The sequence below is a fragment of the Xiphias gladius genome, chromosome 2 (assembly GCF_016859285.1).
Source record: "Xiphias gladius isolate SHS-SW01 ecotype Sanya breed wild chromosome 2, ASM1685928v1, whole genome shotgun sequence".
Lineage (NCBI taxonomy): Eukaryota > Metazoa > Chordata > Actinopteri > Istiophoriformes > Xiphiidae > Xiphias > Xiphias gladius.
The window spans coordinates 10,803,396-10,864,343 of record NC_053401.1 but is presented as its reverse complement, the minus strand read 5'-3'; the positions used below and the strand labels follow the sequence as shown (position 1 = coordinate 10,864,343).

Below are 60,948 nucleotides of genomic sequence, written 5' to 3'. Positions count from 1 at the left end.
CTCCACATCTGGCACAATCTTCACTGAAAGAATCTCGAGTGCTCACGTGGAAGACACTTAAGGGGGAAGTGCTGCATGTGCCACCACCACTGCTGCTGCTAAAGTATAACAAGGATGCATTTGTTGTGTCCTGTGGCGAGCCAGAAATAAAAGGCACCATACAGGTTAATTGTCTTGATTTTTTTTTTTTTTTAAATAGCACATACAGAAGACTTTACAAATCCAAATGAGTATTATGTCTTAACTAAAAATCTATTTAATTCATGTATTAAAAACCATTTCATGCATTTTTGTTTGTGGTTTCCACCGACCACATCGGTGTTCAGTTGGCTTTTAGAGATTTGGCTGTGTTCCAGCTAATGATGAACTTAATTCTGAGGGGACTGCTTTGAATGTAAGAGATGTATGGGGTTTGGTGTGTGAGTTTTAAGATCGTTGTTTGGAATTTTCGGAAAATGAGATATGCTTTGAAAACGTGAGCAACTGACTGTAAACAACGTACATGGAGCGTTGTTCAATACTTGCGTTAACCTTTTGTCGAATGGAGTCCTGGTGTTGAGTTTGTTTTGTTTTTTTTTAATCGCCACTGTTGCTTCCTAAAATACATTCACAATCCCACAACACATACACTATGACTTACAGGTTACAAAACGTGTTTGTCTGTGTAACCGGGGGATAAATCCGCGCATGTGTAGATAAAGTACTTAGCAGCATACAGGTCCATGATGGCGTCAAAAATAATGATCCACGAGACCTGAGATCCTGTGAGAGTGGCCTCCTGAGACTCTGTGTCGGCCTGAGGGCAGCTTGGGACTGCGGAGGCGTTTTTTTGTGACAGCTGCAGTAAAATCATCGTTGTGACGGCTAGAATGCTTCGTGTCTGGCATCACTCTTTACAGGATTTACGTTTACAATGGAATTTGAAACACTGCCCCACGGTGTCACAAAAAAAAAATGACACTGTTACAGAGTTACACTGAGGTTTTGTTGGGCATTTCATTGCATTCGAGAGAAAGTGCCGTAAACTCTTTAAGCAAAGAATTTTTACCGTAGCCCTCTGGCACACAGGCTGATACTTTCCAAGCTTCACCCGAGAAGGTTTTCAAGTTTACTTCCGAGGGGAATGCTTTTAAGATGCTAATGTAGCACTCTGACATAAATCCAGAGATGCCTGTCATTACTTTAAAAACAAATCACATGCAAAAAATACAGGTTCCCTCGAATTCTCTTCTTTTTTTAAATACTTTTAATACTGTCCTGTAGCGAAAAGCATTTATTGCACTGGAAAAATTAGTCTTGACAACTTTGCACATGTCAAGTCGATGTGGAATTTATCTGCAGGCATCAAACCTGGTTTTCAGTTTGCAATCATCAGGAACATATAAAGCAAGCTGGGCTTTTTGCCTCAAAAAATGAGAGCTCTTGTCGAAGCGACCGGCTGCAGTGAGCAAGCATCACAACTCGCAGCAGATACATAATTAAGTATTTCTGGACCACAGAATCATGTTCTTCACCGTCTCTGCCTGGACAAGCATCAGGAGTCAGACATTTTGTCGGGGAACCATCAGCCGACACCACTCTCCCAACATTGCTACCCTCACCCACACCGCACAGCACTCGCCCTTCACTGCCGCTGACCCCAGCCTCTGACAGTGTCACTTCCACGCCGACACATGAGGCCGTCGACAGGGAAATCGCACGCCACTCGTCTGACCCCCCCGACCTCATCTGAAGGAAACCTCCCTCCGGACTGAATATCACAGAGCCAACCACACTGACTCAGAAAGTCAGCCAACAGTGAGCTCACAGGGCAAGTCTGCTGCTGTTGACTTCTATATGACTATATGGGATTGTTCTGGGTGCTTAGTCATTCAGGTCATATGTTGGAATGACTTGACCTTGTGTGAAAGGGGAGCCCACAGCTGAATGGAGCTCAATGGAGGCATGAATGGAGGAACATATGGCCTAATGTAGCGATGGAAATATGAGACGTGTGGATGACATGGAAAACAAATGACTATGTTGTATGTTATGGTGAAGACTACAAAGAAATACATAACATAGAATAATGAGTCCAATTAAACACACAAAAGAGAGAAAATTATTTAAAACTGCATTAACTGAGTTTGTTTTCTTTCTTTTTTTTTTTGGCCTCTTGAGGGCAACAGTACAGTCGCATTATCACTTTTTAAGTTGCCATAGCAACAAGTTAGTTAACATTTGCTTATTTACACTTCCAGCAGATACAGAGCAACATTAGCATTTAGTTGGAGTCTTATTTCTGGGCACCTGATGAATCTAAATCCAATATTCACACTCTTTTCTTTTTTTTAATCATTTGGTTTCTACAACTCCAGAGGGAAATATCTGGATCTTTGGCTGCCGAATGCTCCGCAAATTAGTTACATCTCTATAAAATTCAATATTAAAACCAATACAACCGATTTAATTTCATTTAAGAGAAGCTTGACACAGTTTAGTTTGTATCTGGTTATACTTTTAATGAATGGTCCCAAATACATAAAATGCAAAAATAGCTAATTTAATTGTGCAACTACAAAGCTAGCAGTGGGGAAACCATCTTGGAAAAAATGTATTAACCCTCCTAAATCAGAATAACAGGTAGTTTTTTTCTACTTTTTCCTACTTTGCCATTATTGGTTGAATGAAGCATACCTACCTTAAGATGCTCGGTTTTTGGAGCTTTTTTGCTGAAAACAGCCGCCGGCTGTGGCCGAAAAATCATGCAATCATGAGCGGTTAGAGTGAATCCAAAACATAGAGCTAAAAGACACCAAAACACTGAGGGGAACTGTGTAGTTGGGTGATAATTATCTGTGTGTTCCTCACTATGATCGTCAAATTTAACATATGTAGTCATTTGATCCATTGATACTAAAACAAATTTGAGTGCAGCAGCTTTAGATTTACTGGTTGAATACAATGAATAAGTGATAGAAAACTGTTTATAAATAAATAGATATCTATAGATATATTGATAGATATATTTTGGCAAGAAGTAAAACAACCAACAGACACACAAGGTAAGTCGTTTAAAAATATAACAGTGAAATAATAGCGGCATCCGGGCAGGAAGTCACAAAGAGGGGCAAATCATGACAAACAGTTGCCAACCTCATGTTAATGACAGAGCAATTATCAATAACTGCAAACTGAGACAATTCAACATCTGTCCCCAGCTCCCACTGGGATGAATCAGGATGGGATGTACGAGCTAAATGTAACAGCTCAGGACGTATCATCGACCAACGCATTAACGGGTCAGCTGACACTGGACAAACTGAGTCTTTGCTCTCGACGGTCTTGTTGGGGCCCTCAATGACGATGCTTACGTCAGCTTTACTATACGAGCTTGGCCTTTTTATTGGACAACTTGAGTCATCTATTATCACAAATCCAGTATTTAGTGCACAGTTTCTGAAATTAAACTAGGCCCAAGTGTGACTTATCCAGTTCTGCTTTCAATATCTAAGAGCACTGGGCCAGCTTCTGAGGGCCATTTTGATCCAACTGCTCCCTCTACTGCTCAAGAGCCATACACTACATCTTCCATTCATCTAATACAGAGTCTAGAGCCTTCACTCCAATGATGTGGTCAGTCCGTGGCAAAGGATCATGTGTATGTCAGTTGCTGCACCGCGCCAATTAAAGGTACCTACCCCAACAAAACAATGGAGCATGCTCTGTCTGTTCTGTTAATAACATACACATCATTACTGGCTTTAGGCCTTTCCCCAGATAGACGACAAAGCGCAGTCCAGCCATCAAGTTCCTCAGCTTCTGTCTCAAATATGCACCAGTCGTCGTTGCCATTGAGCAAGGCTGTGGAATCTAATTACACCAATGAAACGCAAAAATGTGAACGTTATGTACCAGAACAAAGCACAGAAGAATAGGTATGCTGCAACTAATGATTATTTTCATTATAAATTAATCTTTTTGTCTATAAAATGTCAGGCGACAGGGAAAAAAGCCTGTCAAAATTTCCCACAGCCCAAGGTGATCTGTTTCGATGGCTTGTTTTATCCAACCAGCAGTCCAAAAGCATGTTCAGTTCACTACCATATGACAAAGAAAACCTGCAAGTTCTCACATTTGAGAAGCTGGAAGAAGCAAATGTTTAGCATTTTTTTCTCGAAAAATGACTAAAACGATAAATTGATTATCACAACAGTTGCAGATAATTTTGCAGCTCTACACAAGGTACTATCAAAACAGGAAACCGGACATCAAATCATTGCTCCATAGCACTGAATCCGACTCCGAATCTGCTTTGCAGCTCCCTTGAACCCTGTCACGTTTTCACCCTGACAGCTCAACGCAGCCTCCACTTCCATCCTCTGTCACTGCCAGAGTGGAGCTTTTGCTGAGAACACTGTCTTGCCTCTTTAACAGTTTTAGCAGCCACCACCTCTGTTGTTTCCATGGTTCACGTTGTTGTCTGCATCTCAGGGGAGATGGGCCCAATTACAATAACACATTGCCACGATCAAATACAGAGCATGTGGTTGGCAATGAGGTCTGCATTTGAATCACTCAACCCTGAACTCAGAGAATCAATGCTTCCAGTTCCCTATCACCAAAGTTGGACCTGTGAGCTACAGACGAGACTGTTTTTCTACTACACCCAGTCCCGGCAGTGGTCACGGAAGGTAAAGAACAGTCGCCTTTTGGCCCCAAAACCACCTGCTCAAAGTGCAAAGCAGAGATCTGAGAGCGATAACACCAAGGCGGCCGCAGCTGTTCCAACCTGAGCTGCCCCAGACCTCCGCTGAGACTGTGGATTAACCTCACATAAGGTGACGAGAGGCCACTTCCATTATGATATGAGCAAAGATGAAAAACTGTTGACACAGCACTTCAGCCTCGTCCTCCACATTATTTCTGAGGTATATAGTAAAAAAACAAAATTAAATTAAATTTTTAAGAAAAGGCATAAAAATTCCCTGCATGATTTTTGTAACAATTGAATCTCACAATTCCAGTCCATCAGAAGCAAACATGATTCAGATTCACAACTTTTAGTGCAGCTTTCATTTTGAATTTTTAAACAGAGCAGCAACAATACTATTTTACTTCTTGACGAAAAATGAAGCACTCTATTAACTCTGAGGGTTTTTGTCCTGGTTCAATTGAATGACAGGCAGATCAAAATTCATCACTTTATAATTCAATATAATTTGTGCAAAAGCCAACAGTAAAGTTCTCTTTTGACAGCTTTTATTGTGTTAACACAATATGTGAATGGCATTATCTACAAAATCATGGGTAAAAAATGTATAAATCCCTTGTTAGAGTTCACTGTCTATTTTATTTTGATGTCCTTGTTTTGGGCGTATCAGGTGGCACCAAAGTCTGAAAAACACTGCAGTCCACAATCTCATCCTCGGAAAGGGATGACGGGTGATGTATACACAGAGACATCATCTGGAGGCCTTGCCGTTTTCGTGAACATCCATCCTGTAAACAAGGAAAATGTCAGGTTTGATACATAAATAATGAAGTTTCAGATGTAGTCCTGTTTGACATGTAAAAACAAAGACTGGCAAATATATATTAAAAGGCACGAAATAAATTATTTTACCAGCTCTTATGTATTTGTGACTGTATTTGTTATGTGTATATGAGGGGGTATCTGTGTACATGTAGGGGGTTTAGACATAAGAAGCAACTTGGATCCATTCAATGTGAGAGGAATGTTACACCCATAAAGTGGCAGATGATTGCTATTTCCCAGGAACACACCCATTCTCATCTTTGAGGTGCTGGTACAACTCAAACTTGTTGTTGACGGAGCTCGCTCTTCCAACAAACTCTTGGTGCTTTCTGGAATTGGCTGTGGTGATGCGATTGGACCACATGGTGAGGAGCGAGACCGGACCTGCAGCGACAGGGAGACATGTCAAGAAGGGGCCTCACTGATGTCATCAGGTGATACACTAGTTCATATCTACAGAGCCTGGAGCATTCCATCTAAATAATTATACTGCCTTGGTGTGCTGGATTTTATTCAATGATTAAAGTAAATCCATCTATTTAAAAAAAGCTATTACAACTTGATTAAATACATTTGCATTTAAATCATGCATTATAAAACTCAAAATGTAATAAGATCATATTGGCCCATTAATACACTGTAAAAACACTAATTATCCCAATGACACACTCCAGGCTAAATACATATTGGCATGGACTTACATCAGTGCTTTCAGATCAAGATAAAACTGTTGCATAAAATATCTGAGTATCAAGGAATATCAGTGAAGTAGCAATTTGTGTTGTCCAAAGTTTTATTAGAAATACGTCCCATTTTTGTCTTGTCAGCTTTTCATCCGACGATCCTGTATCATCGATACTAAGACCAAAGACGGAACCTGCTATAATCAGTGATATTCATTGTGATTGCTGTTTCTTCAATAAATTTGAAATGTTTGTGAATGATTTATTGCTTTTAACTAGGGCTAGACTGATTTAATCTAGAAGATACTTTAGGGGTTGGTCTAAAGAGAGAGTATGATGAGCATCGGTACCTTTCGCTCTCTCCGGGGGCTGAACCTCCTCTGTGGACAGGCGCGGTTTCTTGTTGAGCGGCTCTGGAGAGTCAGGGGAATCCTTGATCACTTCCGACTCCTGTTCTTCTTTATCCATCAAACCCTTTAGCCTTTTAGGTTAAAAAAACAACAAGACGGTGTAACGTAGAAGAATAGAAAGCTGAGTGAACCATCCCATCCAAAAGCCACAGAAAAGACTGTTTTTTGCCACTAAATTTCAGCAACTGTTCTTTTTCCTTCAACTGTGATTATTATTTTCCGGTATGAGTACACTATAGACGTCCGAGCCCTACTTACCTCTCTGAGTCCTGCCAGCTTTTGTCGTCCGTTTCCTTGCTGCAGTTTTTCTCTGCCCTGTCCTCCCTGTCTTCCCTCTTCCTCCCTCTCTTCTTTCTGTCCTCCTCCTCGGGAGGTTTGCTGCGGCAGGCGATGATGCAGTCCAGAACCCGCTGGTGTCGGTCGGTGGCTCCGGCGTGAGTTTTCACCAATGTTTCCAGCTCGTTCCACATTATACGATACTGTTCATCTCTGGAATTAACAACAGTGCACCAGTGACCCTGCTGACTGTTTATTTTCATAAACTGTGATGGTGATACTCTATTACTGGAAGCCAAAGGATGGAGGAGGTCAAGTTTTCCTTTCTTTTTTCATTTTTTTTTAAATAAATACCTCTTGGGGCCTTTGCCTCTGGATCCGACGGTAGAGATAGGAAGTGGGTCATTCTTCCTCTCCATGTCTACCAGGTTGTAAACAGTCTTCTGACAGGTCAGAACGTCCTCTTCAGTCAGAGTCTCCTTCACTATCAGGTTAGCTAGAGGAACCACCTAGTGGAGGAAAAAAGCAAGACACAAGGACAATGACATGGACAAACATGGAAAGCAGCAAATTCTCAACAAAAAAAACCCAAAACAAACCAAAAACCAGCAGGCAGATTATCTTTTACTTTCAGATGATATCATCATGGAACAACAAGCCGAATATTTTAGAGCGTGGTGGAAACTGCTCTTGTAAGACTGAAATGCAGAATGCTGCTTACTGCCTGCATGTTAAAGATGGTGGTCTGGGAGATGATCATTGGCCAGTATCGAGTGTGACGCTCCAGCTGCGCCTTAGCCCTCTCAGCTGGCAGCTTGCCCGAGGGATCATGGGAAGACTCTGACACCGGAGTCAGCCGGTTCTCCCGCATGAATTCACCAAAGTCCTGAGGAAAACACACACACAAAATAAAATCCGTTACTATCAGAAAAATTTTGTTGCATATTTCAGCACAGTTACGGTGAGCTGAACTCACCGTGATTCGGTAGTCTGTCACTCGACCTCCGCAGCCCTCGCTGATGGAGGGCGGGTCCTCCAGGGTGGAGCGGTTGCTGTTGAGCACATGCAGGAAGATCTCGCCGCCATGGCTGCTGAGCATGTGGCTGATGACCTTTGACCCTGACTTCCTGGGCTGCTCCAGCAGCACTGATCGACCTGTGGTTTTCACAGGTAAATCTCACTTACTGACTTGAACGGGACTTTTGGAAAAGTCATCCAGTATCTCAGTCACATTACAAGAAACACTGCTCCAATAAACAACCAATGAATAGTGTAGATAAATTAGAATAAACAAATACAGATTAATGAGTTTATCCAGTTTACCGTTCAGGAGAAAATTTGTCAAGCATGACGACGGACGACTGTTTACATCTGTGGGGGAGATGCGATAAGCTCCGGTACAGTAATGCAGCTCTGAGGGGGGAAAAAAAGCAACAAGTACATTCAACTAAATCCGGCATTTTTCATCACAGATGCTGCAATCCTGCAATCGATAACTCCCTTTCCTGCACAATACATTTCTCTTGTCTACTTCATAGCTTCGTGGGAATTTTTTATTTTTTTATTTTTTTAAATAACGAATATTGTATGTCTCTACTTAAATTACAACTACTTCAACAACTACATCTAACAAGACTATTGTGGGAGTATATTCGCAGAAATTTGAACCGATTTCAAAATAAAAACTTAGTATTTTTCACAATAATTTAAAGCATACATGCATATGTCACCTAACCTGGCATTAGGCTAAGTAAAACTTTCAAGAGTACTATACATATTAAACATTTAAAAAACGAAATAATAACTGACAAATAAGAACATCAGCTGACTGTGCCCACCTATGCTGTTGGTCCGTGGAGTGCACCATTTCAGTGTAACCGTCTCTTTGAGTCCATTTTCTCGAGTGCTGGTGCCAGCCATATGCAAGTCTCCTGCACAATGGAAAGACGACATGTGAATTGTTAGATTCTGATGATGAATTATTGACTTTAAAATATACTGGACATAGATTAAATCACCCAGGATGTCATAAAGAAACCGCAGACTTGTTTCCCAACATGGTTGTTAAATAATGTAAACACTGAAATTACAATAGCACAACAAAACTTTATTCATTGAGCAATGTTTGAAGATTTTGCCTCAAATGTTTCTGAATTACTTTATTTTCTGCATTTGTGCCTGGAGCCTTTAACACTACCTCTTATATTTGGGGCCTTTGCCGCTGGATCTCAGTAAAAAATGTTAATAAACTGTCCTGCTCAAATGTTTATTACTTCACTTTTACCCACCACTTTTAAAGAACTCCAGGTGAGCGTCTCTGTGATGCAGGAGCTCGACATCATAATTGGCTGATGTGTTTGCGTGCTGCTCTTCCTGCCCATCCGCAGAGACAATAACAAATACACGTCAGCTTGAATGCGCAAAAACTCATACACACACGCATGCGCACGCATACATGCATTCACACACAAACACACGCACGCGCGCACACACACAAACGCTCATTAACACTGCTGATTTCATGTTCCGGAGGGTAAATGATAATGGACAAAGTAAAAGGAAAATGTTCACTTGCTGGATGACCCAAGTATGTTTTCTTCTTTCTACATCATTGACTAGTGTTTAATGTAAATGTACTTTCATTCACACAATACACAGAGTCTATTGGGCCTATACTTGTTTGACAATTTTAAAAAACAGTTTTATATATTTTGGCCATGGCCTTAAAAATGGGGCCTGGCAACCACTTACCTAAAAACAAACTTTAATCACAAGTTTTGAATTTGAATTTGAATTTTACACTTGGAGAAACTGCAGTTTTAGGACAGCTAAAGGTGGAATCATGTTTAAATATTTAGAGGATGGTCAGGTTTAAAAAAAAACTAGTTATCAAGACAGCACAATGGACCACACAAAGACACTAAAGGGGGAGTGGGTGGGGTCTGATGAGGGAAACAAAGACGTGGGGAAAGTTTGGACAACTTTTAAGGTGAAAACACCTGACAGACAATTACAGTATTAAATGACTCAGAAGAGGCAACGCTGGTCACAGATGTCCCGACTTAAAGGCAGTTGAATGCGATATTCATACTCTGCGCTTTTTAATCATTATTTGGCAGAAACACTATCTCGAAACAGCCAAAAAAGCTTGATTTTCCCAGAACAATTTGAATTCCTTAAAAACAAATAGTGAGTCATCGTAAGTTATTACATCAGTTAATTAAAGAAAAAGTTGATTTCAGGTGTGCAGGCTTTACGCTTTTTCCATCAAACCCCAAACTCTGCATTCCCCAATTGTCCACATGAGACCAGAGTTGCCCGTCCTTCACTGGAGCCTCGCCAGCAAATCTGTAGACCAACTGTCACATCAAAATAAACTAATGACACTGTGAGCCTGTTTGCAACAATAGAGCTGAAAATATATACTGCACACTACATGGTGTAAACTCTGCCCCTTCCTCACTTGCATGTGTGTGTGATAAGAGTACTAACCTGTTCGCAAACATTTAATGTGGGCTAGCAAAACAGAAAATACAGCATGAAACCAGCAGCAGGTTCACAGTCATATCAACATGCAGATGAGAGAAAACAAAAAGATAAGACTGTAAAGTTTCATGAGGCATTAGAGGTGGTGAGGAATGGCTTACACATAAAGATTAAGCAAGCACAAAGAAAAATGTGAAGGCTGTGAGAGAAAAGTGAAAATAACCAAAACAAAGCAATCTTTAAGTAAAAAGTGGAAGTGGTGCACTGCATTCTGGTCATGACAACATTTTTATACTAGCACAAGAAAAAAAAATATTTTAAAGGTTTATGTGAGTTTTAATTTTGACGAGGCATGTGCAAGGCCAGACTAAAGCACAGGAAGCCCCTTACCTTCATGGGGATGTTTGTTATGGTGGTGGAGGCCAAGTCAAAGTGCTGCTGGACCAGAATGTTCAGTTTGGTGGCGAGGTGTCTCCCAGCACGAACACTGTGAACCTCACTGGTGAGCAGGGGAGAGATCTGAGACCGCAAGAGAGGGATACAGTGAGAAATAACACCTGTGACATGGTGCTACTAGACGTGGTTTGGTGTCTAGAAACCAACACTAAGCGTCTTGTTTTCACAATGCTATTTTCTGTGCGATTTCCACTCTGACGGTGAATCTTAGAAAACTGAGCCCCGAGCCTCTCGTTGGCACCCACCTCTTTCTTAGGTCGGTCAGACACCAGCGTGTCTTCACCCTGTGGGTAAATGTGAACTAAAACCAGCTCACACTGCTGAATGGCCATCAGCCTGAAAGACACAACAATGAGTTAGACAAAGGAAAACAAATCTATGAGTCATTTATCACATCACATATGTATCTGATTTTAGTAGGACGGCATTATTACCACTATATTTCAGCCCATTACTCCCTGTTCCAACTACTATCAAAGAAAAATCATTGAAAGAAGTCAGTGAGACGTTTCTTTGCACGTTATCTGACACTGACCTGTCTGAGCCTGCTGCCAGCTTGTTTTGTTCTAAAATGGTCTCCTGGATGCAGTCTTCCAACATGCGCACGTGAGTATCGCTGTATGATAAAAGGCAAAAAACAGCACTGTAGTGGCAACAGTCTTCAAGGATATAATGCATTATAAGGGCTTCTTTCATAAATATCAAGTAATGGGATAAATAATGTCCTTTAGATAAGCCCATATATGTACACAAGTATAAAACAGTGACAATACAACAGTCCTTAGAATGAAACTATGTTTGTGAACATTTTAGTTGTGGTTTACTCTGTTAGAGAGGTGCTGATTCAACTCCACGGTCATTTTTAAGGCTGGTTTTGTATTGGACTGCATCATATTGTAAAGGGTTCGATCCGTTATATAAATAAATGCGCTGAACAAAATGTTAGAAGCATTAGACATACTGATTTTAGCAGAATCATCAACATCTGGCCAATGACTGCTGTTGATTTTCTGGCACGTTAATGACAGTGGTTACCTTTTAGCATTGGTCAGGCAGATAATACGACCCCTGTTGGCCACTCTCTCAGCTGTGTCCATCAGCGCGGTACGCCTCTCGTGCTGCAACTCTGTGATCTTGCATAATGACTCCACTGCAGCCACCAGCCCATGCAGGATGCTGCAACACTCTGGGTCCTCGCGTGGGTTAGGTGGACCAACAGCAGCCAGAGCTGACATGAGCTGCCAGCAAACAGGGAGAGAAACCACATAATCATATTGCAAGTCAAATTCTGAAGGGGACTTGTGCAAAAATTTGGTCACTGATGTTTGTTTGCCCTTGTGACAACCTGGAGCTGCTGAAGTTTGTGAATACATTTATCGTACGCTGGCTTAATGAGTTTTAAAATGCAGGGGATTACCTCATGAGTGCTCTGATCTTCCTGCCTCCAGCTATTCAATATGTGAAACTCTGAATCACTCACAATGTAATTAACCTGTTAAATAAAAAAGTGGCAGAGAGATTTATTGGCATTGATTTTGATGATTTGATTTTTTTTCATTTAAACCCAGTTTAAGAACAAAAAATAAATCAAAAAAAGAATCTAACCAGTTTGTCCTGTGGATAAATGTCATAGAGAATCCGGCAGTACTCCATGGAGCACTCCACAGCACAGGTCCACAGGGACTTGGACACAGGGGCCAAAGGAATAACCCCTTGAGCTCGACTCTTTGTCAGCACATCACACTCCACCTGCTGACGACTCGACTCAGCCATATAGGGACAGTGGTCTACCACGAATACCGTCTTATGGGACACTGAGAACATCTTCATTTTGTATATCTGCAGTATGTACTAATCTGTAAGGAAAAGATAAAAATACACCAATGTTAAGCTTTGGGTAAATTTATGTTGAAATTTATGTTGAATTTTAAAGTTGTCATTGTTTAACTTCATTTACTGGTAAATTTGCTTTGCTTAAGGTAAACTGACAATTGTCTTGTCCCCTTCATCATAGAATTTCCGCTGGCATGAATCTTTTTGGCATCGTAGAATAAAGTGAGTCAGATCGACTGCTTAAAACAATCTGGTTGTAAATGAATAAATGAGCGATTATTTTGATTTTTTATGTCTGATCATTTAAACAAATCATACTGTCTAACATAATAGGCAACATGATATGAGAAGTATTCTCACCAACATTTTAGACGGCAATACCACTGGTTAAAGATATAGATACCCTACCTATAATAACCCAGAAGACGGGATTTAAAAATTAAAAAAATCCACAGCTAATATAGCTAATCATACAGTACCATGTAAACAACACAGTAAACGAATTGCCTTGGTCAGTCTGCATTGATATACATAAACATTTGTAAATATTTGTAACTGACCTGTTGGTCAGTTAATGTTAACTCACCTGGAAAAAAACCTTAAATGCTTCGCGGTCAGGAAATTATCTGAGCCGGCTGAAAACCGTGTCTTCTCTCTTTAAATCAATTTTAAACTAATAAACTAAATACCTGTATACCAAACGAGGGACCTGATCGGTCTCAGGACATGTTTTTCATCACTGACTCCAAATGCTAGAGTAGCATGTCAGTCCACCGCTTTAGCCTGTTAGCTAACACTAGGCGGAATCATTTGTTTGCTGATTCACGTTTACTACCATTCGACACGAACATTTTTCCATTATGGCGTTTGTGTAATACTAAGCTTGGTGTTTTCTATTTAACCCACTGTCAAATAATCATTACCTAACGATGCTTACACACTTGGAATAACTAGCACAAATAATACACTTGTAAGTCGTTCCAGGTTTGTTATTGGCGGAAATATGTCAAGTGGTGTTCCGTCACCGTTTTCCTTCCCCTAGCTGCTGGGCCGCACTGTTAGAAGGTTCCTAGCCTGCATCACTGGGTACGGTATACCGAGGCGAGCTTAGTTTTAAGTTAGTTGTTCGACAGACATTCACTCTTCTCATTAAGTTTCACCTTGTGTTTGAATTATGAGGATGGCTGGCTCACTTCCCAACCCCAAAGCTTAAACACTGGGGGATGACTTTACGGATTAGTACCCTCTAATGCCCACTTTGAGTCATGTAGCTACATATTTTATAATAAATTGTAAACCACTGGGTCACATGACACGAAGGCTATTACAAATCACAATATTTATAAATAAATATTTTTAATAAATATTTTTTTTTCTATAGCTTTCATCTTATAAGGTAAGAAGAGTGACTGTCGAACATCCAACTTAAATCTAAGTTCACCTCGCACTCAACCATTGGTCTCGCCCTCTCTTTATCACTCCGGGCAGACGGTGGAAATGTATGGGGTTACGAAAATGTAAAATATCTTGGAAGTTCCAACTCGCTGCTGGATAACAAGTAGATAATTAATAAATAAAATAATAATAATAACTTTTTCAATTTGCCCTACCGTTTGCGTACCGAACTGTGTGTCAATGAGCTAACGGAGGAACGTATGGGTCGCCCACGTCAAAAACTAACGGTAAGCGTTGCAAGGTGAAACTTAACTGCAGGCCCTAGCTTAGAAGTCAGTGGCTTACTTTAGAAAAAAAAAACCTTCAACATTTTAAAAGATTCAAAACACTCTATACTGTAAGTAATACCGTATTTTTTCCCCACATTAGCACTTTTATTAGGAACAACTTACTAATACTAGGGCCTCCCTTTTGCCCTCCAAACAGGCAGTTCGTGGGCTGGATTCCACAAGATGTTGCAAACCCTCCTCTGGGATTCTGCTCCAGGTTGACGGGATGGCGTCGCACCATTTCTGCAAAATATGTCAGCCGCAGCGGCCCCGCTGCCAGTCGCCCGTTCAGCAGCCTCCCGAAAGGTGCCGGGTTGGATTCAGATCGGGTGACTGGGGAGGCCACCGAAGTACGCCGAGGCCGCTGTCACGTTCACGGACCCAGATTGGGAAGATTTTTCCTTCGTGTCGCGGTGCTGGAAGAAGACACTGGCCCCTACAATCATGCCACGACCAAAGTCACATGAGATAACATTAACTTAAGCTCCTGACTTGTATCTGCATGATGTCTATGCATTCTGCCGCGGTCACATTTGATTGGCTGACTGTATAACTGAATAAGTACAGCTGGTCCTATTACAGGGCTCGGGGAGTGCAGACACCACTGTCTTCCTCCGCCATCTCTTAAAAGTACGTGAACACACCACGTGCCCCGCCTCCGGCCCCACCCGTTCGAGTCCCTCAAGTCGCGACGTGAAAAAGAAAACTTCAAGCGGGTGAAGCCCCGTCGGGAAGGAACGCAGGACAGCGCGGAGTGCGGGGCCGCGCGTTGAAGACCACTTCGCTCTCGGGGATGCGACTGGGACGAGGACTATGCGCGAGAACGACATTCTCGAGATGGACTCCGTCTCCTACACGGAGGAGTTGGAGGGGGACACTGAACTTGGCATGATAGACGAAGTCGGTGAGATGTAACTATGTGGTCTTTCGCACGGGATCTGTTGTTTGTGGGCGCGTCTGCTGCGTGCGATCGTGGGCAACGGGGACTTGATCCCGGGGTCACGTCCGTGTAATACTGGTGACACGCGGTCACACCAGCCTCTGGGAATGTTCCCACCTACTCAACAATCTATCACCACTCTAGAAGTTTGTTCTCAGTTTTAACAGTGATGCGTCAGTGGGTGGAACTTTTAAAGTGGGTTAAAAGCTGCTGAACCATAACCAGATGTATGTAAATGTATTCCTATGATATTTAAATACAGTTTGTGTGCAGTTTCTGTTACTTTTTTAAAGATATAGATTTTAAAAAGAGTACTCATGGTGGTCTTATAACGTGTATTGCAGTCAGATTAAACTACCCAAGAGTACATGAAGTAATTACAACTCGCTTCCGTTTGACCAACTACAACATAAAAATGCAGCTTAAATGTTGGTACACTGGTCATGACAATCCAACATAACACTGACATGCACCGTGTCACTGCCTGAGTGCTTTTGCTCCTGGCGCATTCCTCGCCGTCGCTACTTTCACTTATGTAAGAGGTCTGCTTGAAATGAGTAGTTCATGATTTCCCCGTAAAACACAAACACACTATTATTTGCCAATTCCTGCCATCACGAAAGACGAGTCCCTTTGTGTTGCCACCCCCTCCCTTTTTTTAAGGGTATATACAGAAGAAGTAAAATATCAAGAACTTAAGCTGTGAGTATGGGAGTCGGTGTAGCGTTCAAAACAATGCGCGCTGCGTGTGTGACAGAACTCCAGCGGGAGTGTGGTGCACACACAGTCCAGAATTTACTTCATCACCAGCTGAACACATACCGCATCTAAAATGACATGGCATCTAAAATTCCTGTTTACTTCGCAGATGTTGACATTGATAGCTAGAAGCGATGTCATCCCTCTGCTCTCTTTTGTTTTGTTGCGTGTCTCAAATTCCTCACACTTCAAACTGGGGCCACAACTTAACTGCCACATAGATCAAAGCCTGGCTTGTCTTTGGGAGCACATGTGAAAAGAGCCAGTGTTGGGAATATACACCCACACCAAAGTATGTTGCAGCGTCTGCACAGCTGTCAGCCCCAAACTCTCTTATTTTAGGGGAAAGATTTCTCAATCTCTTAGCACCTTTGTGTTTGTCTTTTCCACAGTGACACACTGGCGGATGCTGCATGCTTTTTTTTTTTTTTCCACTCACAGCTCACTTACAGACAGATGGTCCTTTGGGTTACTATTCGTCGTTGTCAATAATTTGGAAAAGGCCCTGACTATATGGAAATTACCATTGCTTTTCACACTGGCACACAGTGGGTATGCTGAAATGCTCTGTGTTTAATGGGGCCTGTTTCCCATTGTAGTAAATTATTAATGTTCACACTTTGCAGCCAGTGAAAACAGCCGAAAAACACAGTGGACCGGCTCAAATAATACTCGTATGGTTTGTTTCAACTCAATAACATGCACAACTGCGCGAATGAATTATCGGTGATCCTATTTCACACGCAAAACATAATACAATAACAGGAACTGTCTGCTATTACTGACGCAAGATCTTAGAGGTGGTTCTGTTCTGGGGAAAAAAATCGCACTGGACCTCTACCAAATGTCATAAAATCCCCCCTTGGTTTGACTCAGGAAAAAATTGCCCTTAATAATCGGGGACACTTGCCGGTGGCTTGCACCAACTCCTGATGAGTTAAGTGTTTAAATGTTAGCTCTGAGTTAGAATGAAAGGTGTATCATGCACCTTAATGCTGCAAGAAAAAAAAAGGAAATAAATAGAATCCAGTTTGGCATGGTTGTTACAGAGGGTGTACTCCTGAGAGGAAGTGAGGGGCGGGTGGGTGGCTTGCTTACTCAATGTAGTTCACATAGGTTTGGTAATGGTGTTTTCTGATGAGTTTGATGACTTTTTTTCCTTTTAAACAGCGAATCCTAATATACATTAGATCCTTACCCTACATGTGCTATTACAGCGAGGATACAGTTTACTGTGAGGATTTAGGCCCATTATATGTTAATGTCAAAAGAGTTTGGAAAAAGCAAAGTCGTATTTAATGAGCAGTGACTCCACAGTTAGGTGTTACTATGGCCAGTGTTTTGAAAACATCTGTCATCAGTCAGTTTCCTCATAGTTTTCCACTTCAAAGGAAGGTCTTACAAAACGTTCCATATTGGATGATGTGTCATCTGTTTTGTGAAAAAAAGAAAGGCACTTATAATACAGTTATGAGGTTGATAACAGAGCGTACTGCAGTTTGTTGGTTTGATATTATTGTTGTCAGTGGTGTGAATACTCAGTGCTGATTTCTTAGTGAATTTTTGGGGAAACAATGCAGTGCTCAGAGTGTTGCTCGCGCCGCAGTAGGCAGTGACCTGTTTCTTTTCTTCTCTTTTTTTTTTTTCCCTACTGAGTATCATGACCCAGTGTGGGGGTAGTTGTCTGCAAGCAGTAAAAAAGTGTCCAGAACAGCTTGATGTTTGGATAATCAAGTTTGTAACAGGAGAGTCACTGGTTCAAACCTTCAAACTGTTTTGGAAATGAGCAACAGTCAGACTTGCTTCACTGAGCAGTGAGGACATTGATATTGTCCTGGTCAGTTTCCAGGTGAGAACGTAGCCGTATGAAGAACAGGGGGGATGTAAAGAACCTGTAAGGTCCCCAGTCCCTTCCCTGGCAAATAAAGGTCAAACAAGACCGAGTCTACAGCCATTCTAACTGTTGCTAATCAGCACCAAACATGAAGTAGCTGAGGCTGATAGGAATGACGTTAATTTTGCAGACATTTTGTCATAAACTAAAATATCCGACAAATTAAAATTTTGGCCTCGATGATGTCACTGTATAGAAAGTTAAATTATTGTTATAATTCATCCTGAGGGGAACGTGAGTGTCTGCACCAAATTTCATTACAATTCACTGAATGGTGGATGAGGCATTTTACTAAAAAACACATATATTAATGTCATGGAGGAAAGTCAGGGGATCCCCAGGGTCAGTAGGATTTAATCCTCAGATAAACCGGAACTCTCAGGGGTTTAAAACATGGCTCGTGCTAGTCTGAACACGGGTTCTCTGGCAGAACAAGCACAGCTTCAGCTAAACTGCAGATCAATGGTAGCTAAGCATCATGTATGCTGACGTGACCTGATGAGGTTCGTCCCTCACAAGTGATTCCGGGAAGCGCCCACATCGTGTATTTCTCGAAAAAATGGTAATTCAAGTAATTTGTTTCAGCAGTCAGCTCTCTGATTTTCCAGTTCAGCTGGCCGCATCATGAACTTCTTAGAAATTAATTTAGAAATACAACTGGAGCAATATGCAATGTGCGTTTTTATCAGTTATATTCTAGTTGCCGTTGCTGATCATAAAAATACATTTTTGTTTTCGTATCAGTCTGTGATTACAAATGTACAACATAATGTAGAATATTTTGCCCCTAAAATAGTAACTTCTTACACTCTAGTGCAGTATCAATGATCTGTCAAATATTTTTACAAAAAAATTAGAGAGGCAATAGTTCTTACGATACATCTGTGTTTTTGTTTTTTTTTTCTGGCTTTCTGACTTTTTTTGAACTCAGATCAGATAATCAGTAACCCCCTCTCTGGCTGATGTGACTCAAATGTTTTCACACAACTGTATTGTGTAGTGTCGCCTTCCTAAGGTCATTCGTGGTGAAAAATGTAGAGTTTTAGAATTAATTAGTGATTGGAGTTGTAGAAATCAGCATGTGGCAACGCAGCAGCCCTTATAAGTCTGAGTAAAAATACTTTACAATTGAACAGTACATTTCAGTATCACAGAGGATAGTAACAGTAAAATTAAGGCAAACTTTTGAACTATATATGACTTTGAAATTATTATTATACTAAATAACTATGAATAAAACCATAAAACAAAACTCACATTCAGTAAATATACATATTATTATACATATACAAATGCATAAAATGCTTAAATGTCAAAAAATGGGATTTCTTTGATTATTATCATGTGTGTTTTCAAATCTATGTGTCTCATCTGTTTTGTTTTCTGTTTTTTACAGTTTATCCTGAGGAGTTCTTACCAACCTACCAGTCTATTAAAGAAGGAACAAGAGTAGCCAAAACACAACTGGTGAGTCAGCACAATAATGCCGGTGTCAGACAGCAGTTTATCAATCACATGTAACCTAGGGATATGCGGAGTAGATTGACAAATTGTTGTAATTAAGTTTCCATACAACCCAGGGGCCTAGCCTACATGTGGGAAGAAAAGTCAGTTGTGTCTTACAAATATCAGGTACATATATACCTGTATTTGCAGCTATTATTATGGAAATTCTCAAGGGAGAATTGTTTAGCTCCTGCAGCACCATGAGACACAGTTGCTCACATGAAAACCTGCAAGTAGTTACATACGCTTGCAAAGGACTTTATGAAAACCTAGTGGAGTCACAAGTTTGTCTGTGTGGAGAGAGAGAGGGGGAGAGTGACAAAGGGCGGGTGTTATAATGTTTGTTGACTCTTCCCATTTCTCCTGCATGGCCCACATCCCAGGTTCAATAGGCTGGTCAAGGTCGCTAATTAAAACAGTATCTCTGCACCGACTTACCGCACACTGGCCTTTCTGTCCCGCTCTCCGTTCAACATGTATGACATTATGGAGGAAGAGGAGTACGAGTTTCAGGGGACAGACTTACCTGATGAGCCTTGTTTTTGCCCTCAGGCCGAGTTCAACGACAAACCCGACTCCTTATTCTTCAATGATGGTGTGAGGCGGATCGATTTCATGCTGGTCTATGAAGATGAGGAGAAGAAGGAGTATGACAAGAGGCACATGTTCCAGCGACGCAAGGTAGGTCTTTCATTTTTAAATGTCTTTAAGCTGGTTGGTTTGATACGGTATATCAAATTAAATCTGCAGGTATTTTAAGCATTGCAAATGGTGCTCGCATAAAATGGAATCCGAAGTCTACTCACAAAAAGTAAGCATCTGCGTTTTAGGATTTTGGGATATTTTTTGCTTTTATTAGATAATTTACAGTAGAGGGATGATAGGAAATGTGGGGGGAGAGTGGCGGGGGAATAAAGGTCCACAGCTGGACTCCAACTAGGGACGGTGAGATTACTGGGGCACTGGAACACATTGTATGTTTTATGACACATACAAACTGTATTGACTCTTGCCTGTTTGTAAAGGGAGTTTTTATTTGCACCAGGATGGCATGGAACAGCTTAGCATACATTGTTTTATATGGTGCCTTTGTGCTTTACTTCACGTTCTTTCAGCACTCGTATTTTAGCTCTGGTGTGTTCAGTACAGCTGCTGTTTAGATGGAAGATGCGGAAATGAGGAGGCTTCCTCCGTCACTCAAATCAGATCAGCCTGGTCATAAGTCTCCTTATCTAATCTTGAACTCCGCCTAACCTTATTGTTTTTGCCGAATTTTCTCAGCCCAGAAATCTGAAACTTTCACAAAATACAGGATAATTTGGTGCTACTGCTCTGTCATAACATCATAAATATGATAACATGCCACCTATTTTTTTTTTTTTTTTAAACATCACAGATGTAAATTTCAGGGATCTGTGCAGTGACTGAAAAGCACAAACACTGAGACATGAGCTGACATACCCAGCTCATGTCTTGATGCTACCCACGTCTTTCACAATAGGTTTACAGTGAGGGATGTGTAATATAAGGCTTTGGAAACACTGTTGATCCGCAGACCTTAGTTACCTGCAGTGTTGCAACTGTTGCCCTCAAGTGGTTTCGGAAATGGAGACTGTGCTCTGTGAAGGCTAAAATCCTGAACTGTTAATTGGCAAATGGTAAAAGTAGTGAATGGAGGTAATGGACGTAGGCGGAAGACATCTCTAGAAGATGATGTGTAAAGTGTTAAAGACTGGCCAGTAGAGCCATTGCACGTCAGAGCTCATGAGACTCCAGAGAGGGATAAGGAGTGCGGCGGTCTCTATCAGGCACACCCTTTACTTTGCCTTTCTAAAGCCAAACCGGTGTCAAACAGGAGTTGCAAAACCTTTTGAGCCTGCTGTGAATCTTGACTGCTGGAAGGGTGTGGTTCAGTTCAGATTATGTTGGCTAAATTGTTATCTTAAAACGATGCCGAATCTACTTTGAAATATTTTATTATGTTTGTATAAATTTACGTACGCTTATGGATTCCCTGTGCCTCATGAAAACAGGTGTGGCTAAAACAGGCAGCAAAGGTATTTGTGTTTGACTTTGCCATCATTCCGCGACATAATAAGATTATGTGAAAACGAATACAGTTTGCATTCACTCACTGAATTCAAACTGTGGATCAGACTGAATTCTCTTGGATGATAATGATCTCAACTTATCAAAAAAACGCAGTCTGAACAAGAAGATTTAATAATTTACTTCATTGTACCTGAGCATTTTGATGAGCTACTTCTTCTATTACTTGGATATTTTCATATTGATATATTTATATATTTTTTTTAACAAATTCAGTGCTCTGTAATGTGCTTTTTGTCTCTGGGAAAGCCGTGTAGCGGTTCAAAGTGGATCCTGGATTCAATTCACCAACAAGAACCTGCTCAGACTTGCTGGCAGTATTTCCAGTCATGGGGCTTATGTACAGTGTGAATAATGACAGTGCTATAGAAATGGAAATAGAAACTGTGAGCTGTTAACTCTAAAATTAGCTTAGTCATCTCAAAACAACAATATTGATTAAATTTGATCACATGAAGGTTATCAAGGTGATAATGTGTAAATAGGCACATTCTCCACGATAAATACCACAATAGAAATATGTCTTAGACTTTGTTGTGTCTTCCTGAAACACTTCTGCACAAACAGTGAGTAATGCATACAGTATAACTACAGTACATCCCGTAGAGAAATTGAATCATAATGGCCAGAGAAAAGGGGCAAGCAATAAAACTAGAAGCTCACTGAAACTCTTTTCTGTGTTCTTCTCTGTAGAGACGGCGAGAGTACTTTGAGGCCAGCTTGATGAAGATGGGGATTGAGCTGGAGGCCACACAATCTGTACGTAGATTGCACTCAAGGAGTCTTTGCAAGGTTTGGTTTCCCTCCCCGCCTCTCTTATTTCAACTCAACCCCCCTCTCGTGTTCTGCAGGTAGTAGATGATAAACTGATGTTCGTCAAGGTCCACATGCCATGGGATGTGCTGTGCACCTACGCCGAGGTCCTGCACATCAAGCTCCCTATCCAGCCCAACGACCTGGCCTCCCGCCCCTCCCCGTGGCGCTTTTTCTCCTGCATCACCAAGCACTTCTACCCCAACGAGGAGCTGATCAGCAGGGAGACCGAGTTCTTCACCGCCCCCTTTGAGAAAGACCGTCTGGAATACTTCTACATAAAGGACAAGGATGTCTTCTTCACTCCATCCATGAGAAGCAGGATGGCAAGTTGTCACATGTTTTTGCAGTTAGTTCAGGCTTCCAGCAAGTTTTTTTTATGGGTTTATTTTTGGCAATCACGTTGGCCTAAGGATCTCTGTAGGGTTGTAAACATTCTTTAGGCAATAGATCAAATTATTTTATAAATATAATGAGAGCAGCTCAAGAAGAGGCCTTCTTGTTGACATCACAGAAATCATGTTATCTCCGCTGTACTTACATATTGATTGTATAATAACATAGAGTATGTGAACAGAATGCATGCATAAAGAGAACTTGACCAAAAATATGATGTTATTTTTCTTTTACCAGGCATATTACATCCTTAGTCGTGCCCCCTATGAAATAAGAGGAAATATGAAGAAGTTTGGCATCACCAAACTGCTGGATGGTGGAGTGTACAAAGCTGCTTATCCCCTCCATGATGTAAGTGGCCCTGTTTTTCTACTTTTATGTAGCTAAATGCATGCCGTAGCGTTTTGGTGACATTAGTTTCACAGTAAAGTAAGATATACTATAATATGTATACAGTATGTATATGCACAGTTCCTTTGTTTGAGTTATTTCGTCTCTTGGCTGTTACAGTGCCGGTTCAATGTCAAGTCCACAGAGAAGGACTGCCCCAATGAGAGATTTCTACTCTATCAAGAATGGGCTCATCCCAAAAGCTTCTACAAGATGCAGCCACTTGACCTAATAAGGTAAACACAAGCTATATGTTCTCTTCACAAAAATTGACTGAAGAATGCTAGAATTACTCTTTCATGACAGTGTTTGAATTCAGTAGAGCTACGGCAGTTATAATTCAATTTTTTTTTTTCCACAGGAAGTATTATGGGGAGAAGATTGGCATTTACTTTGCCTGGTTGGGTTTCTACACAATAATGCTCGCTCTGGCTGCTGTTGTGGGACTGGGTTGCTTCATTTATGGATACAAGACTCAAGAAACCAGCACCTGGAGGTATGTTTCCTCGTAGATACTCCTCACAATGTCCCAAACATTTTTAAGATCTTGTTGATTAACTCATTATATATTCAACCTTATTACATATCATTATTTTAGTGATAGTGTCAAAGTTCACTCTTAAAATTGGAAATAGTAGTTTGACCAGAAAAAATCGAGTCCACTTGCCACATTTTTCCAGTACTTTCAATCGCATCTCACTGTCTTCATCAGTGAATGGAGTTTGCTCAGTTGTCATTGAGATGGCTCAATTGTCATCATGTTACCCAAGCTATCCATGTCGTGTGACTGAAGTTCTATACTTAGGTCATGGGAGCTGTCTCCATGACAACTGGGCAAATTGCAACCACTGATGAAGACCTTGAAAAGGCATTGGAAATTTCAGAAATGATAGTAAGTTTACCTTGAGTGAGGATTTTTTTCTTTTGTTTTTTATCAAATTAATCAGTGTAGTTCAACATGCAACATTATTTTGCAGTATTTTTTATTTAAGAAGGACACTTTATTTTGCTATTAAAGTACAACACAACCGTACTAAACCTATTTATCTCTGTGCTGCACAACTATTTCTTTATAAAATGCTTCATTTTATAGACTTCACTTTCTCTGTTCTGCAGCAAAGAGGTGTGCGACCCTGAGATTGGAGGAAATATAGTGATGTGTCCGCAGTGTGACAGGTTCTGCAATTACTGGAGGTTAAACACCACTTGTGAAGCATCAAAAGTGAGTGCTATTTTATTTCAACATGAGGTAAAACTCACTGATGTCACTCAGTATGCCCTAAACAAAAAAAAAAATTGATTATATTGTGTAAAAATGTAAGATTTTGTGAGCAATGGGCTTCAAAATACAGTATTTATTATATTACGGTAAAGGTAGTTTACCTTCTTGTCAAAAAACAGTAATATCCACTGTACTACATTCACAAGTGAGCACTGAAGTACAACAAAAGTAGGTATGGAAGAAAATCAAAATAATTAGCTTTTTTTGAACTTTTTGTTTCTGAGGATCGTCTTTAAATTGGAACGCCTCACCTTGTGGCGAAGACAGTTCTTATTGCACGAGTATATGATACAGTTAGAGAATTTACATATTTAAATGTACGGGGCTGCTTTTGTTCTCCAGTGTCATTTGGGATTTTAACTTATTTGCATCTCAGCCGAGCAGAACTGTGACCGTGTTTGTTTTTTTCCCCTTTTTATTTTTAGAAACTTTGCATATTTGATAACTATGGAACCCTGGTGTTTGCAGTTTTCATGTCAATTTGGGGTAAGTTTTATATAAGTTTAATAAGATATCCATTTTCATCTATTCAAAACATTTCCCGATATCCTGAAGATGTATTTATGATTGATAATGTGAAATTATTTATTTTGGGCAGTATTAAAGGCAAAACAATATTTTACTGTGAATATGGTTTTGTTTCCTTCTTTCTCGTGATCACCCTGCTTCTTTGTTCATGTCCCTGCTGTAGTAACTTTGTTCCTGGAGTTCTGGAAACGTTACCAGGCAGAGCTGGAGTACGAGTGGGACACTGTGGAGTTTCTGGAGCAGGAAGAGCCGCGTCGCCCAGAGTATGAGGCCAAGTGTATCTACGAGAGAAAAAATCCTGTCACAGGGGTAAATCACACACACAGCCTCTTTTTTTAATTTGGTTTTTATTCATTTGAAGCTAATAATATATCCCATAGCCAGAATATTGTTTTGTGATCATAGAACTAAACCAACCGAGAAAGATTTGAGGATGGTATGAAAATATGGATTCAAACAGGTTTTCTCAGTTTTGGTTAAAAAGTAAAAAGAAATATAAACTTCTTGGAGGAACTATATTCACCAAATAATTTAAAGTCATCCCATGTTGTTGTTAAAACCCAACATTTCATAGTGTCTGTTTGTGATTTAGGTAAAAGAAAAAGTGCCCTATACAACCTGTGGACGGTGTGTTCGGGTGTCAGTAGGAATCGGGACAGTCCTATTCTGGGTAATGCAAATAAATGCCCTTTTCTTTCCACTTTATTTTTTGCTAATGCTTTTTTTTTACTAGTCTGTATTCCGTAACAATTTTTTCATGAAGTTTCTGTCAATAAATATTCAATTTAGTACTAATTGTAGGGAAAATTGTAATTAGTTTGAGAGAAAAGGTCAATTTAAATCGATGTAAATATTCACTCATCAATCATTTTTAATATTTAAAACTTAACTCTCCATATATAGTGAATAGTATGTTTGCATGTAGACAATAACATGTTTCTGCATGTTCGGCTGACATGATTGTGCAGTGACTTAAAGACTCTTAGGTTCTTCTAATTATTTAATTTATTAATATGGAAGTGTACGAATTGAACATCGTCTCTGTTTTGCCTATAATTAGCACCAAAGACGTAGTTCTTTCCAGGAAAGTTCTTGGAAATAATAATGAAATTATTCAAAGACTGATCCATAACTTAAGCATTTTTTTTCAATTTCAAAAACACAAGGCGCATTATTCTGTATAATTGTTCTTTGTCCTTTTAGATTCTGTTGATCCTTGCGTCCATTGTGGCCATCACTGTCTACCGCCTGGCTGTTTTCTTTACATTCTCAACTAGACTCAGAAGTCAGGAGCTGAAGGAGTTGGAGCCATTAAAGGAGTACGTGACACCTCAGATGGCCACTTCTGTTACAGCTTCCCTCATCAGCTTTGTTGTAATTATGATCCTCAATATTCTCTATGAGCGCGTCGCCATCTGGATCACTGACTTTGGTAAGTTTGAATTGTACGTCTGCCCTTTCCTTACTTGAACGTGGTTTAATCCCAAACCCTTTCTTGTCTGGCACGCAATAACAGAACTTCCACGGACCAAGACGGACTACGAGAACAGCTTAACCCTGAAGATGTTCCTCTTTCAGTTTGTCAACTACTACTCTTCCTGTTTCTACATCGCCTTCGCCAAAGGGAAAGCAGTTAGCTATCCTGGAGAGCCCGTTTATCTTTTGGGAAAATATCGCAACGAGGAGGTACTATTTGTCCGTCTAGCTGTTACATGTCTAACTTACTAACTTGTTATTTTTGACTCTTAATACGTGTCTTGCTTCTGCAGTGTGATCCTGGTGGTTGTCTGTTTGAGTTGACGACGCAGCTCTCTATCATCATGGGCGGCAAAGCCATCTGGAACAACATCCAAGAGGTCTTGCTACCGTAAGTAGTCAGAATCTAAGACCTCTTTTTCGTCAAATATGAAACAGGTGACAAAACAAAAGTAATACAGTTATGATGGAGCATGTTTCCATGACGTTAAACATAAGTTAATTTGCTGCTTACAACAGGTGTCAAGTCCAGCGGGCTAATAGGGCTAATTATACATCAACACCCCACCGCCACACAGAGTCACTGTTATATGATCTCGTCCGTCACTCCACAGGTGGATCAAGAATTTGATTTTCCGCCACTGCAACCGTGCGGCCTATGAGAAGGTGATTCCTCGCTGGGAGCAGGACTACCAGCTCCAGGCCATTTCAAAACTAGGACTGTTCTATGAATATCTTGAAATGGGTAAGAGGGGGAATAAAACTCTTCTTCAGTCCCTTCATCTGCAACATTTATGTTTGCACATGCTGCTCTCAAGTTTAAGCTTCATGTAATTATAATGCCATTGTTTACTACGTGGGGACGTACTGTATGTATATATAAATTACAGAACGGGTACTACCACACAAACTAATTCCTACATACAGTAGTGGTTAGATGTTACAAAATGTTTACACTGAACTGACTGGGGTCACTGTTGCATTGCTAACTGGACTAATTGACAGAACTAGCTTGCTACTATATGACCCAGTGGTAATATGGATAATAGTTGAGATATTTATTTAGTCATTTATTTAAATATTAAAATACTGCTTAATTCTATTTTTACGAAATAGTTTTGACATTTTGGGAAATACACTTATTAGCTTATAGGCGCTGGAAGATGGATTTTTTTTTAACTTGAGGCAGAGCCACGCTAGCTGTTTCCCGCGTTTGCAGTCTCAATGGTAAAATAAGCGAGCCGCTGGCTCTAGTCTGCACTTAATGCAAAGACATGATAGTTGTATCAATCTTTCCATCTAACTCTCGGGAAGCAGGCAAAACACAACATCAAACCAAGAACAGGTCACGTGCTTGCCTTCAGCTACGCACACTAACTGTTCCATTAACTGAAAAAAGAAAACTATAAAAGATTTATAGTATGCAGGGCCTGCTCTCAAACTATGGCTGTCAACAATGTGTCAGCTATTACAAATAGAAAACAGTATTGTATATCTTGCAACCCGATTTCGTAAAGTGGTTCGAAACTAGCTAGTAATTTACTAAGAACGTATGAGGAAATTTATACACAAAAAGTAATGAATATACAAACACCTGGTGCAACTGAGTCCTGGGTCGTCTCAACAGTCTGTTTTCTACATGTATCTTGTCTCTCACAGTCATCCAGTTTGGCTTTGTGACATTATTTGTGGCCTCCTTCCCTCTGGCTCCGGTCCTGGCTCTGGTCAACAATCTGTTTGAGATACGCGTTGATGCTTGGAAAATCACCACTCAGTTTCGCCGCATCGTGCCAGAGAAGGCCCAGGATATAGGGGCCTGGCAGCCCATTCTTCAGGGCATCGCCATCTTGGCTGTTGCAACAAATGTAAGTAACTGTTGACACTTCAGTAATTAGTTTATTAGGTACAGTTGTAAAAAAAAAAACACTAAAGGTTCTGTCCTTTGCATAATGTTCATTTTTTGTTGAACCTGTGTCTTTGTCAGTTTGTTTGTATAATGCAGTCCAGTGAAATACAGCAACAATCCCCTATAGCCTCAAAAATGACCATCTATTAGAATCTACACCTTTCTGTCCGGTCTACCTATTTAAGCAATGACTCACTATAGTCTCATGTGATTGATGCAGAGGCACGTGCCAGAAACCATAAAAATTACATTGACCATGATTGTGAGAGTGCCATTTTCTGCTTTCACTACATTTACTCAGTGTCTTGGTGTGTCAACAGGCCATGATCATTGCTTTTACATCAGACATGATTCCACGCTTGGTCTACTACTGGTCTTTCTCTGTGTACCCATATGGAGATCACTCTAACACCATGGAGGGCTATATCAACAGCTCGCTGTCTATATTCAACACCAGCGATTTCTCCAGCCAAAGCAAGCCCATTACAGATAACAGCACACTCATCACCACCTGCAGGTACGAAGACTGGCCCATCAGTGTGTGCGCTATTCAGTTTTCCCTTGTTGGATTGTAAAGAGAACCTAAACTATAATCCGTTTGAAAAATGTCACAAGTTCTTACATATTTAATATAAATGTAAATATGTATATATTGAGGTTTAGTTATAAAAGTGTTCCCTTTCGTAATTTATATACATGAAAGGACACAAACATGATTCTATTTCATTTTCAAAGATATTATTTATAATGTTGATGTCATAAATTATTCCCTAAATACATATATAACATATTGGGAGAGACAAAACTCTTGAGTTACACAGTAATATGACAAAACTCTTGCAGACACTTAAAAAGACATAAAAAAATTTGGCACTTGCAATAGATGACTGGTGTCAGGAAAAGTTGTGTGGCAAGTCATTTTTGTGTTCTGAAAGAAACTATTAAAACTTTTCATTTTTAGGTATCGGGATTTTCGGTATCCTCCGGGGCATCCCAGACAGTATGAGCACAATGTCTACTATTGGCATGTGGTCGCAGCAAAAATGGCTTTTATAATTGTTTTAGAGGTAGGTATAAACATAACAGGAAATCTCCCTGACACAAAAAAAATATATTATTAATGATGTCTTCTCCTTTTTTTTCCCTCACAGCACATTGTTTACCTTACCAAGTTCATCCTGTCCTACATGATCCCAGACGTCCCATACGCTGTCAAAGAACGGATCAAACGAGAGAAATACTTGACCCAGGTTATCCTCCACGAGACCAACCTCAAGCTGGTGACCAAACGTTTGAAACCAGTCGATGACGAGACTCTCGAGCACACAGAAGTGCAAGTGGGAAAGGAGGAGATGGAGCTTGATTTCTAACACGACTACCCAGCACTTGCCCGCACGTATTTAAATACTGACAACCCCCGTGCGAACCAGTTACAAATTAAGACAAAAAATAAGGTATGGACTTTCGTTAAGGAAAATGCGTAGCAACCAGTAAGACAGAGTTGACGAAGTTTCTTAAGGTGTTATTGGACAAAGAAAGGAAAAACCACTGTTGTCTGCTCTTCATCCGTTCAACACGTCCTGAAGCCAATGACAGCTGACAGCGCCAGTGCAGAAACTAGGGGTGGGACAAACAATTGATACAGCAGCCTATTGCACTACCTTCTCCATACATTGGCACAAAGTGTCCCAGTTTTGGTGTTAGAGTTGGAGTCTGGCAATAATTGATCAAATTTGAATTCTTAGTCTATTTAGCTTTGTTTTACGCACAAAAAGTGACACATTAAGAGAAATGAAACCTTTAGCAGATAGGTTACAATTTTAGCTTAATGGCTAGCTGTTGATTTTTATGCAACCTGATTTGGATGTATGAGCAAAGGGAAGCAGGGAAATCGGTGCCTTACACTGTGAAGTTTCATACTAAATAACAAAAAACAATTTGGTGGATTAAGCATGAAAAAAACCTCCTCTTACTGGTTTTTTCCAGGGCCATCAATCATATCTCCTGGTCTTAATCAGCAGATAGAAATTTGCTCAGTTGTCATAAAAATGAATTTTTTTACACTCAAGCTCAGTTAGTGTTAAGATTTCATCCAGGGAACTTGTATGACTTCTGAACTATGTTTGATAAGATACAATATGGAAGCTTCGGAAAAAGCTACTAAGTATACCTTGAGTTGGAATTTTTTTTTTTTGTTGTTGTTGTTTTTTTGCCAAAACATTTAGTGTATAATCTTACACTAGGTGTCTTCTGGATTTACGACTACTTAAAATTATAGCTTAGCTATATCAGCCCGTAGGACTGAACCTGTCTCGCATTATCTCACTCCGTGCTTTAAACTACATGACGGGGGATAAAAGCTTTTACACACAGGCAATTCACTGCTTGGTAAGTGCCACTGCCGGGTGATTGTTTTAGTTAAATGTTGTCCTAAAATATCAGTATTATTATATACAAAACCTTTACGGCAGTTAAGCCTTTGAATGCAGTGTTGATAATTAAGTGTTTTTTACACTTCAATCTGTTATTAGAACTAAAGAGGTGTAGTGATCTGTCAGACAGCTCCCTATCTTACTAAAGTTGTGAGACACGTGGCCTTAGAATAGACACGGACGAACCTTTCACTGCATCTGTTGATTAAATTTGCCTCAATTTACACTCTATAAGCATTTTTCATTGCGTTACTTTAGAGACAATTCACTTTCGGTTCAGTCGATTAAGGTAAATTAAAAAAGTAAATTAAATGATCACAGCCATGTGAAGCGGTTTAGTTGATGATGTGAGTACAGTCTGTCTCTTTCTTTATGCATGTACTCTCATCTCATCTCATCTCATGTTCTGTTTTGCACTTTTTAGAGTTACAGTCTCGTGCCTTGACCACTATACAATATTTTGACTTCATGTGGTATCCTGTGTTATAGGCAATACAGTAATTTAATCTTCTCCTGTGTCATTGCTGATATCTTAGACCAATACATCTGCTATATTATTGCCTCGCCTTGTAATTCAAACAATGGTACTATAACCAACATGTATGTAAAAAGTTTCATATCCCAGAAATATCTGACTATGCATATCTATGTTGTATTTTGTTTTATATAGTGCCATTAAATTGTTTTATAAAAAAATGTCCCTAATTTTTCTAAATTTTTACTTTAAAGTCTTTAAAAACTCTAAAGATTAATTAGCACCAAACAGTGTTAGGATCCTATTGAAATCGCAATGTTTATTATTATTGGTATTATTATTATTATTGTTGTTGTTGTTGTTGTTGTTGTTGTTGTCGTTGTTGTTGTTGTTGTTATCCCTTGAAATGAATCGCATTTTTGAGAGGCTAAAGATGCTCCAAAACTCAAAAATACTTTGCACATGCATGAGACATGGTGAAAGTTTACATATTTTATGGGTTTTGTTCATGGGTGTTGAAAAATGACTCAGTAGCGCCCCCCTACAAAACTTCATGTATGAAATTCAGTAGGCACATGTAACATCCCCAGACATACAAAAAATCCTCTTGGAGCTATAACCCAACAGGAAGTCAGCCATTTTGAATTTGCTGTACAATTTGGGAGCTGTTTCTGCCATTTACAGACGTTGTACTTTAACGCACTCCTCCTAGAGAATTGAATGGCGTATCCGTGGCAGCATGGCAAATTTTGAAGTTTCACTGTGAAAGACGATGTTGAAAAAATTAGATCACATCGCCCAATCTGCCCCAATTTCCACATTTGTACGTTGAGTCCCAGCCTGAAGACATTTAAATACCAATATTCAGTTAGAGTCATAGCAACAGGAAGTAAGCCTTGTTTAACAATAATCATTTTATTTACAAATTTTTAAAAGTTTCCTGATCCTGTCTAAACTTGACATATAAGAACATAATGCAGTTTTATGCATGTTCTCTAGTGCCACTTTCCCAACAGAGGAATTAATACAAAATGTACGTCGTCCACAGTCACGCACTCCATACGTTCTCACTCATTCACGGTTTCCAATGGTCTCGCAAGTGCAAAGCTGCGTCAACCGGTTTCCCGCCAGCACCACCGACATGCATGGCTCATTCATTTATTCTATTTATTTTTTTAATTTTAGCTCTCTACCTTTCACCTCTGATGTAGTCAGCCGTAATAAAGCTCAACAGTGACGTCACAGTGCACTGACAATGCCTGGAGTACACCCCGGCATCACTGCGGCAAAGTGAGAGCTAAAACCACTGGAGACTAAAAGCACTGATCAATAATGAGATCTCATAGACCTGACTTTATTGGCTCTATTATTCAAGGCCACAACACGTGTGTACTGAAATGTTAAAAAAATATATCATTATCTCGACACAGCAATATTTGTTTTTTTAAGGTAACAGCAGAATTATCTTGTTATTTCAAGAAAATAAGGTAATTAACTCCTGATCTCAAAGTAAAGAGTTTAAAGAAAGTCATTGCAACAATGGCCTCTCAGTACATAAATAGCTGTAACAATTTACCATAATTCTCGCATCACTACACAAAAAGACAGGAAGAAAATCATGTCACGTGGTTTCAACTCCTTTTTTGATACTTACCACTTTCACAGGTCTGATGATATATTGAGAGAGGAAAAGGGCAGGGCCTTTAATGTTTGCCAGCTTTTACCACTTCCCCAGGATGACCTAGATCGCAGAATAAATGCACTGCTTTAGGGCAATATTTGAAAGTATCTTTGCATAGACTAGCAGCACACTGGCCTCTCGCATTTCTCCCGGTACATTATGTACAACATTATGGAGGAGGAGGTTTACAAGCTTCAGGCCGCAGACTTACCTGAAGAACCTTGTTTTTGCCCTCAGGCAGCGACAAACCAGACAACTTATTCTTCATTGAGTTGTGAGGCAGATTGACTTCAACCATACATTGTTTTTCCAGTGAATCCCTTGAGTCACTCAATACAGCTGCTGGCTGGGTTCCCTGAGAGAAATTACATGACCAAATTTAGCCAAACAAATGAAACCCAAAACACTTTGATTGCAAGTGTCCATATCTAAACTCAAATTTTGACAAATGTTATTATCTTGACATATTTTTCTATCCAGAAATCTGAGACTTTCAGGTTATACTTTCATAGATTCAGTAGGTATGTGATGGAAGACAATAAATCCGAAAGCATTTTTTGAGCCGTTTTGATATCAGCGAAACTATCAAATTAAAAAAGATCTGCATGGAATACATTTGTTTATGCTCTTTGCTGCAGCAATGGCAACAGTACTTTGAGGCCAGTCTGATGTTATCTACTACTGGAATGTGCTTGCTGCCAGAATAGCTTTTGTAATTGTTGTAGAGTTGGATATAAACAGGAAATCTCCCATGATTTATAAATAATTCTATTCTGAATGATAGATCTATATTACAATAATAACTTAAAGTTTAGAGTCAACTGAGCTCCTCCAAAATTGGTATTTTATATCACAAAAAAATGCAGCGGGGTCGAATTAGTTCTTGCATTAATCTGTAATCATTCCTACCAGCCTGTACTTTATTAAAAGATTGTTTACCTTACCAAGTTCACCCTGTCCTACATGTTCCCGGGTGTTCCACACAGAGCCAAAGAACAAATCAAATGTGAGAAATACTTAACCCAGGTTATCCTCCAGAGGGCCAACCTCAAGCTAGTAACCAAGCGTTTGAAACTAGTTCATGACTGACGTTAAAGACACGGCAGAGAAAGTGGCAAAGGAGGAGACAGAGGTTCATCTCTTCAGTGGCTGAGTGCAATAGGGCTCCTGTGAACTTGAAATGTACAGTATGTAAGAAGAGCTCTGTCCTCTCTGGGTCTGTCACAGAAACTGATGTTCAACCCTGATACTGTATATATGTACATAACTTTTCATAGTTTTGCAGCACCTACATTGAATTAAATACTGACTCACACTCCCTGAACCAGTGGAAAAAATAAACAAGAAATGCTGCTTGTGCCATCTCTATAATCTTATGCACAATGTGCACCATCTAGAAACTACACGTTGCTCCCTAAAGGTGTGGTCAAGACTAGGGACATCACACCCAAGAGCCTTCATAGCAATATCAGGGGAATTTATCTACGTCAACCAAGTTTCTTGTATGCCCAAATTTAAACAGTGTGTGGACTGCAAAACGAGAGAAAACAAGACATTGAGCCTGGAAATAACAAGGATGCATGTAGCTACACAGCCCTCCCTCCCCTCCGCAGATCTGACCATAAGCTGGTCTACTTTAGCTTTTTAGTAAGCATGTAGTCCAGTGGCAAAGATGGTGATGGGATGGCCCTGAGGCTCTACAACCTTTCTTTCAGAGTGACCGACTGGGATGTGTTCTGCAGTCCAGATGGGGAGGAGATAAATGGACTCACAGACTGCATAACAAAGTACTTTAACGTTTGCGTGAACAGCAATCTGCCCTCTAGGACATCACATTGTTAAACAATTAACCATAAGGTGATCAAGGACATCAAAGCTCTACTGAGCCATGGACACCGAGCCTTCACGAGGAGACAACAAGGACGACTACAAGAGGAAACTGGAGAGGAAAACTCTGACTGAACAACTCCCTGGAAGGTGTGGAGTGGTATGAGTACCATCACAGGCTAAACCGGTTCCGCAGAAGGTTCAACAAGGACGCTGTTGTCTCCTTAAAAGCTTGTTTCTTCATGTCTGTCCACCAGTGTCTCCCTCCTACAGCACTCCACAGCTCTCAACATCAGACCATCTGAGCGTCATGGCTGAGTGTGAGACGGCAGGCCCTGATGGCAACACCCTGACAGCTCAAGGGTTCCGCTCAGTTATGTCTCGTCTTCCAGTATATCTCAGCCTGTATATCTCAAAAAGAAGCACCCCAACACACCTAACGACTACAATCTCTGGCCATGACCTCTAAGTTCATGAAATCCCTAGATTGGTGCGTTCTGAAACAGCTCTGATTCCCTACTTGAGCCATCGTTCTTGAGTCACATATTGATATTGTTGTAGAGGATGCCATCATCTTTATGCTCCATTGAGCACATAACCCACCTGGACTATCCTAAAAGCACCTTTTTCATGTTTTTTACGTATAGATCATTTATTTCTTACAGCGTTTTTTTTTTTCTTTCTTCATTTACCCACAGATGCATGTTTCTGGACAGTTTATTGATCAATTATTATTTGGATCATTGTAACTGGTACCCCCCACTTTTATAATGGGTTGCTCTCTTATTATACTTTGCAACTCCCATATGTACTTTATTTAATTTTATTAATTGGTATATATTGGTGTTTTTTGTCACAGTTTTCTTTCGGGTTTTTTGGGTTCCCCGAGGTTTTACTTTTATGTCGCTACCATATTTTTGATCAGGCAGATTTTTCAACGCTCTCTGGACGCCATCTGAATGCGACACAGGGCCCAATTGAACTCACATGTACATCCACTGTGTGCATGTCTGAGGTGAGGCAGTTTGGACGTTCGGGTGCAGATTTGATTTGATTTGTCTGATAAATCACACAGTTTATTCAGTATGAGCTCCCAGATTACTTGTGTCGGGTGGGTCAGGCGAGGCGTTGCCAAGGAAACCCCGGACAAAGTAAGTATAATGTTTGGCGAGCTAACGTTAGCCGGCGGCTAATGTGTCAACATGGCAGGTACACTGTGTTGTTTTATTAATTTAAATGACCGCAGTTCTGAGGATTTTGGCTTTAATTTACACTTCTAGGTAAAGATAATGTTCCACTGCAGACTGTCGGCACAAAAACTGTCGTGTAACATAATGTGACGCATTTTGTGCAACTACTGTACAGAGTTACAAAAAGATGATGGAGCTAAACGTTAGACTTTTTAAGAACTGCACCTTTTTTGAAGACTTTTTGAACGTTAGGATAATTTTGTAAACTGTAAAAGTGTAATTTTTTTATATAAAATACCCCAAATTAGTTCAGTGCTAAAAATGGGAAATCGGCACAAATCACAAAAAAAATGTTTTATTTTTAAATGTGAATTTTAAACATATAGCAGATAACACATAACATGTTATAGTTGCCCTACAACAAATGCTAGTGCTTCAGGAATGTTTTTGAAAAATACAATTGAACCTGTGAAATAATCATGAAATTTTTGCTTTTATTTTAAGTTTACCCTTTTATTGAACTTATTTAACTTGGGGGGGAGTAAGTACACCAGAGTGATGTGGAAATTTAGAATAGATAATTTTGCATAAGTGATAGGTGCTAGCTGTGAGTCTCTCTTTGACAGTGGTCATCTTTAATTCCTCGGTATAATTACAACTTTTCTCTGCTGTGAGGTGACTTGTTTTCTATGGCGACTTCCCAGTTTCGGTCACCATAGGCTTAATTGCTGTATTTATTGACTTTGTTTTGAAGGTGTTTGCCTTTGTTTTGAGATTGTAAGCTTTTAGATCCTACTGGAAATATTAATTACTGTCTTAATTAAAGTCGGGTGCACAGGAAAGGTCAGCAAGTTCATCATAAAAAAAGGTAATGATGCCTGCAACAGGATCCTTATTAGATCGATGCCTTTCCAATTGGAATGAAAAATCTGACTTTTCTCTGTTTCCTTATCTAATACTCATAGGTATTAGATAGAGAATTAGATTTAACCAAAAATGCCAAAAAAAAACTTAAAAATACTGTACCTACCTGATACGTAAAATACTCCATATCTCTCTCCTTTTCTTGCATCTGATCAGACACATGAGCTTATCAGCTTGTTTGAGCCCCCCTTTTTTTTTCTTAAATTCCACTTTAGGTTGAGTTGAGCCAAGAGGAGCTTCAGCGCATCATTACTGAGGCAAAAGAGGAGTTGGGGTATGTTGGGATAAAAAAAAAAACACACATTACTGTAGTTTGTGCCTCTGTTTTATCTCTTGTTATTGTCAATATCTTCAAATGTCAGCAGCTTAAACGCTGTGCCAGTGCACATGAAATTAGAGCTGCGACGATGAGTAGTTGATTAATTGATGAGGCGATTGACAGAAAAGTAATGGGTAAGTATTTTGGTAATTGAATAAGCGTTTTAGTCATTTTTTAAGCAAAAATTATCTGGTTCCAGGTTTACAAATGTGAGAATTTGATGATTTTCTTTGGGGTTTTGGACTGTTGGTCGGACAAAAAAGTCATCTAAAGATGAAACCTTTGACTGTGGAAAGATTCAACAGGCATTTTTCACTATTTTCTTACATTATGTAGACCAAACAATGAATTGAGAGAATAATCTGCAAAATAATTGATAATGAAAATAATTGTTAGTTGCAGCCCTAAATGAAATATTAATGTTCTCTCTACATAGCCAAAAAGCTGAAGCTGAACCAATGCTGTTTATATTCTACTCCTCTAAATCAGGGAACTAGCAGCAGATGATGAAGAAGAGGATGATGAGGGTATGGCTCCAGTACAGAATCTGAGTAACGTTAAAGCTGATGTTGCTGATGTTCCAAAGGACGAGAATGAAGAAGGAAAGGAGGAAGATGATGATCTGGCAGAGTACGGCCTGGATAAATATGATGAAGAAGATACAGGTGAGTCGGGTATTTTTGCACAATATGTGTGTTCTTTGGTATTTACAGTCCAGACTAATTTAATACTTCTCGTTGTGTTTTACCAGTTAATTTGGGTCTATTTAAACTTTGCTGAGAGTCTTGTTCTACTGTTTGTGTCTCTTAAATTTAGTGACCGCTAATCTCGGGGACAGTCTGGCTGGGCTCACAGTGTTCAGCACTAATGAGGAGGATCCTTACATCACCCTCAAAGATACAGTGAGTGCCCTCAGTGCTTCTGTTCATCCTGATTCAGTCTAATCTCACTTCACTCAGCACCTAAAGATATCAACCACCAACATATAGTTGTGAAAATCCTGCTTAATTGATTTAAAAATTTGCATTCCAGTGCTAGTTTGTCATTACACCTGTGTAAAAGTCATGACATTGTAGCTCTGGTGCTAAATGTAATATTTTACAAAACTTAGAAAAAACGGCTTAAAGAAGACCAATTGTTATACTCATTTGTGTAAAGGGGATTTATCTTTAATTAGTGTTGAGGTTATTTTTTTTCTTCCTTCTAGGACCAGTATGAGCGAGAAGACTTCCAAATCAAGGCCAGTGATAATCTGATCCTGGCAGGCAGAGCAGAGAAGGACTGCTGCAACTTGGAGATCTATGGTAAATACCTTCATATGCCACATGATAAGATGATGGTGAATATTCTTCCGGCACAGGAAAATATCATCTGTTCTTTGGAAATATATGAAATAAAAATGTATTAACTATGACTCCTCTCCACAAACACATTGCAAATCTTATTATATTTTTAAAATATATCTTTAACAATTGATTGCTTACTTTACAGTTTATAACTCAGAGGAGAACTCTCTGTATGTTCATCATGATATTCTGCTGCCGGCTTACCCACTGTGTGTGGAGTGGCTAAACTTTGACCCGAACCCCGGTGAAGGACCAGGTAAGAAAAGTCTCGAGTCAGTGTTGAAAATGTGCCTCGTTCTGAGTCCACTGTGCTTTCCTGATCTTAATCTTTTGGATAAATTTCTTTTGCAAAAGAGGAAGTGAGATTTCCTGATTAAATAGATGTTAAAATAAAAAAAAATTAAAAAAAACCTGCTTTGTTCGTCCTTACTGCAGCCAACTACGCCGCGGTGGGCAATATGACTCCTCAAATAGACGTGTGGGACCTGGATGTGGTGGACTGTTTAGAGCCAGCCTTCTCCCTGGGGAGCAAAAAGGCCTCAAAGAAGAAAAAGAAGAGCAAGAAGGTACAGCCCTGTTCGGCGTCTCATAATAATATACAAGCGTCTGTATGGTGAGAGTTTGGTCTGGTAAAAGGCTTGCTGAAAAAAAAAAAAAATGTAAAATTTTATTAGAAAAACAAATAAATAAAATTGCCAACTAATTGAGTAAGGATTTGTTGACTTGATTGGAAGTAATTTTTATGTTTTCAAGTTTTTGAAAGAATTATTAAGTCAGGCTTATGCTAGAAAAATAACTAGTTTTTACTATGTGTCTACATGCCATCCAACAATGTCAGAAGGCAAGAGTGTTTATAGCGGTTCCGAACAGTAATGCTTGCCATTACAGAGAGGGGGGAGACGCAATACTGTTTCAAAATGGGGATAACACACACACACACACACACACATACAGACAGTTTCTCCTTGAAAACATTCACAGTGACGCACTAGGTTGTTCACATTTCTGTCACAAAAGTGACAGAAATAGTTGTGTAATAAATAAAGACAAAGAGCAAAGAGAGAGGTTCAAACCCTGTTTACTTTCTTACCTCCACACAGTTGGCCAATCACACCATGAAATGCCTATGAAAGGTGTGGGGGAGTGCGTTTCCACAGCCATTTAACCATCCGACAAGCAGCTCTGGACGGGTGCCTTCAGTAGACGTGCTTGACCTGCTCTCCTGCATTATTTCCTGCTCTGTTAGATATCATTAACACATCGCTCTCTGATCTTGGTGATACCAGGGGGCAGCAGCAGCAGAGCCTGTCGAGGGGCACGCAGATGCAGTGCTGGATTTGTCCTGGAACAAGCTGGTCAAGTGAGTACTTTGATGGGAGTATCACTGATTTAAAAAAAAAAAAAAAAAAAAAAAATCTATAATGCACCTAATGATAGTGAAATGTACTTTGTAAATTCATCATTATTTTGGATTATGTACATATTATGTTTATGTACCTTAACTGTGTATGTGTACAACTCAAATTCAAAGTAACCTGTAAAACCTTGTCTGTCTTAGGAATGTGTTGGCCAGTGGATCAGCAGATGACACTGTTATCTTGTGGGATCTAACTCAAGGCAAACCAGCCACAACTCTGCGCAGACACACTGATAAGGTCTTTAATTTAAAAAAAAAAAAAAAAAAGAATGATGCTCAATGTAATGCACTGTGGTTATTGGGTGTCACAACCCCAGAATTTGCTGGCTTCAGTTTCTAGAAAACAAAATCTTTTATCTTTCAGGTTCAGACAATAGCATTCCACCCATTTGAGGCACAGACTCTGATATCAGGATCATATGACAAGTAAGTGTCATCTAGTGTTGTCATTAGTTTTATAGAATGAGGTGGAAGGAAATAAACAGTTGATATTGTAAACAAAGCTTTACATTCAGTGGATTCAGGATTAACATCTTCCCTTTTCAGGACAGCTGTCCTATACGACTGCCGTAATCCAGACAACAGCAATCGGACCTGGAGGTTTAGTGGTCAAGTGGAGCGTCTGGTCTGGAACCACTTTTCACCCTGCAACTTCCTGGTAGGTACTCAAGTTCTCCTTCTGGTTTTTTAAAGGAGACAAGCTGGTAACAACACTTTTCGACGATGAGGATTCACAATGTTCCTTTCAGGCTAGATAAAAATAAAGTCAGCGTTTTTAACCTCATATACCTTTATGAATATTGGATGCATGGCTGACGTGCTAATTATGAATTTTTAAAATGTAATCATCACTGTTTTCAAGATATGAGATTGATTGCGATTCCGCTGGAACACAAAATTGTTTTTCAACAAGTTATGAGCTGTGCATGTTGGCAAATGGGACATAATTTATGTTGGTAGCATACTGTCAAGAAGAAGGGTGTAATTTAAAGAGTCTGTTGCTTTTGAAATAAAAACTTGCTTTTAAATAATTAATAATTGTATTATTATAGTTAATAATAACTAGACCACATATTGCAGATATTCTCTGCAGTGTTTTTATATTTCATCGTCGCAGGACGAAGAACAATGATACAATAGCACAACCACACTGAAAGGCCTCTCGTCGGACACATGCCTTTTTAAAGCAAGGTTTTAATGGTTGCAGATAGCAATTATGAATGTAGCTGGTGCGTCACTGGTCACTGGGCAACAGACCTTGTTTCTTCTTCTCTCTGTTATTTCTTCTACTAGCTCAGTGGTTAACTAGAGTGTTTGGCTGTGTTTCAGGCCAGCACAGAAGATGGTTTTGTCTACTGTCTGGACGCACGCTCAGATAAACCTGTTTTCACACTGAGGGCACAAGATGAAGAAGTGTCAGGTAGGTACAAGTTTGTATATGAGTGTGTGTTTATGACGATCAAGGCAGAAATTCTGTTTATTATCAAAACAATGTTCAGATCTGCTTTGTCTCTGCAATTATATTATAATATTATATAAGCATCACAAATGCTTTGGCACTTTGTTCTTCTGTGGTGGCAAGGAAGTGATGGTTCTGTATAACTCACCAAGGAAGCACGAGACCATAGTTGGACATCGCTGGTTCATAGAGAAATGTGGGTAAACTTTTGGGTAGGCCCTGGCATCCTGCAGCCATGAACATGAATAAGCAGGCATTGAAAAAGAGCGGATAGAAGGATGGAGAAATTGCCAGTGAAATCTTGAATACGCCTGATCCTGTAAAATGCTGATGGACTACCAAGCTCCCCGCCCTTGTGTCATACGTGTTCTGGTTATGGCTTTACGTGAAAGTGGACCTACATTGACCGTGTAATGACATATCTGATCTAATCACCTCAATATTTCGGCAGGTTTGGAGTTGAGCAGCCAGATTAAAGGATGCCTGGTCACCTCATCGTCTGACAAACACGTTAAAATTTGGGACGTTTCGGGCAACAAACCCAATCTGGTTCACTCTCGTGATATGAAAATGGTAAGATCTTATACACGTACAGCATGTAGATCACAGATTCTTTCACCCCTGTCACTCAGGGGTTGCAGTCTGTTGTAGAGGTATTTTGTCCCGTCAAAATCATGAAGTTGATGATTGTTATAGGTGTTATAACAATGTACTTCCTCACTCAACAGGGAGTGCTGTTCTGTGCTTCATGTTGCCCTGATCTGCCCTTCATCTATGCCTTTGGGGGACAGAAGGATGGTCTGAGGGTTTGGGATATAAGTGATGTTGCAGCAGGTAGAGTTGACACTAAATTAAGTGTCTTTCTTCTTTAACACTTAATTTGTTCTGTGCGTTGATCTCAGATAAAAGCTCGATATTTTGTGGCTTAATTCTTGAGTAACATGAATTATTGATTGCATGATTGCAAGCCGGGAAATCTATTTCCTGTCAGTGCGTGACCTGTATTTATGAGATCAGTTGTTAATTTAATAATACTCACATGTTATTGTGATTGTTTTCCATTAGTGGCTGAGGTGTTCGGTAGTCGACAGCGCTTAGTGGTGAACACAGGATCACAGGCATCCAGCAGTGCGGCCACATCAGAGATGGACGTCTCCTAGTGACCCTTCTAATGCAGCAACAGCCTGTAAACAAGAATAAACTGAGCTTCCCTGGAAAGACATCAAGCTGCTCCGCTTGTTGCTGCGTTCCTCCTGGCAGCCCCTTGTTTAATGGGAACAGGATTGTATTAAATGAGGCTGCACTCATGAAAGACGGCCAGAGTGAAAACCGAGGCTAAAAGCTTCAAAAGACTTTGAAGATTGTTCAGTTTCTCACTACAAATAACAACAGTGGCTTTGCACACTCAATGACGTGCTGAGAAAAGACCAGAAAATGTTTCTAATATTCCTATTAGTGAATATTTCCAGCAATTTATTTTTGATTTTTAAATGGAAGCAGTGATTCATATATTTGAATTACTGTGTTTTTAATTATTTGAAACCCCCTCAGTTTTCCTTTTTTTGTACAAATGTACAACTGTAATACGCTAAGACTGTTTTCACATGAAGCATACTAGGAACTGATTTGCCTTCTGATATTTCAAACATGGGTTCCCTGGTAATAATAAATAGTAAAAGATTAATAGAAGCTAGTGTACAGAAATCTGGGTCCAAACATTGACTTTTCAAAATGCTGTGTATTCAATAAATAAATACATTATTTAAAAATGTATAAACCTATATGTTCTTGTGATTCTCCAGTAGCTCTGATGGATTGTTGGTGTTAGATTCATAAAGATGATGACATTATACATAACCAGCAAATGAAACTTAACAGAATACTGTTTATTGTAAAAGCGATTTCTTATTCTATATGTTTTCATCCAGTTTGAAGTTTGAATTTCACAGTAAATGTATTATGTTTTCAGAACAGTATTGAAAGACGAGGGCTAGAGTGAGTAATGCAATTTCAATGCACTGATAATACCATTTTTGAATTTCATCCTCCAGGAAATCCTTTCGGTAATTTTTGCCTTTGGAATACATGTATTGCAAGAAGATCCCATTCTGCACAGCACGTATCCATAAGCTGTTCAAAAATTCTATGGAACAGTACAGTATTAGTTTACAGGGGAGCCGGAGTCGTTGGTGTTCATTATCTCTTTCCCGTCACGGTCAGCTGGTGAAGTGGAACTAGTGTGAGTTAGTCGCAGCTCAAACACGGAATTGTTCTAGTGACGCACATCCAAAAATTTGAGCATGGCGTCGGCTCATTTGTGCAAACTGCACAGTCTTTTAACGCGGTTTTCTACCGGCACCACACTGCGACGTGTGCAAAGTAAGCTCTCTGGATGCGTATTTAAAAAGTTATTTGTCGGCGGTCATGTGAGTTTGAGTGAGTTTACCGTTTATAACCGAACGCAAGGATGTGGGCAGTAAAAGCTAACAGGAGCTAACCTTGAGAATATGTTTAGTAGGTTAAAATTTATCTGGCTAACATTATTTTTGTTTTCACTGTCAAACCCGTATATTGTGTATTTTTTTCGAGATAAAAATCAGTTTATAGTGTAGAGTATTATACCTTATTGAATGATAGGAAAAGTTAAACCGGTTGGTCCACTATCTTCGTATCTCAACGGTCAACCAACTTGCTAGCAGGTGTCATAACTGCTTGGCTCTACATTTCAATGTTATTATGTCCAGTAACAAAAAAAAATTACACGAACTGTGGTCTTCAGCTGAGTTATACCTTCAAATTTGATGTTTAGTTCCTGGCCAAGAAGTTGAAACGTGTGTATTTTCTTTATTTATTCTGTGGAATGTGTGATGACTGTGTGTCCCTCTTGTAGCATGTTTGGTGCCAGTTCGGCAGAAGGCCAGTGTCGGTGGTCCTTCACCTGTTGGCCCAAACTGGTATGTTAACAATTTGAATTCAGAATAAGTAAAACGTAAATCTATATTTAGTTTAGCTATGGTACTAAGCCACATTTTAACCATGATATGACAATTTTAATGAATAAACAGTACATTTTTTAAGAAAACACTTTTAATGATGGACCTTATTATACTGGATGAGAGGTAAACAAATAGAAATAGAATAGTTTTAGAAGCATTTTTAAGCTTTGAGGCAGCTGAGTTGCAATGTGGTTATCAGGAGACGGTTCTCAATAATTTGAAGATTACCTCTGGTTGTGCTGTGTAAATGTAACTGTATGAACACTTGGGAAGTTTTCTAAATTATAGATGTTGACTGTGTACTTTGCCTGTGGGTTTAAAATATGCTAATTATTATAGTAATTGTGAACAAAATCTTTTGAGTATTTATGTAAAAATATAATAATAATAATAATTGTAATATAATAATACGTTTCTTAGATTTCTTACATACATGGTTTTGTCGGCTCTCTGCTGTAGAGCAGCTGGTTTGCAGCAGTTTTATTATCCATTCTGAAACGTGTCAGGCGCTGTCTTCAAAGGTTTGAAGTAGTGCTTTGTTATAAAGATATAACTGGGATCAGGACAATAAATTTCCAATCTTTTGGATTTAGTAACGTGGACATCGGCGTGACTTCAGATGGAAAAACCATAGTGTGCTACCATCCCACTGTCGACATTCCTTATGAGTTTACACAAGTAAGAGAGTGCTTTCTATCGAGTCTCATACATATGCATGTGCCAGTTGTCTGATGACAGAATCTGTATGGGATGACTGATTGTGACTTTTTCTGCCAAAGAAAGTGAGAAATGAGAGGCTCCAGTTCTTTTTCTGTAGATTCTCTGACCTTGGCAGCTCATTTGCCTACCTTTTTTCCTTGAAGAGATACAATTTAAAAGCTAGATAATGGTTGACAGTGGTTTTTCGTATAAACTTTGGTTCTGGAAAATCACAGCCAACCACTGAAGTGACTGGTCAAATCACAAGTAGTCCAGAAGTTCCAGTTAAGAAAAACAAATGGCTTGACAGGCTTTACAGGCAAGCACATCTGTGTTAAGTTCAAATTTACGTATGTGAATGGGTTAAATTTGATTTAAAAAAACAGAACAAAATACAATTAAAGCCAGTAATTATAAGGGTTAAATGACAAACAGATTGCCTGTGCTGATTTAATGCTATTCATAGCCCTGCCACAAGGTGGAACCATGAGACACAGCAATGATGCTACCTTCTCACACTCATACTTTTGAGCTGCCACAAAGCAATCACATGTTTCTCATAGCAGATGGCTGCTAACATTAAAAATCCACCACAACATCAACATAGAACTGCAAACAGATTTGAAGTAATGAACATGACTGCATACTGCTGTCACAGATGTACATCAGTTAGAAATATATCAGTATTAGTAACCAGAACACAAAGATTGACGGAAAGTGTTGCAGGATTGTTGGACATTACCATGAATGTAAGAGGAAACCTTGCTCATGAAAGTAAATCTTTATAGCCTATAGAACGACCTAACCCTGTGACCAACCCGGCTGAGACCCACGACCAGGTTTTAAAGGCCCACCTCAGCAAGGAGTTGCTGAAGGACAAAGAGGGGCCCACTATAGAGGAGCTGAGCAAGATGTTTTTCACCACCAAACACCGGTGGTATCCAGTAGGACAGTAAGTGCACAAATAACACGCAGCATTGACAAAGCCCTTCGACACCACTGTTGGTAGAAAGGCTGGCTTCATAATACAGGGATTCCTCAGGATTGTTTTCCCTATGATTTTATGCATTTGCTCTTGAGTTGCCCATTAGCTGAAAGTGCCTTTAAAAAAAAAAAAGCCTATGTGGCTGAATTAGTCGTTGTAAGTGACACCTGACCTACTTACTGACAAGCTACAGAAATGAGTAAGGAGCTTGGTAATTTACCTGTGCAGGCCTGTTAGGACTGGAATAGGACTGGAACATTTGCCAACTTTGATAAGGACACTAGGTAGCTTCTCATTGTGTCTCTTTTTTTTTTTTTTTTTTGTTATTTAAATGTGAGGCAGAGTGCGAGAGCAGAAAGAAAATATGTCATCCCATCAAAAATCTCTCTGTAGATTCAGATCAAAATTAATTCCTTTCTGTTTCACTGTTTGCAGGTACCACATGAGACGCAGAAAGAAGGATCCTCCTAAGGACAGATAGTTGATGGCCAAAGTTACAAAACTGCACATTTTTGTTTGTGTTATTGTCACAATGATGTATAATAAACTGTTATATATTGACTCAGTTGTCAGGAGTCTGTGAGTCAGTGCTTCTGCAATGGAACAATTGTATGGCTTTTTTGAAAACAGTTTTCTTTTAGTCTAGTGTGATGCTGTATATGTTTACTGCACTAGATTTTAGGGCCTTTTAAATTTTCTCCTGCAAGTATACTGTAAATCTAAATAATCTAATGGATTGGCACCAGTATACCATAATTCAGTATTATATGGGAACCACTCTGGTCCCATTACCGTATCAACAATCTCTCCGTAAATCGTATCATAGAGTTTATGCTAGAGTTTACTGAGCTTTAAAATGTGTCCAAATATAATATAACAATTTAATTGTTTTACTACACATTTTGCTTTTCAAACAGTTTAAAAAATTTTTCATAAAAAGTTAAATTGGTTAAAATGATTTGCTGCTATATCTCCTTAATCTTTAGTGTTTCTGCAGCAGAAATGAAACGCATCCAAGAAAGAAGAGAGCAGTGAAACTGTAATAAACATCAGCTGTGGATGTAAATTAAATGCATTAGTAATAATTTATAGTCCATTAAATGTAAATGTGTCCTACATGTTGATCTACGCCTGCGATAGATTGAAGAAAGAGTAGCCCCTGTTACTGAATTGGAGAAAACCAACAATGCACCTGCAGTTCTGCACCATAAGATATGAAGCTGTTTGTTTCTACAGTGCCTGCAGGAAAAAACTAGACGAGTGCCCTTGTGTAGAGTGTTCAAGATCAGGCACATCACAAGATGCAGACAGGTTTAAAACAATGACCTTACAGCCTCCGATATAGCTCTTGACTATGTTTCAAGGACTATGTTTCCAATTTAACTACAGAAACAGAAAAGAGAAGACAAGACTTTCATTTTCATATAGACAATTTTGTAATTATCAAAATGTGCTTTCATTTTCTACTTATCATAACTAAAGTGTTAATGTAGATGAAAGGTACACTAAAATCTAATAAAAGGGAATAGAAAACAAAACTACAGTAAAGGAGAAAAATGAATGAATGCAATTAAATAAAGGCAGATTAAATTGTAAGTGTTAATTGTGTATATGCTCTCTCAAGCTTTCTTTTAGACAATCAGCATTTTGTGAATAAAAACTTTTTCCATATTATAACATTTGTAATAAAATTAGTTTTGGGGGATTTCATAATACATCACATTAAAAAAAAAAGAACTTTAAGTTGTGTTGATAATGTTGGAAAATATGCCCAAATTATTGAGGTAAAATTATGATTAGTATTCATATTTTTATTACATTTAATGTTCATATTACAATTCCTTTAAAAAAAATATTTTTATTACAGTTAATATTTATATTTTTACTACAATTAGTGTTTGTATTGTTATTACGCAGTATTTGTATTTATATCTTTTTATTATAATTAGTATTTATATTTTCATTAAAATTAATGTTTATATTTTTATGACAGGCGGCAGTTTATATTTTTATTACTTTATTGTTTATATTTTTATGACATGTAGTGTTTATATTTTTACATAGACAGCTGCATATTTCTTTACGTCATCTGAAACCACCGGAAGAGTGAGTTATCTGTCCCCGCCCCGGCAACTCAGTCAGTCCAAGCTGAAGAGAAGGCGAGTCCACGGCTAAAAATATAATAGCTAACACAAGATGGCCGGTTTGCCTCGTAGGATTATAAAGGTACACTTTTCACCGGACAGTGTATATGTATCTTAATGAGCCATTGTGTTTGTATTGTAAAGATTATTTGATGCGCATATGGACGTAGAGTTACTGCCATTCGGCGTGTAGCCCGACGTTAGCGCGGCTAGCACAATTAGCTCTTATCTAGCTAGTTATCGAGCTAGCTCGCTGGTCCGTGTCTGCAAGTGTTTTGTTTGCCACTTCCGTTTACTCCCTTCTGCTCTGCCCGTGGTTGAATTTTTGTACAAGTAGATTTATTGTCGAATTTACAATGGAGTTTTAACAGCCCCGGGCTGCTAATTTGTAGTACGAATCAACAAATAATGATCATTTGTCCCAGTCGCCATATGAATGGATTCGCTATGTAAGCTAGGCTAGCAGCTGTAGCTTTGGTGATTGGTACACATGTCTGGCGCTGATGTGAAACGCTGCCCTTGTGGTCTCCACACATTTAAATACCCGCAGTAAAGCCAACATGTTCGTATTGCTTCTTTTGTGTAAAGCGAAACGAAAAATAAAGCAGAATTGTAAGGCCTTTTGCGCTGCGGTCCACTCCTTCAACCTCACTGCGACTTGACTTCGTCGGGCCAGGCCTGGCAGTGGGCGCGATCAGTCTTTTCCGCCACATCTAGCAGCTATTTCTCAGGTTTAGCCGGTTCTCACAGTAACTTAATGGTGACAAAGTGAAAACAAGACCCAGCTGCCATAATGGAAACCTGTAGTTTGTTTTCCAATCGCAGAAAAATAAATAATTGTATTTATAACAGAATTGGATCAGTTTCCTTCCTGTGTTTCGGTGCACCTGCTTGATCAAATGCAGAAATAATGTTCCACTTCCCTCTTTTCATTTCCACTGGCCCTTAGTGTCGCACAACACTCTGTTGATTTGAAGTAAAACTTATAATACTGCAACTCAATTTTTGATAGAAATTTACTAAACTGTATGTAGAATGGATCAAAAACTAATTTAGAGCTGAAACTGTGCATTGATTACTCAATTAGTCTATTGACAGAAAAGGAAATGGCAGATTCATAAATCATTGTAGTAATTTTCAAGTAAAAATGCTGGAAATTCACTGGTTCCAGCGGCTATATGTGAATATTTAAAAATGTTTCCACTGAAAATGTGAATAAACTTAACCTGATGTTATAGTAAACACAATATCTTTAGGTGTTGGACATTAGGTTGGTCAAAGCAAGCTATTTTAAACTTGCTTGGTTTTTTTGTTTTGTTTTTTTTGTCTCAATGCGGGTGAGATCTAAAAGTCTGTTGTCTGCTGACACATCTACAGTTCTTTCCACAAAACCTTTTTAAAAAAATGTATTTTCTTTGCATCTGTATAAATCCGTATTTTAAGCATGTGGCTGTCATGACCAAAACTTTGTGTTCTATCAGAGTCAGCTTTATTGGCCATGCATGTGAACACATACAAGGAATTTGACTGTTTTTTGTTTCTGTCACTGAACTTAGACAGTAATACAGTAGACATACAGCAGAACAACAACAAAGCCTGACAAAGTCAAGTCAAATCAATTTTATTTATATATTCCTATACCACAAATAATAACAAAAAAAACATTTCATACCTTTTTATTAAAATCCTTCAAAGTCTTCACTACATAGATGAATCTTGACAGACATGGATGTAAACAGCAACTTGACCGGTTGGCAGAGGTATAAAACTGCAAGGTGGTAATTCTAGTTTTATTCAGAGTCGTTAACAACAGTGTTGTGTGTTTCTCATTCTGACCACACTCAGGAGACACAGCGGTTGATGGCAGAGCCTGTTCCAGGGATCACGGCTACGCCTGATGAAGGGAATGCACGTTACTTCCACGTGTTCATTGCGGGGCCTCAAGACTCTCCTTTTGAAGGAGGCACATTTAAACTTGAACTATTTCTTCCAGAAGAGTATCCCATGGCAGCTCCCAAAGTGCGATTCATGACCAAAATCTACCACCCCAATGTTGACAAACTGGGAAGAATATGTTTAGACATTTTGAAAGGTAAGAACACAAAGCAGAAAGAAACTAAGAAGCAAGAATTTTTGTCTATATACTTGATGGGGTTTTGTTTGTTTGTTTTTTCTCGTTGGCTCCAGTGTGGAACCGCACTGACAGCACTCAGGACTGTTCTTGCACGGTTTTGTTTCCAATCTTGAAATTAGTAAAAAAAAAAAATTAGGTGTATCTCAAACAGTTATTACCACACTAATGGCTTAATGGCTTTTACGCCTATACAGCATACACTGGCTATCAAGTTATTATTACTAATGTGGTAGCAAACAACTGGCAACTTACATACTGTATCCAGATGAGACAGAGCATCATGGGCATCCTATTGGAGGTTTGTTTTTGTCCACCTGACCAAAGGAAGTCCAATACTTAGTCGTTCCTCAGAAACCCCTAAGAAAAATATGTGTTTTTAGCTTCTCTTTCTTCCCAAAACACTCCTTTACTTTGGCTTTCAGTTGTCTTATGCTGGGCACGTAGCAAACACTAGACTCATCAAAATTGTTTATGGGAAAAGACTGCCTGTTACATTTTATGGGGGCCCGCTATGAGCTTTTGGGAAGCTACTATGCAGTCTAAATGAGGCTGGCGAATCAAAACAATGATCTGAATTATCAAGCAGGGTGTTAACTCTCTGTGGGTTTCGTAGTACCCTCAACCCTTTCACATCACACGGAGCCAGTTGATTTAATGCTAATGGCAAAAATATTATTTATTGGCATCTTAAGTAGTACTGTTTAATTGGCAAGTTGAACATTTTTATAAAAATGTGAAATTTTTTGGATTCTGGATGTAGGGAATATCCAAATTGGGGGGGGTGTCACATTAGAACAAATTAAGATTTATAATACTGGTAATAATAATAGGAATATTCATTCTCAGCTATTAAATCAAACAAGTGGAGCAATACACTTACCTTACATCTGCCCAACCGTTTCACACATCTTTGACAGCCAGAAAGTGCGAAATTAGCACATTATTGCACACCAGCAGTGTGAGGCATAGAATTTTATTGTCACAGCCAGACTGTGGTATCAGATCAGCAATTACCTTTTTTATAATATGAGATGGCGGAAAAGCAGCCAGTTATATTTGCATAAAAATGGTCTTGTGAGACGAAGCTTCAGGAAGCAGATGGGATTACATCTATCAAATTAAGTTTAGAGGTTAAATAAACTCAGGTTTACTTGGCAAGAGCGGAACAGACAAGAGCAGATGGGTGGCCACAGTTGCTTTGAGGTATTAATAAAATATTGCAACAGACTGTGATTTGTAGGCACACTGATCTGCACTTGTGTCCGCATGTTACTCTCTCATATTTTTTTATTTTGATTTATTAGATTCACAAGAGCCAGGGTTGTTTTCCATTATCTAGTAGCTTGAGGAAAACGTGGATCTCAGAGCAATTACAGGTCAGCTTCAGCTGTCAGCGATGATTGATGCTGCTCACGGTGTCTGTCACTGGCTCGTTGCACCTACGTGGGACTGCATAACCACTAATACCGAAAGCCGTATCACCCTGAAGTTTCCCTCATTTTCCCAATTTGAGCAATAAACTGTTATTTTTGTTTCTCTTTGCATCTTTCTCCAAACTTTCCTTCTTCCAGATAAGTGGTCTCCAGCCCTGCAGATCCGTACAGTGTTGCTATCTATCCAGGCGTTATTAAGTGCTCCCAATCCAGATGATCCCCTGGCAAACGACGTCGCAGAGCAGTGGAAGAAAAACGAAAGCCATGCCATTGAGACAGGTGAGGAGCAGATTCATATTTACCTGAACCCTCAATAAAGCACTCAGGATCAGCTGTACTCAGGTGGTCACAGATTTTTCCAGTCTGGGAAATGCTTTGACAGATGGCAGCAACCATTAGCTCAATTCCAGACCTTTAGAATTTCATCAAATTATCCAGAGTTCAGGTGTTACCTTCGTGAATGGCATTTTTCCTGGTTGGAGAGGGGGGAAAAAAAGCCTGTCAGCGCCTTTGTGGGTGGGACTGAGTTGGTGACTCCATCTGACTGTAAATACAGGCAAATATGGCATTAAGTATGAAAAATCTATGCATTTCTCAAGTCTGTCAATCGTAATTACATAATCTTGAAATAACGGCTCATAAATCAGAACAACACAGTTCTTTTAAAGGGATTTCTTCAAATGAAAGATGTTTTTGTTCACACAGAATTAAAATAGTATAACCCCTGGAACTTGACAAAATGAGAGACAATTTGTCCCATGATCACCTTGTTGGAGGATCAAGTAAAAGCTGAGAGGCTTGCCTTGATGGTTGTGCCGCATGGATTATATGAGGACAGTGAAATTGTTTTAGCTGTTATATAGACAATTGTTGATGGGCATTGCATGACTGTGGTGTCATTTCTTTTGGGTTTTCTGTTCATGAAGCTCGAGGCTTTGTCGGTACTCTGTTTTCTTCTGCCGTCTAACTCTCCTTTACAACATCTGTTTGTTGAAGATACTTGAGAACTTTGTTGAACTAGTGAACCAAAATACCTTATAAAATGTTGTTTTCTTGTAATTCTAATGATTATGAGCAAAGTAAACTGAGAAAAAAAAAAAACAGCAGTTGTTGTGTCTTCAGTGGGTTTTTGATTTAAGGCCGCAACGATTTTTATTCATTATTGATTTAAAAGTGGAAAATGCCCATCACAAGTTCTCAGAGCCCAGTGTGAAGTCTTCAGATCACTTGTTTTGTTTGACAAACAGCCAAAAACGCAGCGGCAACAATTTTGATAATGGATTTATCATTTCAAGCCATTTTTTAGGAAAAATACCGAAAAGTTACTAGTTATAGCTTAAAACATATGTGAATATCTTCTGGTTTTCTTAGTCTTCTGTCATAGGAATCTGAATATCCTTGGGGTTTGACCTGCTGGTGGACCAAAACAAGTAATTGGAAAATGTCAACTTGGCCTTGGTGATGCTGTTTTCTGAGAATTTAAAGACCAAGAGATTAGACGATTAGTCAAGAAAAAAACTGGCGGATTAACGGATAATGAAAATAATCCTTTGTTGCTGCGCTAGCTAGGACCAACAAAAGTTTGGCTTTGTGTCTTGATAAACTTTTGAAACCATTAATTTTTCAAAATTGTTGCTCATTAATTTTCTCTGGACTACTTGATAAACTGACTAATTGTTCTGGTTTCATATGTGGAAATCTTTTTGACATTTCAGTTTCTTTAGGATGCCCATTGCCCTGGAAGTTTGTTTGATCAAGCAGATCTGTGAAGACTCTCCAACACTTTGTTATCCACAGTCCTGCTCCCTCCACAACCACTTTTATCTTTCTGTCTCCCCCCCAGCCCGAACATGGACCAGGCTCTACGCGGGCAACACTGAAGTATAGAAGAAGAGAGACGAGGCGTCTGAATGTGATCCACAAAATGTACTCCTATTCTGTCAACATTTGAATTTAACGGACACAAAAAAAGAGAAAAAAATAAGATTATAAGTCCAAATCTATTTGAAAGAAATGACAAGATTTACTGCTGCAGACCTCTGGGTGACTTATTTCCCTCTCTAAGACGCGTTAAATGTTTGTTAGTCTGTTTTCTTTCTTTCTTTATTTCTTTTTTTTTTTTTTTTTTTTTTTCCTGTGTTGCTATTTAAATGCATGGACAGAGAATGACACCCTCCCCACTACAGTCTTAAAAATAACATGCAATATGTTGTCCTGAACAAGGCACATACTGGTACGTTTGCAAAATATATATTAAAGCTGCCCTTCTTTTAACACATGCATGATTTGTCAACACATCTGTATGTCTGTTTGTGAGAGATGACAGATTTTGTTATTTCAACAAATTAGAGTCTACAGTTGTCTTTTCCACCCACCAGTAGCAAGCAGATGAAAAATATGAATGATGAAGTCTCCCTTTGCTCCTTTTAGGGAAAATGATGAGTTTTTGCGAAGTAAGCCTGTACATTCAACAAAAAGATTAGTTGAACTTCCCCACCTGTGTGTGCCTGTGCACACCACCAATTCACAACACTGAATGTTTACTTGTGGGTGCAGCTACTGTAGTTCAGCATCATCCCATGGGGCACTTAATACTGAACACAGGTGAAGCATATTGCGATTTTTTTTTTTTTTTCATCCCACAACAAAGCTGATCTTAATTGTAGAACATGAAATGCGTTCCACACAGAAAATACATCATCAAACCGTTCTTCAATCCTATTTTCTCTGTAACTTAAGCGGAAATATAGTAGGATTTTTAAGAAGCCGTTTTAAGAGACTTGCTCGACTGGGAAAAAAAAAAACAGAAGAGGTCTTCTCACCCACAGAAAACTGAGGGAGGATCATAAATTTGAAGATGTCCTGAAAGTTGCTGTATACCTGCCAAATTTGCCGGTAGAAAATACACAGTACTTAATAGCCACAGCTAACATTTAAAAGCATTTAGTTCATGGCTAGTGTCAATTTGTGGCCCCAACAATTTTAGCTCTTTTCATTAATTACATCTTAACCTTGGTCTTAGGTTGTGTGATTAGATGCCTGAGCCCAATTAGATGAGGATTACGCTTAAAATAATCCAAAATCTGCCCGTTTAGATGTAAAATTTTTGTTATCTCAGAGTCATGTCCAGCAGTGTGTTTGGCAGTAGTATGAAATGTTGCCACGGGTTAAAAAAAAAAATTCTCAGAAACTGGATGTGATGTTTGTTTCATCTGTTTGTTTTCCTTTGTTGGACAGTTTGGGGAGGGTGAGCGAAATACTTTCACACACTAAAAAAAAAAAAAAAAAAAAAAAAACTATTGCCAACACATCCAGAAAGGTAGCAGTCTACAAAGATGTGCTGGAAACGTCTTTTTTTTTTTTTTTTTTTTTTTTTTAAAGAGTGTAGGAACCTGAGCTGTTTTTACTTTCCTTTTTTCTTTTCTTTTTTTTTGGAAAAAAAAAAGAGTGTCTGTCCATGCTGTCTATGTTGCCTGTTCTCATTTTTATTTTCAGTGTTAATTAAAAAAAAAAAGGCATGTACCATAACTAAACTGACATCAGGACAGTTCAAACTAGTTTTTCTTTAGGGGCGTTTGTGAGAGTTGAGGTGCTTTCTTTAAAGGGATAGTTGAGGCTTTTTTGAAGGTCTTCTCGTCAATTACGATGTTGTTTTTCACCGTGGCTTTCCTAAGTTGGTCTTAACCTGCTTTTGCTCTTTCTATGATAAAGATCTGAGATGATTATGCAAGTGAATTTAATTGATTCCAGAGGGAAGATCGGGTCTTTGTGGTAGAAGAAAAAGTGATAATACAAATAAAACGTATTCAAGATTAAAGGTCGTCATCATGTTGTTATAGATTTTCTATTGGCTAGAAATCAAGAGTCCCTTAAAAGTGATTACATGAAATCTTACGTCAAATTCTGCACTGAGGTTTATTGTTGACCTGTAGAAAAGCTTTCCAAAAATCCTTAAACTTTCCTTTTAAAAGATACTGTATTAAGGGGTTTGAGGGATCAGTGTGACTCGTCGTCCAGTAACTTAGACCCCCATGATCATATTGCTACTGTATGGCTCATCTGAGGGAGGACTGTAACGTTATGCTGTAGTAAAACTATTTTTGTTAAGCGTTCTCTTTTGATTGACCTCTTTTCTTGCTCTTTACTGGAATGTCGCAGGCTTGGTGTTGCTTAGATCTGTTTGTGTCCTGTCCTCACCCAGAAATATTCACTGTTTCTAACCGCAGCATTTACTCCAGTCTGGAAGACGGGGCACGGCTTAAAACCGGGTTAATTTATTGTTTCCCTGAGGAACTTGACAGCAATCTAAACCAAGAAACAGTCACTCACTGGATTTTTGAAGCATCTAGATCAAAATATTGAGAGATCAAACTCTGATTAATCAGCTCCCCATGTGTAAAGAAAAAGAAGAGTTCTGTCGGTAATTTCAGTACATTTGCATACATGGCTCTTCAAATACTCTGTAAATAAACTGAGTTGAGTAAGTAAGTAGAGGCTTGTCTGGTTTATGTTGTGTGGAATTTGTGTTCCCCTAGATGTGAGAATGTACAGTTAAGTCTGACAGTGCTACGAATTTAATCCATGCATGTGTCTTGTTGGATGCTGTCTCGGTTGCTCCGACAGCTTTTTAATGCACAGCCATTTGGTACGTTTGAATTTGCAGCCCACAAAATCTATTTTAGGTGTCTGTGATGTTAGCCAATAAAGCCCTCATCAGAGCAAGGACATAACAATTGACCATGGGTGGAAGGAAGTTGTGAAACATTGTTGAGACACCGCACACACCCTGAAAAAACCCTACATTACCTCTTTTTTTTTTTTCCTTTTTTTTTTTTTTTTTTTAAGGGAAAGTATGAAACATAGACCAGTGCCACAAAATCAGGGTTTAATTTTGTCTGTCCCTGGATGGATATTTGAAATACGTAAAAGTCTATGAATAGACAAAGCGCAACGAGAAATGCATACGAAATAGAACAAAACCCATTTAAAAAATACAGAAGAGCACAAACCTCAACAAGATATACATGCAGAACAGCACTAAATGGTACAAATTCAATAACATACATAAGAAACACAAAAAAAAATACAGTAAAATTACCATAAAACTCAGTAACAAGCACTAGATCTTTCATAACTACATGACTATTCCCGCATTAAACATTTCTTCTTGGGTTTAAAATGATGCTGTTAACAATCCACTTTATGTTGATTACCCGAAATGACCCCTTTATAGTTCCCCATAGATGCTCCTATTATCATTTTAAGAGGCTTTCGCTGGAATGAAAACATGCAGACTCTTGAAGCTTGATGGCACCTGGTTGACAGTGACTGGAATGAAAGAATATTGATCAAAGTTTGGACAAAAAGCCCTTTTTTCAAAGCAGACATTTTGACTTGTTGGAGTTTAAGAGCAAAGAAAGGCTTTTAGGATTTTAGCTCTATAAGCAAATGAATTGCCAAGTCTGAAATTGAATAACTACTAAATACTCATTTACTTACCTAAATGTATAAAACAGACATATTTTTTTGTTGAAACCCATCTATTAATGGGGTTTAAATTCCCCTCTTTAAACTTTGAGTAGGCGTTTTCAAGTTGTACAATTTCAAAAACTTGATTTGAACAAATTCAGGTAGGAAATTCAACTTTCCAATATTCAGTCCAACACTATATTCAATTTGTTGTTTTCAGTTCTAAAAAAATCAAGTTGCCTATTTTGGATTGGTGATATTCAGACACCAAAATTCCCCACGGAAAAAATGCGACTTGGAACATTCTGGCGACCGAGGATACGCAATTGAGGCTCCATGGAATCAATCAGTCCTCTGTCCAATCGGGCTACACTGTGTCAGTCGTATCTAAGTTCAGATGAGCGACTGCAAACCGTGGACGGTTGCAATTCAAGTCTTAAATTTAAGTTTTTTAAAATTGCAAAACCTACTACCTACTGGACATTTTAAAGACACTCAGAAGACTTGGTTTGAAAGTAAAAAATGCCCTTTCAAATATCAACATTAGGTTTTCAAACCATGGTTATTAATGTGAATTCCACCTGTGCTTTTCTTGCTCTGACATGTCAAAATGTCTGCTGTGAAAAGGGTCTCTTGCAAGCCCCCCCCCGTGCTCTTTCCTCCTGCCGTTCCATATAATTTCACAAGATGGCGCTACAATCACATTTAGCCGGACCAGACAACTTCATACCTTTGGGTTGTTTTAACTGAGGTGTTTCATAGAAATAATTACGTTTTCCTCACAGCTTCTGATGATCCTTAATCTTTTTATATTCAGGCTTTGGTGGTGTTCTCCCTCAGGACTTAATTCCTGTTTGATCTCTATAAACTGCATCTTCTTCTCATTAAGAAACAAGTATTTCTGGCAGTCAAGATATGCAGAAACTTCAGCAAATACAATTTTTAACCTCATTCTTTGCCCTGTACTCAATACCTAGAATACTTTCTTCACTACAACGTCTGCCTTCGTGCAGGAGGCACCTGTGTTGGAAGCCCGTGTTTTTTTTTTTTTTTTTTTGCGTTTCCTCACCAGAAACAAAGGTTTCGCAATGTTTTATGGCCATGGCTTGGTTTATATGGCAACAGTGAGTCATTCGGGCTGGTATGCAGCCATTCTTTGAGTGGAGTTGCAGGAAACGATTCCCCTCGCTATCTGAAATATCTGACAAAACATTAACTAGTCTTGGAGGCTGTTGTCTCTGAAAATGGTTTGTTATTGCACTCTCCATCCTCAGAAAATCTCTGGTTATTATTTATTTATAAATATGAGCTCATATATGAGACACACATGGGTTGGTAGTTAAGGTCAATTACTGTAATAGTGTGTAATGGCTTTGCTGTCTTGTTATCTCTTGTGGTTAACTCACATGGCCAACACAGCATCTGCATGTTCTCTGTTCGTTGTTGTCATTCGTTTAGACCTGATTTGCCTTTATCCAGACTTAATTATGACTTCACGACCACATTGTAGGGTTTGCTTTAGCCAACTTTGGACGGCAGATGTACAGACCTTCCAACATGTGACGGCAGAACAAGAGGCAGAAGCATGAGACAGTCACTTTAAAGTAAGATTTTTAGTGGGGATTTACCTGAAACGATCACCACACTTACTGGGACAGAGGTGCTTGTCAAAACACAACCCCACAAATTCCTTTCCATTATTTCACAGAGAGATCTCAAATCCTGGACTGTTCCAGGTTTTTAGAAATATTAAGGCCACTCCACCCCAAAAAAAAAAATTACTATAATAATATTTTTATTTTCCATACTTTATTTTTTAAGTTAACTGTATATTTCATGAAAATTGTATTTCCCCTAATCAGATAGAATATGTACTGGCTGTGAAAACATATTTCCCTCTGGGACAATTAAGACTATCTGAAGGTCTACATAACTGCCGTTTCAAAGCCTTCACTGCAATGCCAGGAATAGAATTATGGTGAGGTGAAACTGTTTTCACTTATAAATATCTACCACCATGTGTTGATTTTTTTTTTAATTACAGGTTGATTTTTTTAATCACAGGCTATTAAGATGCCCAAATTCCCAGAAGAAATACTGAGGACTCTTTCTGCCTTCTTAAAGATTTTGTTAAAAACTTGGTTTAGGCCAAATGCTGACTAATGATCAACTAAAAGAAAATGTATTAAATACTTCAACAACACTTTTTTTTTTAACCCACCACAATTTCCAATTCCCGCTGATGAAGGCCATGAGAAACTGGCTAAAAGCTCCAGGAGAACTAGTAAGTGGACTTTGAATTAATTACCTTTTTGGTCAAACTACTTTTTCCGAGGTCAAGAATAAATCTTCACGCTCCATGTTTTATGACTTTTGAACACATTTGTAAACTCTTTTAAACCCACCTTTGAATGATTTGTTCAGTAACAGTCATAAATCTTCCTTTTACATGTGTAATTATATATGATTAAAGTGAAAATATACGTTATCAATCATTTATTAACTGTTAACATGCTAGATGGAGATGCTCATATGAGAAGTTAAAACTGTTAAATACATGAATTAATGCTTTAAAATGTTCTAATATATGCTTATATATACATTATAGTGTGTTATAAACCATTTATTAAGTTTTTATATAAATCTTATAAATGATAAATGTGGGGGTTGAAGTAATAGTTTGCCTTTTTTTTGTTTTCTAGCAGAGAGTTAGATGAGAAGATCGATACCACTTTGATGTCTGTTAGCTTAGCTTAGCATAAAAACTGGAAATGGGGAAACAGCCAGTGCAGCTCTGTTTAAAAATAAGAAAATACACATGCCAGCAGCTCTAAAGCTCACTCCTTAACACATTATATCTTGTTTGTTTAATCTGTACAAAAGCAGAAGTGTAAAAATGGCAACTTGCTGTTTTACAGTGTGTTATGTTGGACTGTTGCTGCCTGGGGGCAGTTGCCAGGTCACTGCTTCCAGATTAAACAAACAGGATATAACATGTCAATTAATTAGCTTTAAAGGTGCTGGTAGGCAAATTTTGTCTCATTTGAACAGAGCCAGGCTAGCTGTTTCCCCCTGTTTCCAGTCTTTATGCTAAGCTAAGCTAACGGGCTGTACCAGGAGAGTGGTATCGATCCTCTCATCTAACTCTCCACCCAGAAAGTGAATAAGCATATTTCCAAAAATGTCAAACTATTCCTTCAACGGTAAGTGTTACCATTCACTTTCATCATCCCTGTAAGCAGTCAGCACGGAGCCGGAATGAACTGCACATTTTAAGAATTTGCTGGCACTGCATACAAACAGTAGCCTGTGCAATTTTCTCCTGGCTTGACAATACTTTTTTTTTTGTAACATTGTCTTTTATTGTTTATCCCCCACTCTTTTCAGCCAATTGCTCTGATTCTAGTCTCTTAGTCTAGTATTAGCTAATGAAAATAATCAGCTGTAATCATAGTATTTTCAGTCAATCGTGTAACAGATCACTGTTAAACAACTAGTGTTTACGGTTATACTTTACTAGCACTGTGGCGCATGTACTCTTTGAGACTGAAAATAACAATGAAGGGAAATTACCGGTCTAACTTGATACGCATGTCATATTTCTGGCCTTGAATACGGTGAAAATTATACATG

General features: G+C 39.0%; 5 protein-coding genes across 7 annotated transcripts; 4 read left to right on the top strand and 1 right to left on the bottom strand.

Moving 5' to 3' along the window:
* Positions 1-5,224: 5,224 nt before the first annotated feature.
* Positions 5,225-14,829, bottom strand: ints13 (integrator complex subunit 13). Of its 2 annotated transcripts, none has more exons than XM_040143902.1 (17): positions 14,510-14,829; positions 12,435-12,685; positions 12,247-12,321; positions 11,865-12,067; positions 11,365-11,445; positions 11,075-11,165; positions 10,764-10,892; positions 9,176-9,260; positions 8,726-8,818; positions 8,211-8,300; positions 7,864-8,042; positions 7,609-7,773; positions 7,242-7,396; positions 6,870-7,100; positions 6,552-6,682; positions 5,767-5,902; positions 5,225-5,481 (listed from the first exon to the last, which is right to left on the bottom strand). In XM_040143902.1, the coding sequence occupies exons 2-17, from the start codon at positions 12,657-12,659 to the stop codon at positions 5,445-5,447; spliced, it is 2,106 nt and encodes a 701-aa protein (XP_039999836.1). In that variant the 5' UTR covers positions 12,660-12,685; positions 14,510-14,829; the 3' UTR covers positions 5,225-5,444. The 2 variants fall into 2 exon arrangements, with proteins under 2 accessions (XP_039999836.1, XP_039999827.1); XM_040143893.1 differs by lacking the exon at positions 14,510-14,829 and adding an exon at positions 13,249-13,730.
* Positions 14,830-15,072: 243 nt separating this feature from the next.
* ano6 (anoctamin 6) lies at positions 15,073-31,487 on the top strand. Its single transcript, XM_040143881.1, has 20 exons — positions 15,073-15,290; positions 19,376-19,446; positions 20,038-20,166; positions 22,288-22,353; positions 22,446-22,733; positions 23,041-23,154; positions 23,314-23,429; positions 23,555-23,689; positions 24,310-24,415; positions 24,901-24,961; positions 25,167-25,312; positions 25,596-25,673; positions 26,207-26,435; positions 26,520-26,689; positions 26,773-26,870; positions 27,094-27,224; positions 28,139-28,344; positions 28,706-28,902; positions 29,347-29,452; positions 29,537-31,487. The coding sequence occupies exons 1-20, from the start codon at positions 15,200-15,202 to the stop codon at positions 29,753-29,755; spliced, it is 2,757 nt and encodes a 918-aa protein (XP_039999815.1). The 5' UTR covers positions 15,073-15,199; the 3' UTR covers positions 29,756-31,487.
* A 4,268-nt stretch (positions 31,488-35,755) lies between these two features.
* On the top strand, positions 35,756-43,218 carry pwp1 (PWP1 homolog, endonuclein). The gene is made up of 15 exons (XM_040151843.1): positions 35,756-35,951; positions 37,130-37,188; positions 37,723-37,898; positions 38,050-38,135; positions 38,441-38,537; positions 38,725-38,835; positions 39,015-39,145; positions 39,866-39,939; positions 40,138-40,234; positions 40,361-40,422; positions 40,543-40,654; positions 41,326-41,416; positions 41,907-42,028; positions 42,184-42,289; positions 42,521-43,218. The coding sequence occupies exons 1-15, from the start codon at positions 35,886-35,888 to the stop codon at positions 42,613-42,615; spliced, it is 1,485 nt and encodes a 494-aa protein (XP_040007777.1). The 5' UTR covers positions 35,756-35,885; the 3' UTR covers positions 42,616-43,218.
* Positions 43,219-43,671: 453 nt separating this feature from the next.
* mrpl42 (mitochondrial ribosomal protein L42) lies at positions 43,672-46,696 on the top strand. Of its 2 annotated transcripts, none has more exons than XM_040151857.1 (5): positions 43,672-43,834; positions 44,346-44,409; positions 45,045-45,129; positions 45,939-46,102; positions 46,571-46,696. In XM_040151857.1, the coding sequence occupies exons 1-5, from the start codon at positions 43,756-43,758 to the stop codon at positions 46,614-46,616; spliced, it is 438 nt and encodes a 145-aa protein (XP_040007791.1). In that variant the 5' UTR covers positions 43,672-43,755; the 3' UTR covers positions 46,617-46,696. The 2 variants fall into 2 exon arrangements, with proteins under 2 accessions (XP_040007791.1, XP_040007800.1); XM_040151866.1 differs by lacking the exon at positions 43,672-43,834 and adding an exon at positions 43,846-43,969.
* A 1,541-nt stretch (positions 46,697-48,237) lies between these two features.
* Positions 48,238-53,952, top strand: ube2nb (ubiquitin-conjugating enzyme E2Nb). Its single transcript, XM_040150127.1, has 4 exons — positions 48,238-48,361; positions 50,125-50,371; positions 51,985-52,125; positions 53,690-53,952. Exons 1-4 carry the CDS (start codon positions 48,332-48,334, stop codon positions 53,731-53,733), a joined length of 462 nt encoding a protein of 153 aa, XP_040006061.1. The 5' UTR covers positions 48,238-48,331; the 3' UTR covers positions 53,734-53,952.
* The last annotated feature ends 6,996 nt before the right edge of the window (positions 53,953-60,948 follow it).

Excerpts from the sequence above, each read along its gene's own strand:
- ints13 (XM_040143902.1), bottom strand. The coding sequence starts at position 12,659 with ATGAAGATGTTCTCAGTGTCCCATAAGACGGTATTCGTGGTAGACCAC. Across the intron at positions 9,261-10,763 it reads TAACAAACATCCCCATGAAG|GAAGAGCAGCACGCAAACAC; the intron begins GTAAGGGGCTTC and ends GCGGATGGGCAG. Across the intron at positions 8,043-8,210 it reads GACAAATTTTCTCCTGAACG|GTCGATCAGTGCTGCTGGAG; the intron begins GTAAACTGGATA and ends TGAAAACCACAG.
- pwp1 (XM_040151843.1), top strand. The coding sequence starts at position 35,886 with ATGAGCTCCCAGATTACTTGTGTCGGGTGGGTCAGGCGAGGCGTTGCC. Across the intron at positions 35,952-37,129 it reads CCAAGGAAACCCCGGACAAA|GTTGAGTTGAGCCAAGAGGA; the intron begins GTAAGTATAATG and ends ATTCCACTTTAG. Across the intron at positions 37,189-37,722 it reads GAGGCAAAAGAGGAGTTGGG|GGAACTAGCAGCAGATGATG; the intron begins GTATGTTGGGAT and ends CCTCTAAATCAG.
- ube2nb (XM_040150127.1), top strand. The coding sequence starts at position 48,332 with ATGGCCGGTTTGCCTCGTAGGATTATAAAG. Across the intron at positions 48,362-50,124 it reads TGCCTCGTAGGATTATAAAG|GAGACACAGCGGTTGATGGC; the intron begins GTACACTTTTCA and ends GACCACACTCAG. Across the intron at positions 52,126-53,689 it reads AAGCCATGCCATTGAGACAG|CCCGAACATGGACCAGGCTC; the intron begins GTGAGGAGCAGA and ends TCTCCCCCCCAG.
- mrpl42 (XM_040151857.1), top strand. The coding sequence starts at position 43,756 with ATGGCGTCGGCTCATTTGTGCAAACTGCACAGTCTTTTAACGCGGTTT. Across the intron at positions 44,410-45,044 it reads TCACCTGTTGGCCCAAACTG|TAACGTGGACATCGGCGTGA; the intron begins GTATGTTAACAA and ends TTTTGGATTTAG. Across the intron at positions 45,130-45,938 it reads TTCCTTATGAGTTTACACAA|CCTATAGAACGACCTAACCC; the intron begins GTAAGAGAGTGC and ends AAATCTTTATAG.
- ano6 (XM_040143881.1), top strand. The coding sequence starts at position 15,200 with ATGCGCGAGAACGACATTCTCGAGATGGACTCCGTCTCCTACACGGAG. Across the intron at positions 20,167-22,287 it reads ACATGTTCCAGCGACGCAAG|AGACGGCGAGAGTACTTTGA; the intron begins GTAGGTCTTTCA and ends TCTTCTCTGTAG. Across the intron at positions 26,690-26,772 it reads GAAAATATCGCAACGAGGAG|TGTGATCCTGGTGGTTGTCT; the intron begins GTACTATTTGTC and ends TTGCTTCTGCAG.